This window comes from Lithobates pipiens, unplaced genomic scaffold, assembly GCF_037356315.1.
Source record: "Lithobates pipiens isolate NorthernLeopardFrog02 unplaced genomic scaffold, aLitPip1_a1.2 Scaffold_19, whole genome shotgun sequence".
NCBI lineage: Eukaryota > Metazoa > Chordata > Amphibia > Anura > Ranidae > Lithobates > Lithobates pipiens.
In genome coordinates, this window is record NW_027507764.1 from 294,583,139 (window position 1) to 294,655,227 (window position 72,089).

The window sequence follows — 72,089 nt, forward strand, 5'->3', positions numbered from 1 at the left end:
TAGTTTGAAATTGGAACATTGGTATGATTCTGGTTCTTGCTATCTTGAGGTATGGTTTTGTGGAAACCAATGTTTCAATTGGGCCAGAATTGCTGCTGTATAGTAGTCCTTAAGAAGAATATGCCCACTCCTCGAAATGTCCTAAATTTAATTAGCTTTTAGAAGGCGCATCTAGCTTTCTTTTCTTGCCAGATGAATTTATTTATCATTGGCTGCGCTCTAGAGAAGAAACTTTTTGGGACCGGGATAGAGAGGGTCCTAAATAGGTATATAAATTGGGGTAGTAGTATCATTTTGAAGGCCGCATGATGACCAGACCAGGTTGATTCTGATCTATTTATATCTACGCTTTTGAAGAAAGGAGGTATAATTAGCATCTATCAGTATATCTACATTTGCCGTCAGTGTAATGCCTAAATACTTTCTTCCTTCTGTAGTTCAAGTATAAGGATATTGCATTCTAATGAGAAAATATGTATAAAAATATATACCGGTAGTTGACCCTTGAAAAAGTCAAGTGTCTAGTGATGAAACTAGTCGGGAGGAGAAGCCTGTGATGTTACCAGCAGTATTTTGTGTGCACTGTCAGCGCATGAGGAGATCCCAGCGTTATGCTGTATGCAACTGATCATTTCATAAGCGATCCATCCTGCGGAGAAGCGTGAGTGAGGTCCACCCTAACTAAATATGTATCACTTTGTTATATTATCTGCACAATTGTTTTGTTTGTTCCTTATTTTTCATGTCATGGAAGCCTGCTGAAAGTTGCAAGTTCACGCATGGGAATCAGCAGTGCAATCTCTGAATGAACCATCTGTTACTCAGAAGACTCATTAAGGCTTGATCATCTAGTCCCACTTATGTGAATTTTTTGGCAGAGACTTTGGTTTGAACACAGGGGAATGTGATATTCTTTTACTTGTGGCAAAGGTTTGCTTTATTACACAGAAGTAATTTCATATATTTCTTATATTGTGTATGGTTCACTATATGTTCATAATTATTCACTTAATTTGGTGGTACACTGTGCAATATTAGTAGGTTAATATTAGCGCAATTATTCATTTAAAACATATTGCATTCTAAGCCTATTACTTGTAGAGGTATCTATCCCTAAGCCTAATATACAACATTTACTGTCGTTGACCTTGTAGTAGGAAATCTGGTTAAATAGATTTCAGGCTTCATGTGCCGCAGCCAAGGAGGAGTTCACCTCTGTCATGATCATGATATTATCATCGGCAAAGAGACTGATCGAATGCATATCGTTACCTATTGGAAAACCCTTTATGTTTGGATGATTTCTAATATAGATGGATAACAGCCCTATCAGGAGGTTAAACATTAGGGGTGACAATTGGCCCCATTGCCTTGTTCCATTAGATACAGTGAATGGAGCTGAAAGAATACCAGACATATAGACTTTGGCTGATGGTTTAGAATATAGGGCCAGGATGGCACATAAAATAGTACCATTGAAGCCAAATGATTCCAACACTTTGGCTAGATACAGCCAGTGTATACAGTCAAAGGCTTTCTCTGCATCCAAAGTTAGGAGCAGAGAAGGCCTTTGATGCATTTGTGCCATATGTATGATATTAACCAGTCTTCGAGTAGCATCCGAGGTTTGTCTGTTTTCCGTGAAACCCATTTGGTGTATGAGCGTGGGTAAAATGTTAACAAGGTGTAAGGCTATACGTTTTTTGCATAAAGTTTTAGATCGATGTTTAATAATGATATTGGTCTAAAATTTGAAGGAGAGGTGGGCTCCTTCCCTGGCTTAGGCAAGGTTACAATCAGAGCTTTGAGCATTTCTGGCGGAAAAGAGGCAGCTGCAGAGTGGAGTATTTGTAGTAGGTAAGGGGATATAAAGGTCTTAAATTCTTTGTAATATTCCACACTGAAACCATCAGGACCCCGGTGATTTATTTCGAGAGAGAGACTCTATGGCTTTATGTATCATCGATTCATTGAATACTAGTAGATTTAGGGATTGGAGCTGGACTGGTGATAATTTAGGTATGGATAACTTCTCTAAATATTGGTTAATAGTCTCGAGGGTTGGTTGGAAAGTGGAAGGATCGTCTTTTAGGTTGTACAAAGTTCCACAGTAGTAGCTAAAGGTGTCTGCTATTTTTTGGGAATGATATTCTTTTTTGCTTGGTTCTAGGGTGAACTATATATGGTATTTTAGATTTGTATCTATGGCCTTTAAGGTTTTGCACTAAATGTTTTGCTGCTCTGTTTTCCATTAACATAATATGTCATCTTAAGTCTCTTGGTTGTTTTTTCAAAGTTTTCTGGTAGATGGAGTCTAAAGTCAGATCTGAGCTGCATCAGTTTTAGGGAGAGGGCTGGAGATGTTTATTTTGGGTTTCCAAATCAGAAATTAATTTTATCAGTTCAGCAAATCGCCGCTGCCTTTGCCTCTTAATTCTTGCCCCTATTTGTATGAAAATACCCTTAGGAACGCTTTATGGGCATTCCATAACACAAATGGGCTTTGTACCGAGCCCGCATTGTTTGCAAAGCAATCAGTCAAATGGTTACAGATATTTTCTCTCGTCTCCTACTGATGTAACAAATAGGTGTTGACTCTCCAGACTGGACTCAGTCTAGATGAAACAGAGTCTGCTATGGACAGAATTATTGAGGCAAGGTTGGACCATGTTATGGAATTCATAGCAACCAATTTAGTTTGTAGCAAAACTTGCTGGTCCACCAGAAAGAGGTGTATTCTGGTGTACACCTGATGAGGTGAAGAAAAGAAAGGTGAAATCCTTTTCGCTGTTATGTAGGCAGCAAAAGGTGTTGTACACATTTGTTTGTGGAGAGATGGTAATAGCATTGGATTATGGCAGGTGGTTTTGGACGTGGAGTCCATTGTAGGATCGGGGGTGACATTGAAATCTCCACAAACCACAAGTAGACCTTTTTGATGTGTCCTGACCTAGTTCATTAATTTATTAAAGAAGTGTACTTGGTGTTTGTTAGGGGAATAAACATTTTACTAGTGTATATGTAGTAGAGTTTAAGTCATAGAGCAATATTAAGAATCTACCCAGAGGATCCTGAATCTCTTCATGTAGTATAAATGCTACAGAGTCTCGGGTGGCTATTAAAACGCCTTTGGTTTTAGAATCTGCATTGGCAGTAAAAACATAGGGAAAATTTTTATGTGAGCATTTCGGTGGTGCTTGGTTGCACAAGTGAGTCTCCTGGGCACAAAATATGTCACTATGGTGCAAGAGTGCCTCCTTCCATAACGACTTCTGTTTCACAGGGTGATTGTGCCCTTTGGCATTAATGGAGAGTATACTGTATTTATTGTCATGACTAACAAGTGGGATACATGCTTGTGGGGGAGAAAATTTCCCCCCTGTGCTGTTTGATTTACTTTTGACTGACGTAACCAAAGCAATGTTCAGTGAGAAGATTCACCTTGTAGAAAGCTTGTTATAGTACTTAAAGTATTGGAAATGATTCTGATTGGTCTTTGTAGCAGTGTCCAAGAAAAGATCACCTTGTAGGGTTTCCCGTTGTGATCCATTTGGGACAGGTGAGACTTTTTTTTCGAGTTTTTGGTGCCGTCTACATCCAGAAAGTGAGGAGATAAAACATAGAGATAACATAGACAAGAACAACAAAAAAAAGAAAGCATGATAACAAAGTTAACCCCATTCACACCATGTTTGGTGCAACAAGCAAGATCACCCAAGGACAGCATTTTGCTGCTATATATATATATATATATATATATATATATATATATATATATATATATATATATATATATATATATATATATGGTGTGTGCGTGTGTGTTAGCGCTACTGGCAAACATAGGGTTAAAAGCTGATGCTGTCTGGGATTGAAGCTAACTGACACTAACACCTAACTGGCACTAACTAGCTAACCCATGATACTAATACAGTGATCAGAAAAAAAAAGATCTGTACACTATACTAATGCCACAGTGACAGGGAGTGAAAGGGTTAACTGGGGATGATCAAGGGATTAAAGTTTTTTTAGAGACTATATGATGGGTACTATTTTATAAGTGTTCAACTAAAGGAAAAACACCCAGGTTAAAGTTTTATTAGGGACTATATGTTGGGTGCTGTTTTATAAGTGTATGACTAAAGGAAAAACACAGTTGGCACCTCATCCCAAATAGTCAAGTATTTCAAATAGGGAGGAAGGAGGGGATTGTCACTGTGCTTACAGATAACAATGGAAACCAATATATAAAAGAGTACACATTTAATAAGATTACAGTTAAAAACCAAACAGAGCCATTTGTTCAAAGGTATTCAGCATTTCAATAAAAAGTAGTGCGACTGTCAAACAACTCTTTGACAACAAAAAGTAGTGCATCTTGTCCTTACTGAATGTAATTCATCTTATACCCCAGTCGCCCTCCGCCCCATGCTCTGCATATATTTGCTTTTAAGTCTTATACTTTTTCCTTTTGTTGCGCTTCCTAGCCTGGTGTTAGTGTGCCCTCTGTGGCCACGCAGGGCTCATTTCCTCTTTGGTTGGTTGGTCCCTTCTTGGCAGTGGTCCGCTTCAGGAGATTTGAATCGTCAAAGGCACTTTTTGATTCGTATATCCCCTGATGAAGCTGTTAGGTGAAACATGTCAGGCTAATCTATGAATATGAATTTCCTGTTTCAATTGAACACTCGCCACATGAACACTTTCATCATGAAATGCTGTATACGTTTGAACAAATGGCTCTGTTTGGATTTTGACTGTAATCTTATTAAACTTATACTTTTTTATATATTGGTTTCCATTATTATCTTTAAGCATCGTGACAATCCCCTCCTTCCTCCCTATTTGAAATACTTGACTATTTGGGGTGAGGTGCCAACTGTTTGTGTTTTTTCTTTAGTCAGACACTTATAAAATAGCACCCACCATATAGTCCCTAATTAAACTTTAACCCCTTGATCATCCCCAGTTAACCCTTTCACTCCCTGTCACTGTGGCATTAGTATAGTGTACAGATCTTTTTTTCTGATCACTGTATTAGTATCATGGGTTAGCTAGTTAGTGCCGGTTAGGTGGGGGTAACCTAAACTTGCCTGGGCCTACTACTAACTGTCACTAGCTGCCCTAACGCTGATTAGTGTCACAAGGGCACCAGTACAGTGGTCAGTGAAAAATCTGAAAATGACTCATGGTGGCGCTGTGACAGGGAGTGAAAGGGTAAACTGGGGGGGGGGGGGGTGATCAGGGGGTGATTGGGGGGTGAAAAGTGTGCCTATGTGTCCTGGTGTTAGTGTAGTGCTTGGTGTACTCACAGTAGATGTCTTCTCCTCTCGCACTGAAACCGAAAAGGGCTTTGCGAGGGGATATAACATCACTTCCTCTGCCTGTGTTTACATTACACAGGCAAAGGACAGTCTCTCATTTAGCAGAGCCGATCAGCAGATCCAGGCCAGAAATCATTGGCCTGGGCCTGTAGATTGATCAGTTTTGTAAGGAATCGGATCACCACGGGGATGGCACGCGCGCACACCCCCTACCCGCGGGCACGAGCGCTGTACCGAGCAAGCGATGTACCGGTAACTGCAGCGGCTGGTCGGCAACTGGTTAAAGCCTAATACACACTAGTAGGTTTTTATTCGTTCAGCCAAGAAGGGCTAAACAAATACTGACAGCTCGGGAGGAGCCGCTCTACTAACTATCTGAAGTTAGTACAGCGATCTCCCCTGCTGTTCTATTGTGTTCTGACAGGGAGCCATTGGCTGCGAGTGTTTATTGGGAGCAGATCGCTTTTTTTCAGGCATGCCTTTTTGACAGAAGCCAATCGAATGGCTGGCTTCTGTCAGACCTACTGCAGTAAACACGGGCCAGAATGTTTGCCGGTTTCTATTGGACCAGCTGATGTCGCCCAACATTCGGCCCATGTATGCTAGGCTTTAGTCTTAAGGCTTGTTCACAGTCATTTTCCACCTTGCATCAAAAGAAAGAAATCTGCATAGAATGTATTTTGTTACGGATGCAAATGCCCCCAAGGGAAATGCAAATCATTTTTGTAGGGCATTACTAAATTTATCCCAAAATGGTATTACACAGAGTGGCTTTGAACCCCCTCTTCTGGTGTGCCACCACTGGCACTCCAGGATCCTCCTCTGTGTCTGCCTCATAGCAAGCACTTGCTGTGGGGACATATGTGCAAGCTCAATCCCGAGCTGGACTGCGTGTGTCTACTGGGCTCTGCTCACAGGATTTGAATGACAGCAGCAAGAGCCAATGGCTCTCACTGCTGTCTCCATTTACTGTGAGGATAGAGAGAGAGCAGTGCTTGATTGAGATCTGGTTCAAGTAGGTATTTGCACTTGATTGGATGATAGAAACCAGCAGAGCTTCCCCTCAGATCTAGAGCAAATGCACTTAAAGTGTATTTGCAGTGCACATAAAAGTACATTTGCAGTGCACAGTATATTTGCTATTTGTAAATCAACCTCCTCTTGTTTACTTTTTTTTATTTCTGGTCAGTTGTGGATTACATTATCAATAAAATTAGGGGAGAAAGGGTGCAACATTTACCAAGAAGAGTCAAACTGAAAGTTTACAAAAATATTGTATTTCTGATAGACTTTTTATTTTATAGCAGGGCCTTATGATGGTTCTGAGTATCATAGTTTGTGACAATAAGAATTGTATGTGTTTAAAGTGGGGTCATTAGATACATATGTGTAGGGCACTATACTCTTAGCCCACGTACACACGGTCGGAGATTTTGCCAACCAAATCCGTCGGATTGTGTCCGAAACTGTTGCATACACACGGTCGGGCCAAGTTGTCTGATTTAGCGGTTGCCAAGAACGCGGTGACGTAAGCCGTGTACTGCGGGACTAGAAAAGGGAAGTTCAGCACCACGTCCGGCACCCTTTGGGCTCCTTCTGCTGATCTCGTGTTTTAGTAGAAGTTTGGTGAGAGACGATTCGCGCTTTTCAGATTAGTGATTCAGATCGCTACCGCTCTTCAGTTTGTGCTTGTCTTTGCGTATCTGATAATCAGTGCGTGCAGTCATTAAGTATTTGCTTCTCATTGTGGACTATATCTTGGTATAGTACGCTTTGAAAGGCATTTTTTATTGTCTGCTTGCTTCTGCTATTCAGGTCGTCCTTTCAGGCCTTGCTGTTTATCGGTGCTTTCTGGTGTCCGTTCTGACCAGCCGACCGTTTTCAAAACATGTTTCATCTATGTACTCATCGTACAATTTGTGCTGTGCAGGGGCTTCGTGTTGGGGTTCTTACTTTGACTTTGACACAAGCCCGGTCCATGAACAGGGAGGGGAGGCGTTTGTGGACCAAGAATTGGTTGCGCCAGCGTCACCAGTTCTCCCACATGCCTTTGCTCCGTGAGATCCGCGAGAATAATCCTGATCATTTCTGGATTTTTCTCAGGATGACGGACCCTGTTTTTCACCGTCTGCTGGCTTTGCTGACCCCTTATATCACCAGGCAGGATACCTGCATGCGGCAAGCCATCACTCTGGAGCAGAGGCTCATCGCCACGTTGCGCTACTTGGTGAAAGGGAGAAGCCTTCAGGACCTCAAGATCTCTACAGGCATCTCCCCCCAGGCTCTGAGGATCATTATTCCTGAGACCTGTTCTGCCATCATTCAGCTCCTGCAGAAGGACTATATTATGCTAAGTTGTATCCTTAAACATCACATTCTATGTATTTCATGATTGCTAATGTCTTGCATTTCTTTCCTCATTCCCTAATTACCATCATTGCAATATGCTCTAATTCATATGCTCTGCCCCTTTGTCCTCATGCATATTTGCCTCACTAACTTCCCCACCATGCTCTTCTTGGCCCATAAAACTATAGTCTAGTCACTTAACAATGTCTTTTGGCAGCTCCATAGTATTGCTTTCCCCTAAACACCCCCTAAAATCTCTACAAATGTGATGTGTGTGCTTCAATTCATGCAAAGTGACCTTTTTTTGTTTTTTGGAGTTGTGCCAAACTCATTAGGAACCCCCCTCTCCCCAACTGTTACCTCAGCTGATAGCGATCTTCTATCTGATGACTTGACCCAACCCAATACACACTCTAAATACCTTTTTCATGATCACATTTATGGACAAATTCACCAAAGCATGTAGCGTAAGGGCCTGCCTCAATACTTTCAAATGCTATTTTTATTTTTTTAACACATACATTTTCTTGCTATGTAATAGCAGAATGTCAAAATGTCCTTCCATTTTGTTATTATGACACTTCTTACCTGGGCTGCCAATAGTGTAACTAAGGAGGGGCTTCCCAAAGTATCACACATTATTTAGGCATTCAGCTCTCAATCAAGTGGAGAGGGTTACCTGTCCTAAACATCCCCCCTCATTTTTTAGTGAAGGCCCATCAGATGGGGGGATATGACTCTCATAAGGGGACCTTATACTTTAGGCTTTAAATACTCAGTTAAAAAAATGTTATACTAATTTTGTCAAAAAATGTGGGTGTCTAATCTGCATGCAATGTTGATTTGTCAAATTACTAGTTTTTGTTCTTGTGTCACTACACAGTGTCCTTCAACGCCACAGGAATGGCAGACTGTGGCCTCCCACTTTGCCAGTTTTATTAAAGTTGTGCCTTTTTCACCAACAGTGCAAACCCAAGTTCAGAGTGAGATGAGGGGACAGTCTCTTCTTCAGATAATGTTATTATGTTGTGGGTCTGCTACACACACACCTTCTTTTTGTTAACTAATGTATGTAGTGCATTACTGATCAAAATCATGCTCATTTTCAGCACCATGGCAAGAAAATGGCATGATTGTCCAAATTTACACATCACTGTGGGTGCTTTTTACTAAAGGCACATCCACTATGCACTACAAGTGCACTGCAAAAGTACACCTGAAACTGCACTTGGAGTGCAAAGTGGAGTTGCCTTTAGTAAATCGCACTCCTTCTCAGCACAAACTCAAATTTGACTACAAATACATTTTAAGCCCAATGAAAAAGGAAGCCACACATTGTTGAGAATTCAACTTTTTAATACAAGCACATTCATATGTGCGTTTATTAAAGGTTTTTACAACAAACCAAGAGATTTTGTGTATCCAAAACAGAGTTTAATCATATTTTTTTTTACTTGTTTTTTTTTGTGTAAACAGGCGTGTATCAAACCGTAAAATACAGAACACAGGAACTTACAAAGTTCAACTTGGAAAAGTGAAGACAATATCAGACCTGAGTATGTACAAACTGGGCTGATATTGCCTTCATCACATGGGGTGTGACCCCTGAAAAATCCAAATTTGGAAGATGCACACAGTGTGTCAACATGTGCTATCTCCCATCATGGGGGATCAATGTACATGCTTTGGGGCTGCAACCTCTTCATCTCAGACACTTTACACAAAACACGTACATTGATCCCACATGATGGGAGATAGTGCATGTTTACACACTCTGCGCATCTTCCAAATTTTTAATTATGCAAAATACAACATTATGTTAAAAAGCAAAAATAAAACCCTATCTAGTTTTTTAGTTTTCACACTCTCCCCAAAACATCAATGATGTTCTTCATTTTATTTTTAACAACGTTGATGTTTTGTTGTACAATTTCCAAATCCCTATTGCACCCCATTATCTCCCCGATCAAGATCTGGGCACTTTCACTGGTAAAACGGGAATCTTCTTCCACATCACCTAGAAAACAAAGCAAACAAACACACCATGTAATCCAAATATGGTGATATACATTGATGAGCTTACCAGAAGCTGTGTTCTCCGACACTCACCTGTTGTGGTGACAATTTGTCCAACCTCCACAATCTCTCCTTCCTCCTCCTCCTCCTGCTCCTGCTCCTGCTCCTCTGTTTCTGCTTTTGGAAGTTGCCCTTCTTTGGGAGGAGTGTGGTCCCTGGTGTCCTCATACTTGCCGAGTCTTCTCTCCCCTATGAGAATGTAAACAAAGATTAATTAGCACACAGAGGGCAGAAATAGGAATCTGAAACATTGCTTGGAAGTGTTGTACAATTGTGTTTTTGGGCCGAGTTACAAGGTGAGAACATTATTGGGGACACTTTGTTAAGCTGGAATACTTCCCTGCAGAACGATTTTTCATACGAATGAAGGAAACCATGACCTTGAAAGTGGCCATTTTAAAATGCACAACATGAAATCAAAGCACATGGAGCATGTATGCAAGCAAGAATAATCATACGAACACACGACAACTACTTACTTTTTTTAAGAAAACGCTTGATCCTTAGGTACTGCTCGTGCTCCCTCAGTTTCAGGTCTGACCAGCGTTTTCTCAGTTGACCCTTGGATCGGTGTACCCCAAAATTCTTCAGAAGACTCTTCACAACTTTATTCATGATCTTGGCCTTTTTGATATTTGGGTTTGGGTAAGGTCCATACTTCCCATCATAGTCGGTTCTGTTCAATATGTCCACCATCTCCAACATCTCTCCAAAAGACATATTTGAGGCCTTAAATCTTGTCTTCCTGGATCGGGAAGTTTCAGGCTCCAGGCTTTCCTCACCCTCCTCCTCGTTAGTGGAACTATTAGTGCAAACCTGCGTTCTCTCCGCCATGTGCACTCCCCACTACGCGGGAAGCGAAGGGGCGGGGAATAGTCTGGAAAGAACGTTAGGGGCGGGCGGAGTTTCACGCATGCGCACAGTATATAAAACGCAACACATGTGTATCGTCCGTACGATCTGGGAGGAGAGTGTGAGGCACGGACGCGACGAACGTGGAAACGAAGGTAACATTTTTAACTTGGTGCTTCACTAGACTAGACTGCTTGTATCTAGGCCGATGTTGGGACAAGATTAGGAGGGATTTTAATTGCATTATAAGTATTTGAGGGTTGGTCTTGTGTTGTGTCTTGCAGGCAAAATGGATCCATTCACCAATGCCAACTTTATGGGGCTATTCATAGAACTGTACATGGAGATGCCCTGCCTGTGGCAGTTCCACAACAAGTTTTATAATGACAGATCAAAGAGGAACGCAGCACTGGAGAAACTGCTTGCTTTGTTGCAGATCATGGTCCCCACGGCAGACATGACCTGACATGATCTGAATCGCAAAATTGTGGCCATGAAGCTTGCATATTTCAGGGAGAGAAAGAAGCACCTGGAGTCCTTGAGAGCAGGAGATACAGATGCTTTTTATTACCCCAGGATGGTGCACTTTGACCGGCTGCATTTTCTGGTAGACCAAGGGGTACCCAGGCCACCACTCAGGCCACCACTCTTCAGGCTTCCTCCAAGGCATCCTTCACCCCCAGCTGAGGCTTCTGATGTCCAACCTGGGCCTTCCAGGCAGCACCATGTGGTGGGGCCCAGCTTGAGACAGGTATTGCATTGTTGAACATATTTCTTGTGTTACATTTAATGATGTTAACTAGATGTTCTTATTGATCAGTAAGTTGAGATTTCTCCAAGTGGTTTACATCTCAATAGAGATCCCTCTGTCCCTCTGTCCCGGGAAAGAAAAATGCTGGTGTCAGAATGATAGTCTGTTCTACTTTAAATCATCTTTATTATTTTCTTATGTAAAATTCAACAAACAATTACATTCAATCCTAAGGCATTGAGGCTTAAACAAGTCCTTCAATGTCTTCACATTTACATACATACTTATCCATAACATATCTATAACAGTACTAGATGGTGGCCTGGGGGAGGGAATACTGGAGGAGAGACATCCTGTGAGAAAATAAAAAAAATAAAAGGGGGGGGGAGAATTAAATTTGCCCCCTGTGTTATTTCCCTTCTCTTTATGTGCTTTTATTATGCCCTTGTGATTCCTTTACTTAAAAAAAAAAAAAAAAATTGTGTTTATCTTTTCTCTATATTTATTGGCCATTGACCATTTTTTAATCATTTAGTCATTATTACGTGATTTTGTTCAATTTGTGTCCTTACTTTGGTGTGTGCTTATATTTTTGTGCTTAAGGAAATCCTTAGCCTTCCTTTATAATTTCTAAAAATTGTGTTATTTATTTTTGTGTCCCCACCAGTGGTTATCTCTCCTCCTCCCCCCTCCCCCAAGCCCCTCCTCTAATAACATTTCCATCACTTATTCACTTCCCATATACCTTAAAACACACTACAAACAACAACAAAAAAATAAAAATAAAGGTTGTGGTTCGGTTCTCATTTCTTTCTCTTTCTTCTTTCCTTCTCCCCTCTCTTCCCCTTTACCCTTTCTATGATACACCTTTGGAGGACACGGGCTTACGCAGCAGCTTCTCGATTTTTCTTTCCCTTCCTTCCTCCCTCTCCCTTTAGGGACCTCTGGGAGGTTCAGGAGGGATTATCAGAATTCTTTATCTGGTATATCTTACTCTTTCTCTATTTCTCGGGAATAGTGCTTCCAGCCTGCCCACATGTTTTTATATTTTTCTTGTTGATTTTTTATATCATATATCCATTTTTCAGCCTCCATTATTTTATCTACCTCTCTCTTCCATTCCAATAAGGTGGGACATGCTATCTGCCTCCAATATCTAGGTATTAATATTTTTGCTGCATTCAGCAGATGTGGTATGACTCCTTTTTTGTATGATTTGATGGATCCCTCTGTCCCGTGAAACAGATATTGTAGGGGTGTCATTTCTATAGGTTTTGCTGTTATCCTCCCTATCCAAATTGCCACTCCCTCCCAAAATATCCTAATTTTTGGGCAATTCCACCATATATGAAGGTATGTCCCCTTATCTTTACATCCTCTCCAGCAATGCCCATCCGCTGTTGGATATATCTCTGCTATTCTGGCTGGGGTTCGGTACCATCTGGCTATAAACTTATATGACATTTCTTGTATTGCTGCATTTATTGATGTCGAGTGCGACATTTCCATAAGTTTTTTTATTTGTGTTTGTCTAAATGTGCATCTTAATTCCTTCTCCCACTCTCTTATAAAGTAAGAAATTGTGCTACTTTGTTCACTAAGAACTAATTTATACATCTGAGATAGTAAATTACTTGATTTTTCCATTTTCATGCACATCTTCCCATATGTCGTGAGGGAGCTCAGAGGTCTTACTTGAGGTTCTAGTTTGTTAAAAAAATCTCTCATTTGGTAATATCTCCATCTCGACATATGTATATCTCCTTTTGATGATACTAACTCTGTTAAGGGGAGTAAACTTCCTAATGGAGCATATCTTAGACACCTTGTATTCCCCCCTGAGCCCCAGGAACCTAATGCTCCCTTTTCTTCCCCCGGTGGAAACCATGGGTATCCACCTAATGGGGCTAGTGGTGATGTGCATGGGGCATATTTTCCATTTTTGTTCATTCTGTCCCATACGGCTAACGTGTTCCGTGTTAATGGTGATGTCCACTTTGATAACGCTCTTTGTGGCCTGTATCCATGGAGCCCCTGCTAGATTTCTGCCCGCCATACTTTCTTCTACCGAAACCCATGCCTTATTTAAGGAGTCGTGGCACCAGTTTAGTATTCGTACCATAGACATTGCTTTATAATACATAAAGACATCTGGAAGCCCTATTCCACCTTCCTTCTTATTTCTGCGCAGGATATCATATGCTATCCTAGGGTTTTTATCATTCCATATAAAAGATATAAACATTTTACGTATTCTCTTAAAAAAAGACCTGAGGCACTGCTATAGGTACAGTATATAAGATATATATTATTCTAGGTATTATATTCATTTTCAAAGTATTTATCCTTCCGAACCATGTCAATGAATGACCCTTCCACCTGTTTAAATCTTTGGTTATTTCTGTTATTAGAGATCCATAATTAAGTTCATATAAAGATTTGGCCTCTGCCGTGATATGTACTCCTAGATAATATAATGATTTCTTTTCCCACATAAATGGCAAGTTATTCTTCATTAACATTGACATCAATGGAGGTACATGACAAGGTAATATTATGGATTTTTCCATGTTTATTTTAAAGTTGGACATTTTTCCATATCTCTGGACCTCCTCCATTAGTGCCATTATTGATCCCTGTGGTTCTGAAAGATAAAATAGTAGGTCATCAGCATATGCTGATACCTTGTGTTCTTCAGATCCTATTCTAATCCCTTTTATTCCCTTATTTTCTCTCACCCTGCACAGAAATGGTTCCAGAGTCAAGGCAAACAGTATTGGGGATAGGGGACACCCTTGTCTTGTGCCATTTCGTATGTCAAAGCAGCCTGATAGAGTACCGTTTACCTTGACTCTTGCTCTGGGTTTTGCATATAGGGCTGCTATCCATCCCATCATTCGATCTCCCATACCTATTACTTTCAGCACTTCCTTCATAAAATCCCAGTCCACTCTATCAAATGCCTTTTCAGCATCCATTAATAGCATTGTTCTAGGTAGTTTATCTGGGCCATTTTGCATCCAATAAAGTATATGTAAGGCTCGTATGGTGTTATCTTTGGTTTCTCTGCCTTTCATAAAACCCGTTTGGTCACGATGAACCAATTGTGTTACCTCTTCTTGTATTCTAGTAGCTATGATTTTTGCCATTAGTTTAGTATCTGAATTAAGCAATGATATGGGTCTATAATTGGCACATTCCTGTGGGTCCTTCCCCGGTTTTGGTAAAACTGTTATGTATGCTAGCAGTGCTTCTGAGGACATTGGGTTAGAGGCTGTAATTTTATTGAAATATCTACATAAGGGTGTTTCTAAAATTTGGGCAAACTTCTTATAATATGCATTTGTTAACCCATCGGGTCCTGGGCTTTTCCCCCTCGGCAGGTTCTCTATTGCTTTTCTTATTTCCTCTTTAGTTATTGGTTCTTCAAATTTTTCTATTGTCCTGGGGGGGAACGTTGGTATTGTAGAACTACTAATATATTCTCTCATCTCTTCTATCCTCCCCTATCTTCCGCCTGCCTCAGAGTGGGTTGAATATCATATAGCCTCTTGTAAAATTGTTGAAATTCCGTAGCTATTAGTTTAGTGTCCTTTACTTGTTTATTATTCACTCTAATCTCGTGTACGTGGGATAGTTCTCTATTTTTTTTTTAATTGTCTAGCCAGTAATCGGCCACATTTATTCCCATGCTCATAGAACCTTTGTGCTAAAAATCTATATTTATCCCTGACCCTTCTGTCCAGGCACCTGGAAAGCTCCTCCCTCAAAATCCCCAGCCGCCTGGCATCTCCTAGTTCACAAGTGCTCTTATGTTTGATCTCCAATTCATTTATTTTTTCCAGCTGATCTTCTATCTCTTTTCTTTTTTCCCTTTTAACTCGTGTTCCATGTGCTATTAATTCTCCTCTAACTACCGCTTTGTGAGCTTCCCACACAGTTTGCTCCGATACTTCCTCTGATGTATTTAAATCAAAATACTCCACCAATTTATGTTGAAGGTCCTCTAGTATTTTTTTATCGTCCAATAATGATTCATTTAATCTCCACGTTCGTTCCCTATGACCCGCGTATGCAGGGGAAATCACCGCCACTACTGGGGCATGATCTGAGATCGTTATTGGCTCAATACTTACTGTTTTTACATATTCTAAATAATATTGGTCTACCAAGATCCAGTCCAGCCTGGAGTAGGCATTATGGCTCTTTGAGTAGTAACTGTCGTTTTTTCTTTCTCCATTTAATGCCCTCCAACTATCTACCAGATGTAAAGCTTGGAATATTTTTTTTACATGTTTAACCACCTTCAGACCGGACCATTTTGCTGGTAAATGACCAGAGGTCTTTTTACACTTTGGCACTGCGCTGCTTTAACTGGTAATTGCGCGGTCATGCAATGTTGTACCCAAACGAAATTTGCGTCCTTTTCTTCCCACAAATAGAGCTTTCTTTTGATGGTATTTGATTGTCTCTGCTTTTTTTATTTTTTGCGATATAAACGTAAAAAGACCGCAAATTTTGAAAAAAAATGATATTTTCTACTTTTTGTTATTCGAAAAATCCAATAAACTCAATTTTAGTCATACATTTAGGCCAAAATGTATTCAGCCACATGTCTTTGGTAAAAAAAAAGTCAATAATTGTATATTTATTGGTTTGCGCAAAAGTTGTCACATCTAAAAACTAAGGTACATTTTCTGGAATTTACGCAGCTTTTAGTTTATGACTGCCTATCTCATTTCTTGAGGTGGTAAAATGGCAGGGCAGTACAAAACCCCCCCAAATGACCCCATTTTGGAAAGTAGACACCCTAAGGAAATTGATAAGAGGCATGTTGAGCCCATTGAATATTTAATTTTTTTGCGGCAAGCGATTGAATAATGACAAAAAATTTTTTTTTTTTTTTTTTTTTACACAAAGTTGTCACTAAATTATATATTGCTCACACATGCCATGGTTATATGTGGAATTGTACCCCAAAATACATTCTGCTGCTTCTCCTGAGTACGGGGATACCACATGTGGTCGACTTTTTGGAAGCCTAGCCGCGTACGGGGCCCCGAAAGTCAAGCACCGCCTTCAGGATTTCTAAGGGCATACATATGTCATTTTACTCCTCACTACCTATCACAGTTTTGAAGGCCATAAAATGCCAAGATGGCACAAAACCCCCACAAATGACCCCATTTTAGAAAGTAGACACCCCAAGCTATTTGCTGAGAGGCATGTTGAGTCCATGGAATATTTTATATTTTGCCACAAGTTGCGGGAAAATTACAAACTTTTTTTTTTTTTTTCACAAAGTTGTCACTAAATGATATATTGCTCACACATGCCATGGGCATATGTGAAATGACACCCCAAAATAAATTCTGCTGCTTCTCCTGAGTACGGGGATACCACATGTGTGGGATTTTTTGGGAGCCTAGCCGCGTACGGGGCCCCGAAAACCAAGCACCGCCTTCAGGCTTTCTAAGGGCGTAAATTTTTCATTTCACACCTCACTACCTATTACAGTTTTGAAGGCCATAAAATGCCAAGATGGCACAAAACCCCCACAAATGACCCCATTTTAGAAAGTAGACACCCCAAGCTATTTGCCGAGAGGCATGGTGAGTATTTTGCAGCTCTCATTTGTTTTTGAAAATGAAGAAAAAAAAAATAATGTATATTTTTTTTCTTTTTTTCAATTTTCAAAACTTTGTGACAAAAATGAAGGTCTGCAAAATACTAACCATACCTCTCGGCAAATATCTTGGGGTGTCTCCTTTCCAAATGGGGTCACTTGGGGGGATTTTGTGCTATCTGGGCATTCCATGGCCTCCGAAACTGTGATAGGCAGTGAGGAATGAAATCAAAAATTTACACCCTTAGAAATCCTGAAGGTGGTGCTTGGATTTTGGGGTACCGTACACGGTTAGGCTCCCAAAAGGTCTCACACTTGTGGTATCCCCGTACTCAGGAGAAGCAACAGAATGTATTTTGGGGTGAAATTTTACATATAACCATGGCATGTTTGAGCAATATATCATTTAATGACAACTTTGTGCAAAAAAAAAAAATAATAATGTATTTTTTCCACAACTTTTGTTAAAATATAAAATATTCCATGGACTCGACATGCCTCTCAGAAAATAGCTTGGGGTGTCTACTTTCTAAAATGGGGTCATTTGGGGAGGTTTTGAACTGTCCTGGCATTTTATGCACAACATTTAGAAGCTTATGTCACACATCACCCACTCTTCTAACCACTTGAAGAAAAAGCCCTTTCTGACACTTTTTGTTTACATGAAAAAATATTTTTTTTTTGCAAGAAAATTACTTTGAACCCCCAAACATGAAGTGTTTTTTAAAGCAAAAGCCCTACCGATTAAAATGGTGGGTGTTTCATTTTTTTTTTCACACGGTATTTGCGCAGCGATTTTTCAAACGCATTTTTTGGGGAAAAAACACACTTTTTTTTATTTTAATGCACTAAAAATCACTATATTGCCCAAATGTTTGATGAAATAAAAAATATGATCTTAGGCCGAGTACATGGATACCAAACATGACATGCTTTAAAATTGCGCAGAAACGTGCAGCGGCGACAAACTACGTACATTTTTAAAAGCCTTTAAATGCCTTTACAGGTGACCACTTTAGATTTACGGAGGAGGTCTACTGCTAAAATTAGTACCCTCGATCTGACCTTCGTGGTGATACCTCACATGCATGGTGCAATTGCTGTTTACATATGACACCAGACCAACGCTTGCGTTCCACGTTGCGCCTTAGCAGGGGGGGACAGGGGTGTTTTTTTTTTTTTTTTTTTTTTTTTTTGCTTTTTTATTTTATTTTTAAACTGTTCCTTTCATTTATATATATATTTTTATGATTTTTATTGTTATCTCAGGGAATGTAAATATCCCCTATGATTGCAATAGGTAGTGACAGGTACTCTTTTTTTAAAAAAATTAGGGTCTATCAGACCCTAGATCTCTCCTCTGTCCTCAAAGCATCTGACCACACCAAGATCGGTGTGATAAAATGCTTTCCCAATTTCCCAATGGCGCTGTTTACATCCCGCAAAATCTAAGTCATGAAATGCTCGTAGCTTCCGGTGTCTTAGGCCATAGAGATGATTGGAGCCATTCTGGTCTCTGATCAGCTCTATGGTCAGCTGGCGGAACCACCGGCTGCATTCTCAGGTTCCCTGTTGGGACAGGAGAGCCTGAGAAAACCATGGAAGATGGTGCGGGGGGGGGGGACATTCCCTCCCACTGCTTGTAAAAGTAGTCTAGAGGCTAATTAGCCACTAGGATTGCTTTTACATAAAAGCCGACCGCTGGCTGAAAAGAATGATACCAAGATGATACCTAAACCTGCAGGCATCATTCTGGTATAAGCACTCAAAGTCCCGCAACATACCAGTATGTTGCTGGAACTGGTTGGGCATATATTGTAATTTTTTTTTCATGCAGCCTGTGGGCTGAACGAAAAAAAAAATATTGATCGGTGGGTATGCCCACCATTAGATACCTCCCTTCATCCACCCACTTCTAATGGTGGGCATACATGCACCATTTATATATGCCGAAGCATGGGGGCATCCTCCCGCAAAAGGTAGGAGCAGATCGCTCCTCCACCCCTTATGCCCCCATGCTTCGGCATATATGCTCTTTTTTAACTGTGGTGGTGAAATCACCCCCGACAGTGCTGGAGTCACGGCTTTATGTATCGTGGGAGCAAACGCTGTTGCTGTCAAGATAAATAAATCCGCGCTGCAACTGAATGGCGTACCTGCTAAGCAAATGATGGTTAACAATAAAACAAAGTAACATTACAGTATAACAGTAAGACGTACCATACCTGCAAAGCAAATACAAAAAAAATAGCAAAAAATAACACATTTAACACAATCTGTGCCTAAAATATATATATGCCGAAGCATGGGGGCATCCTCCCGCAAAAAAGTTATGCCGCGTACATACATTCAAACTTTTCCACGGGCAAGCCCTCCGTCGGAATTTTGACTGTATGTACGCGGCATTAGGAGCAAAATCGTTCCTCCACCCCTTATGCCCCCATGCTTCGGCATATATGCTCTTTTTTAACTGTGGTGGTGAAATCACCTCCGACAGCGCTGGAGTCGTGGCTTTACGTATCGTGGGAGCAAACGCTGTTGCTGTCAAGATAAATAAATCCACGCTACAGCTGAATGGCGTACCTGAAAACAAAAAATGGTTAACAATAAAACATTGCAGAATAGAATACAGTACAAAGGAGCAGAACAATAGAGAGAGAATAGAGAGAGAGAGAGAGAACAATAAAACGACAACTATTTTTGGTTTTTTTATTTTATATTTTTTTTGGTTTTTTTTACTTTTTTTTTTTTTAACACTTTTTTATGTAACTTTAACACTTCTGTTGTAACGGTTCCAGCGGTTTGGGTCTCTCAAAATGTGATGGCATCTTGGGAGACCCTGTGAACGTGTGCCTAGCCTGTGCAATGCTGTACCCTACGCTAATACTCAACTAGTTCATGGTAGCGTTCAAAACACTCACCCTGACAAAGACCAGGATTGCCAGGACAGCGGGGACAATAAGAACGGGTGTCACGCCTAAATCCGCGCTTTCTGCAGACACAACATTTTCTTTGGGGGGCTCGTTGGGTAGGGGTACTCGGGAGGACATAAGAATAATGCCTCTCATGCAGCCGGCTTACTGCATCTGGTAGGGGAAGGTGAGGTGGAGCACCGCCTGGATACAGAAGGGCTCTGACGATATCCTCCTGGAATTTGAGGAAGGATCCAGTCCGTCCTGAAGCTTTGTGTAGTACATAAGCATTCAGTATAGCCAATTGGAATAAATAAACAGACACTTTTTTGTACCAGCGTCTGGACTTGCGGGCAACTAGATACGGCGCCAACAACTGGTCATTGAGGTCCACCCCTCCCATGTTAAGGTTATATTTGTGGACACAGAGGGGTTTCTCCACAATACCAGTCGCCGTAGGAATTTGGACCGTCGTGTCTGCATGAAGGGAGGTAAGAACGAAAACATTCTTATTATCCCTCCACTTCATAGCGAGCAAATTATTACTGCGCAAGCAGGCTCTCTCCCCCAGCCTAAGACGGGACTCTACAAGCCGCTGGGGAAAGCCCCGGCGATTAGGTCGCACGGTGCCACATGCTCCAATCTGCTGATCAAACAAGTGACTAAACAGTGGCACGCTTGTGTAATAATTGTCCACGTACAAGTGGTACCCCTTTCCGAATAAGGGTGACACCATGTCCCACACTATCTTGCCAGCGCTTCCTATGTAGTCAGAGCAGTTCTCCGGCTCTACGTGACTATCTTTACCCTCATAAACCATGAAACTACATGTATAGCCTGTGGCCCTGTCACAGAGCTTATACATCTTGACCCCGTATCTGGAACGCTTGTTGGGGAGGTATTGTTTGAATGACAAGCGACCAGAAAACTTAATCAGGGACTCATCAACGCAGACAACTTGATCGGGAGTATACAAGTCTGCAAAACGTTGGTTGAAGTGGTTTATGAGGGGCCGAATTTTGTAGAGCCGATCGTATTCAGGGTCTCCACGAGGACGACAGAGTTCATTGTCGCTGAAGTGCATGAACCGCAAAATCATCTCGTATCGTGCCCTGGACATGGAAGCAGAGAACACGCGCATATGGTGAATTGGGTCAGTGGACCAATATGACTGCAACTCACTCTTTTTGGTTATGCCCATGTTGAGGGAGAGGCCCAGAAAGATTTTAAATTCGGAAACCGTAACTGGTTTCCATTGTCTGGCAAGGGCGGACTGGGGAATAGTGGCGATGTGTTGAGCAGCGTACAAATTGGTTTGGTCCACAATCAGTGGCGGCCCGTCCATAGGGGGCGCCCGGGCGCCGCCCCCCCTCCAGGCAGTCACAAAAAAAAAAAAAAAAAATTGAAAAAAAAAATATTTTTTTTTTTGGAAATGGCCCTTTAAAAAAAAAAAATGAAAAAAAGTCCTTAATTGCACTGTGTACGAGCGCCGGATACAGTGCAGCGCTGGACACAGTGCACTATGTGAAGACGCCACGTCAACGCAATCACAAGATTGCAGACGCGGCGCTTCATTTGCGGGGTTTTAACCCGCCTTGTGGCGCAAGTACAAATGCCGATCTGCATCCTCCCGGCGCCCATAGGTTTACAATGCTATGGGTTTGAGTGACAGACTAGTTAGCCGTCACTTCCGGTCTTCCCCTGTCGGATCAGTGCGCCGAGCGGAGGAGCGGAGGAGCAGAGGAATGTGAACTGCTGATGGCCTGCTGCACTATGAAACAACAAGGTAGCATTGCTGGAAATCCACAGGAGGGGGGCAGAGCTACAGGATGGATGGAGGGGGAGGCTTTACACGGGCAGCACTGACGATCAGCACTTCTATTATCTCCACTCAGTAGTTTTGCTGTGTCTCGGTTTGGCAGTCAGACCTGAATCTCTCCAAAAGCCTGTCTACTGCAGACAGTGACATCTAGTGACACTAACACTCCTTCCAGTGTTTTACCCCCCCCAACACCCCAGGATAACATTACCTTTAGCAAAAGTTCCCCACTGCTTCACTAAAATATACTCATCAAACCCTGACAGAGTGACAGTGTATTGCATCTGGATGTGAATGCCTAGGTCCCGCTGCTATGTCTGCATGGTTGTGGTTGCTGTTCAGCTTTACCTCCTGTAGCTGTGGTTTCAATAGAAGCCTTTTTAGTAGTTGCCAAATATTCTCCGCATCGTGCTTGCATTCTGTGTATCATCTGATGACTTCTGTCCCTTTAGTATGTAGTATTAAATCTTTATCGATATGTAATATTGAAGATTTGCTCACTGCCTTTGATTTTTTTGTGAGCTTTAAGCCAATTTCTCCTGCCTTTAAACCTAAAGAACAATTTGTATGCCAGTTCAAAATGTTTAGCCTTTTAACCACTTGCCGACCGCCTCACGCCGATGTACGTCGGCAGAATGGCACGGGCAGGCATAAGCACGTACATGTACGTGATTTGCCTCCCGCGGGTCGGGGGCCCGATCGGGCCCCCGCCCGGTGCCTGCGGCGGTCGGTTTTCGTTCGGGAGCGATCCCGGACGAGGGGACGGCCATTCATTCATGGCCACCCCCTCGCGATCGCTCCCGACGAATGGAAATCCCCGGTGACATCACTTCCTCTCCTGTAATGTAAACACAGGAGAGGAAGTGATGTATTCTCTCCTCCGTGTCGGTATTTTTCGTTCCGACACGGAGGAGAGCGGATCAGTGAGTTGCACCAACACATCCCACACACAGTAGAACATGCCAGGCACACTCACACCCCCCCTTTACCCCCCGATCACCCCCCCAATTACCCCTGCCCCCCCAGTCACAGTGACACCAATGTCATTTTTTTTTTTTTTTTTTTTTTTTTTGCATTGGTGTCATTTGTGACTGTAATAACTGTTAGGGCAGTTAGGGTTAGCCCCCTTTAGTTCTAATGTACCCCCCTAACCCCCCCAATAAAGGTTTAACCCCGTGATCACCCCCCGTCGCCAGTGTCACTAAGGCTGGGTTCACATTGCAGCGGTTTATGAGAACGAATGTGATTCGCACCGCACTGCAGTGCAAATCACATCCGATCTCTGTGCGATTCGAGTTCAGCCATTCGCCGCACCCGCCGCACCCGCCACACCCGCCGCACCCGCCGCAAATTCGCACGGGACCCTTTTTTTGGCCCGCAGCAGAATCGGATCGCATGGGTGTTCACACCATGCGATCCGAGTTTGCAGATCGCACTGCGATATGCGAACTGATCTGGGGGTGTCAGTAACATTTCACTGACACTCCCAGCAGTTCGCATAGGGCAGTGTGAACTGCCGCCGGGAGGCATGCGATGCGGGAACCCGCCGCGGATTCGCGGCGTTTCCGCATCGCTCCAGTGTGAACCCAGCCTAATAAGCGATCATTTTTCTGATCGCCGTATTAGTGTCACAGGTGACGCTAGTTAGGCAGGTAGGTATTTAGGTTCGCCGCAGCTTTTTATAGCGCTAGGGACCCCCATATACTACCGCATAAAGCCCCCTGATTGCCCCCTAGTTAACCCTTTCACCAGTGATCACCATATAACTGTTACAGGTGACGCTGGTTGGTTAGTTATTTTTTTATAGTTTCAGGGCACCCGCCATTTATTACCTAATAAAGGTTTAACCCCCTGATCACCCGGCAGGTGTCATTTGTGACTAATAACTGTTAGGGCAGTTAGGGTTAGCCCCCTTTAGTTCTAAGGTACCCCCCTAACCCCCCCAATAAAGGTTTAACCCCGTGATCACCCCCCGTCGCCAGTGTCACTAAGGCTGGGTTCACATTGCAGCGGTTTATGAGAACGGATGTGATTCGCACCGCACTGCAGTGCAAATCACATCCGATCTCTGTGCGATTCGAGTTCAGCTATACAGATAGTATGGCTGAATTCGTGTCGCACCCGCCGCACCCGCCGCAAACTCGCACGGGACCCTTTTTTTGGTCCGCAGCAGAATCGGATCGCATGGGTGTTCACACCATGCGATCCAAGTTTGCAGATCGCACTGCGATATGCGAACTGATCTGGGGGTGTCATTAACATTTCACTGACACTCCCAGCAGTTCGCATAGGGCAGTGTGAACTGCCGCCGGGAGGCATGCGATGCGGGAACCCGCCGCGCATTCGTGGCGTTCCCGCATCGCTCCAGTGTGAACCCAGCCTAATAAGCGATCGTTTTTCTGATCGCTGTATTAGTGTCACAGGTGACGCTAGTTAGGCAGGTAGGTATTTAGGTTCGCCGCAGCTTTTTATAGCGCCAGGGACCCCCATATACTACCGCATAAAGCCCCCTGATTGCCCCCTAGTTAACCCTTTCACCAGTGATCACCATATAACTGTTACAGGTGACGCTGGTTGGTTAGTTATTTTTTTATAGTTTCAGGGCACCCGCCATTTATTACCTAGTCTCACTAGTGTACCCCTAAATTTAGGGGTGTCTACTTTCTAAAATGGGGTCATTTGGGGGGGGGGGTTTGTGCCATCTTGGCATTTTATGGCCTTCAAAACTGTAACGCCCTTAGAAAGCCTGAAGGCGGTGCTTGGTTTTTGGGGCCCCGTACGCGGCTAGGCTCCCAAAAAGTCCCACATATGTGGTATCCCCGTACTCAGGAGAAGCAGCAGAATTTATTTTGGGGTGTCATTTCACATATGCCCATGGCATGCGTGAGCAATATATCATTTAGTGACAACTTTGTGAAAAAAAAAAAAAGTTTGTAATTTTCCCGCAACTTGTGGCAAAATATAAAATATTCCATGGACTCAACATGCCTCTCAGCAAATAGCTTGGGGTGTCTACTTTCTAAAATGGGGTCATTTGTGGGGGTTTTGTGCCATCTTGGCATTTTATGGCCTTCAAAACTGTAATAGGTAGTGAGAAGTGAACTCAAAAAATTACGCCCTTAGAAAGCCTGAAGGCGGTGCTTGGATTTCGGGGCCCCGTACGCGGCTAGGCTCCCAAAAAGTCCCACATATGTGGTATCCCCGTACTCAGGAGAAGCAGCAGAATTTATTTTGGGGTGTCATTTCACATATGCCCATGGCATGCATGAGCAATATATCATTTAGTGACAACTTTGTGAAAAAAAAAAAAAAAAAAAAAAAGTTTGTAATTTTCCCGCAACTTGTGGCAAAATATAAAATATTCCATGGACTCAACATGCCTCTCAGCAAATAGCTTGGGGTGTCTACTTTCTAAAATGGGGTCATTTGTGGGGGTTTTGTGCCATCTTGGCATTTTATGGCCTTCAAAACTGTAATAGGTAGTGAGGCGTGAAATCAAAAATTTACGCCCTTAGAAAGCCTGAAGGCGGTGCTTGGTTTTCGGGGCCCTGTACGCGGCTAGGCTCCCAAAAAGTCCCACATATGTGGTATCCCCGTACTCAGGAGAAGCAGCAGAATTTATTTTGGGGTGTCATTTCACATACGCCCATAGCATGTGTGAGCAATATATCATTTAGTGACAACTTTGTGTAAAAAAAAAAAAAAAAATTTTTTTTTGTCATTATTCAATCGCTTGAGGCAAAAAAATAAAATATTCAATGGGCTCAACATGCCTCTTATCAATTTCCTTAGGGGGTCTACTTTCCAAAATGGGGTCATTTGGGGGGGTTTTGTACTGCCCTGTCATTTTAGCACCTCAAGAAATGAGATAGGCAGTCGTAAACTAAAAGCTGCGTAAATTCCAGAAAACGTACCTTAGTTTGTAGATGTGACAACTTTTGCGCAAACCAATAAATATACAATTATTGACTTTTTTTTTACCAAAGACATGTGGCTGAATACATTTTGGCCTAAATGTATGACTAAAATTGAGTTTATTGGATTTTTCTAATAACAAAAAGTAGAAAATATCATTTTTTTTCAAAATTTGCGGTCTTTTTACGTTTATATCGCAAAAAATAAAAATCGCAGAGGCAATCAAATACCATCAAAAGAAAGCTCTATTTGTGGGAAGAAAAGGACGCAAATTTTGTTTGGGTACAACATTGCATGACCGCGCAATTACCAGTTAAAGCAGCGCAGTGCCAAAGTGTAAAAAGACCTCTGGTCATTTACCAGCAAAATGGTCCGGTCTGAAAGTGGTTAATGTAGTCTATACCAGTGGAGGCTCTTGTGAAACACACAGCCCATATGAAGCCTCCCCCCACCCACCCATCCCTCTGTCCCTGATTCATCCCAACCACCATCTCTCTGTCCCTGATCCCTGATCCATCCCACCCACCATCCCTCTGTCCCTGATTCATCCCACCCACCAGCTCTCTGTCCCTGATCCCTGATCCATCCCACCCACCCACCATCCCTCTGTCCCTGATTCATTCCACCCACCAGCTCTCTGTCCCTGATCCCTGATCCATCCCACCCACCATCCCTCTGTCCCTGATTCATCCCACCCACCAGCTCTCTGTCCCTGATCCCTGATCCATCCCACCCACCCACCATCCCTCTGTCCCTGATTCATCCCACCCACCAGCTCTCTGTCCCTGATCCCTGATCCATCCCACCCACCATCCCTCTGTCCCTGATTCATCCCACCCACCAGCTCTCTGTCCCTGATCCATCCCACCGTCCTTCTGTCCCTGATCCGTCCCACCGTCCTTCTTCTCTCCCTGATCCATCCCACCCACCATCTCTCTGTCCCTGATCCATCCCACCGTCCTTCTGTCCCTGATCCATCCCACCCACCATCTCTCTGTCCCTGGTCCATCCCACCCACCATCTCTCTGTCCCTGATCCATCCCACCGTCCTTCTGTCCCTGATCCATCACACCTACCATCTCTCTGTCCCTGGTCCCTGATCCACCCCTCTGTCCCTGATCCACCCCTCTGTCCCTGATCCACCCCTCTGTCCCTGATCCACCCCTCTGTCCCTGATCCACCCCTCTGTCCCTGATCCATCCCTCTGTCCCTGATCCATCCCTCTGTCCCTGATCCATCCCTCTGTCCCTGATCCCATCCCACCCACCACTGATCCAACTCCCCACCCCACCTCCATCCTTCTGTCTCTGATCATCACCATCCCTCTGATCCCACCACTAAAGGAAAACATGTAAGATATTGCATTATTGCAGTCACTAAATGTGATGACTGTATTAGTTTTATTTTATTAGGCTTTCTTGTACTTCATTGTCTGCGGTGACCTCTGCCTATTGCTGTTTCCCGAGCACCTTTTTTGTGTTTCCTGTTTTTTTTTCTCTGGTGAACGAGGAGTGTGGCTGGGCTGTCAGACATATTGATGTGTCATTAGAACCTGGTGTATAATGTAGAGCCTGGTATATGATGTACAGAGCCCTGTCTATAATGTAGAGCCTGGTATATGATGTACAGAGCCCTGTCTATAATGTAGAGCCTGGTATATGAAGTATAGGGCCCTGTGTATAATGTAGAGCCTTGTATATGATGTACTACAGGGGACGGAGTTGGTGGATTCTATAATGGGTGGGGCTTATGAGAAGTGGGATGGGTCAAAAGGGTGGGCGTGGTCTAGCGCCCCCCCATCTTAAAACTTCACCAGCCGCCACTGTCCACAATAGATCTATAGAGATCTTCGGTGAAAAACAGTGAGTAAAAGTCAAGTGTCGTAAAATCAACTGTTTCCACGTTAATGCCAGGTTGGCCAGTGGGGGAAGTACGGGTTCTGCAGAAGTGGTGGGCACCCAAATAGGATTGGCGAATTCTGCAGGAAGGGCACTATGGGTACGACGGGCCTGTCTTTGTCTTCTTCTTGGTGGCAGCGGGAAACTACTTGTGCTTGCCACCTCGCCAGCTTGAACTGCACTTATGGGACTAGCCACGTCACCACGTGTTACTGCAGTGCTGGATGTAGGTCCAGGGTGTACTAGGCCGCTGGTGCTTGCCAGTTCACCAGAAGGATGAGCGGCTCTAGTACGTCTCTGCTCCATACAAATGGCCTGCGGTTTATGCACCTCAACAACAGAATACATTTGGGATCGGGCACACCTGTCCCTAACAGAGGCCTCATCTCCGTCGTCAGAGCTATCTGTCATGGAGCCGCTGTCCTCTACAGGATCGTATTCTGAGCCTGAATCTGACAGATGAGTGACGTCCTCTTCACTATCTGTCATGCTCAGAAACGTGTAGGCCTCTTCACTAGTGTACCTTCGCTTTGCCATTTTGGGCTCTAAATTTAGGGGTACACTAGTGAGACTCACAGGTAAAAAAGCACCTAGCCTGTCAGCGACTGTTTCAAAACGCTACAAAAAAAACTGTTAGCGATCGCAGGGATCAAGCCTGACTCTGCGAACGCTGCAGTTATGTGTGTTGTGTTTTGTAAGTAACAGTGATCGATCGATACTGCACTTGGGTGGGCTGGGCTGGGCTTGGCGGAGGGGCTAAACGCAGGTGCTAGCAGGTATCTGGGCTGATCCCGCTAACAATGCGTTTTGGGAAACCTAAAAGGCTGGCAACGCTAATATAGATCTGATCAGATACTATATTACTAAGGGAGGTGTATGCTTTGCGCGTGGGTGTTAGCGGTACTGGCACTAACCTGACGCTGGGGCGACGCAGGCCTTATCTGACCCTCAAACTTATATCACCCGCCGGGTGATCAGGGGGTTAAACCTTTATTAGGTAATAAATGGCGGGTGCCCTGAAACAAAAAAAAAAAAAACTAACCAACCAGCGTCACCTGTAACAGTTATATGGTGATCACTGGTGAAAGGGTTAACTGGGGGGCAATCAGGGGGCTATGCGGTAGTATATTGGGGTCCCTGACGCTATAAAAAGCTGCAGCGAACCTAAATACTTACCTGCCTAACTAGCGTCACCTGTGACACTAATACAGCGATCAGAAAAACGATCGCTTATTAGTGACACTGGCGACGGGGGGTGATCACGGGGTTAAACCTTTATTAGGGGGGTTAGGGGGGCACCCTAGAGCTAAAGGGGGCTAGCCCTAACTGCCCTAACAGTTATTACAGTCACAAATGACACCAATGCAAAAAAAAAAAAAAAAAAAGAAAAAGAAAAAAAAATGCAATTGGTGTCACTGTGACTGGGGGGGGCAGGGGTGATTGGGGGGTGATTGGGGGGTGATCAGGGGGGTGAAAAGTGTGCCTGGCGTGTTCTACTGTAAGTGTAGTGTTGGGTGCAACTCACGATCCTCTCTCCTCGGTGCCGGAACGAAAAAGACCGACACGAGGAGAGATTACTTCACTTCCTCTGCCTGTGTTTACATTACAGGAGAGGAAGTGATGTCACCGAGCATTTTCATTCGTCGGGAGCGATCGCGAGGGGGTGGCCATGAATGAATGGCCGTCCCCTCGTCCGGGATCGCTCCCGAACGAATACCGACCGCCGCAGGCACCGGGCGGGGGCCCGATCGGGCCCCCGACCCGCGGGCAGGCAAGGACGTACATGTAAGCCCTTATGCCTGCCCGTGCCATTCTGTCGACGTACATCGTCGTGCGGCGGTCGGCAAGTGGTTAAGTGCTCTAAATGATAGTGGTGTTTTCCCTGTTGTTGTGTCTAGTTTAGTATCAACAATAATGTTAAAATCCCCTCCGAGAATCAAGAACCCTTCCCTAAATTTTTCTAACGCTTTTAGTGTTTTTTCCAGAAAGTCAACTGTGTGAGTATTTGGGGCATATATTGAAGCAAATGTGTACCCTTGTCCCTGCAGTATTCCCTTAATAAAGAGGAACCTTCCTTCTGGATCTATATTCACCACTATGGATGTCAGGAGGCACGTGTTCCCAAAGGCTATCGATACTCCTCTAGCTCTCGCAATGGGCGATACTGCATGGAACCACTGGTTGTATGGGAATAACGGTAGCCTTGGTACGGATCCTGACGTAAAATGTGTTTCTTGTAGAAAAACTATGTCTACAGCTTGGTGGTTTAATTCCTGCCATAAACGGCCCTTTTTTGGGGTGAGCACAATCCCCTTACATTATAAGTCATTATTTTTAATACTTTAGCCATTTCTTTAATCTGGATAGATATATACCATTCTTAATCTGTTGCTGCGTATCTCGTCTTCCCCACCTCCATGTACACCTCAAAAAGAACCTCAGAAAAATTCCATACCGACCACAACCACAACCTAACACTTTACTTAGTAAAATGTACCAACTATCGGTAGGGTGAACCCGCTTGGTTGCTCCTTGCTCCTCCCGAGCCCTCCCCCCCTCCTGCATATCGCAGGTTAGTCAGTCCCTTTCAACGGGACCCGCCTAATTGGAAAAAAAAAAAAAAAAAGAAAAAACACACAATAAAGTTAGGTAGTGAGTTTGAGAACTGACCCATACCTCCCCCCACTCCCTCCTGGCTTCGCTTATTTCTATTTCTTACTGAGTCTCTCTTCTTTTCCCTACCTTCGATCTCTTATACTAAGGTATACTAAGGTCTTTCATTAGCCTTTTCCTCCCGCTTGAGACCAAGGCTCAGGTAGTTGCATTGGTGTCTTAACATTAGCTATTCTCCAGTCCTGGAAATCTATAAATGGAAGTTCTAATATTTCCAAGAACTCTTTTAAGTCGTCTCTGGTACGGAGTACTGCTGTTTTCCCATTCCTTGATGCTATTAAGCGAAATGGGTACCCCCATCGGTACCTAATATCCGCTGCCTGTAAAGCTTCCAGTAGTGGTCAGACCATTCTACGCTGCATTAATGTGCGGCGGGATATGTCAGGGAACAAGAGGATATGAGCTCCTTCATATTCAATTTTGGGGGTATCCCGTGCAATCCTAATTATTGTTTCCTTTATAGTATACTTATGCAGTTTGCATATCACATCCCTAGGCTTGTCTTTGTTTTGAATACCATAAGAGGTGACACGATGAACTCTATCCATTTCAATAAATTCAGGCGCGGCTGTTCCCATGATTTGACAAAATAACTTTTGAACCACCATTGGCAGGTCACTACTATGGTATTCTTCAGGTAGTCCTCGTATACGTATATTCTGGCGCCGATCCCTGTTCTCAAATTCATCCATTTGGTCTCTATAATTATTCATTACTTCCTCATGGTATTTAATAGTATCCTGGGCCTCTGCTACCGCCTGTGCAATCTCTTCTTGGGTATTTTCAATTCCTTCCACTCTGTCGCCTACTGCCACCACCTCCTCCCTTAATTCTTCCACTGCTTGCTTGCACGATTTCTCTACTGTAGCTATTAGCTGTTGAATGTCCGCCTTTGTGGGGAGAGCTTTTATATGCTCTCTAAGGTCCCATTCTATGTTTATACTTTCTGTCTCTACTCCCTCAGAGCCCCTTTTATTTTGTTCTATCATGGTGGGGTTTTCCAGCAGTCTCTCTTTTACCATTTCTTTCCTTGGTATGTGTGCGTGGGGTCCTATGGGGTCCTGGCCTTTCGCCCTTTTTTCTGCTTGTTCTTCCTCAGGTAATTTACCCCCCTATCGGCTATATATCGGGTTTCCTCGTCTTCCCTGGCTATTGCTATTTCCTTAGCAGGAGGTCTTTGTGGGTCCTGATCCTGATCTATTGGGGTGCCTCCCAATGTTAATAGTCTTTTTTTGTCCCCCTCGCACCACCGTCCCTCCAATCCTCTTTCATGCCTCCTGGGGTTTGTGTTCCTTCTCTCTGCCTTCCCTCCAGGTGATTTCTGCTTATTCTCCGCTCTTCCCCGCCTGAGGTTTGTAATCCACGACCGTACCCTCTAGGACTCCCATGCTGTGTATGCTCACTATGATTCAGTGCTAATGCACCTCGTCCCATCTTCGTATGCCCGCCTACCATCTCCAGGCTCCCACGTCTCCCTTCTTGGTTCCGGGTTGCCGATCGTTCTCCCTTTTGCGGCGTCAGATAAGCTCGTAGTACACTTGCCGAATTCCTACTTCCACCTGCAGCTGGTTATAACGCCTCACGCCTGCGTGTTGTCATCCCTGCTACTTACTCTCCGCCGCTCTCTTTATATTTTTTATCTCTTTATTTCTCTTTATATTAAAGTTCAGTCTTTCCACTACACCAAACTACACATCCGTACTTCTATCGGGTCATAAGAAACCCGGGTGTGCGGGTGTGGGGGGGGGGGGGGCGCTCTCCGGCTCGCTTCTGCTCACCAGCTTATTTTCATAGCCAGGCTATCTCAGCAACCAAAAGCGAATTCCGACATATAGGTGTATATGGGGATATGTACCTGGGCTCATATGCAACCCAATCCCTGTGAGTCACACCATTAAAGTCCTTGCGCCCATATATACATACTTATGCGGCCCCAATTTTTTTTTTTTTTTTTAAACGTCCAGGGTAGATCAGGTCTATCAGCAAAGTTACTGTCCCATAGAAAATATTATAGTAGACTCACTCTCACCCTCTCTTCTGATGCTCTCCGGGTTGCTCTCTGGGGGTTTCTTCCTCCTTGTTAATCCAGGGAAGCAGGGGGCACATAGGCTCGCTCCACCGTCAGGGCAGAATCCATATCGAGGGTCCGGCTCAACCTCTGCTAGCAGTACAATCTGCTCTCACTTTCGTAGCTCCGTACTAGGACGCCTCCCGAAGTCTCGCGAGATCCTCGCCTCCTCCGTTCAACTCACCACCTTGGTGCTCTGATACTTGCTGTGTATCGTCCTGTCTCTGCAATCTCCACCAGTCCAGATAGCCGGTGCACCACGCCAACGGGCGAGGGAAAGGGAGGAAGCCGGGGGAAAAAGGAGAGAAGGTAGGACCATTCCGGCTTTGCTGAAGATACCCACAGGCTTGCCGCTAGCCAGTCATTCCATCGTCACCGTCTGGGGGATAGGAAAGTAGGTCGGGCATCACGCTGAGACTGCTTCCTAGCGAGTGCGGGGGAGACGGCGTCAGTCGCTCATTCACTCACACACTCCTCTCCACCGGAAGTCCGGCATTCCCCTCCCGCCGCGTGTCATGATAGTCTGTTCTATTTGGTAACATTCAATTAGCAAACGCCAGGAGCAAAAAATGGTGTGATTGATGATCAAAAAACTAAAACTATGTCCCCTTTTCATACACAGGATGACCTCAGTCGGAGGGAGGCTGTGGCAAGTGGCAGCCAGGAGGTTGACCAACGCCCTCCTCCTCCTGCCCCAGCTACAGGAGCCCAGCCACAGCCTGGAAGGATGCCTGGTGGGAAGTCCCAAAGGAAGACCAGAGAGTGATGGCCTGGTTTGAGTCTGGTGTGCCAGAAGATGCAGCCTCTTGAAGATCCACATCCTGGGGACAGAAATGGCATCTGAATTTCCTGCTCTCTAGGACTACGGGACCAGACTTGTCTCCCTGAGATATCTACTCCTCAGGCCACCAATTTTTTAATATCTCTTAGTCATGTCTGCCCTGGGGGCCAAAGGCTGCACCAAGGTTAAGAAGTTTCTCCAGTGCTGCGTTCCTATTTTTAGTTTCTAGCGAATAAAATATTTTTTTTTTTTTCTTTGATGAAATACTTGTGTAATGTGTTTTCCTTCAAAAAGTACAGTTTATTTGTGAGCAGCAGGTACATTTCAAAAATACAAAGTGAACTAAATAACAAGGGGTACCAACACTAAACAACCTCCTGCAGATTAAAAAAGAAAAAGAAAATATAAAAAAATACAATAATGTTGTTGTAAGTTTACACACAAAAATATATATAAATAAATAAGGAAAAATGAGCAAAGTGTCTTTAACCACTTGCTTACTGGGCACTTAAACCCCCCTCAGTCCCAGACCAATTTTCAGCTTTCAGCGCTGATGCACTTTGAATGACAATTGCGCGGGCATACAACACTGTACCCAAATGCAATTTTTATCATTTTTTTCCCACAAATAGAGCTTTCTTTTGGTGGTATTTAATTACAGCTGGGAGTTTTATTTTTTGCTAAACAAACAAAAAAAGATGCAAAAAAAAAAATCATGTTTAATAGTTTGTTATAAAATTTTGCAAACAGGTAATTTTTCTCCTTCATTGAAGTGCACTGGTGGGCACTGATAGGCTGCATTGGTGGGCACTGATAGGCTGCACTGGTGGGCACTGATAGGCATAGTTAAGGCGGCACTAATAGGCACAGATAAGGTGGCACCGATGGGCACAGATAAGGCGGCACTGAAGGCCAAAGATGGGCACAGATAAGATGGCACGGATGGGTGGGATGGATGGGTGGCACTAAGGGGCACTGATAGGTACCACTGATAGATGGGACTGATGGGCACTGATAGGTGGCACTGATAGGTGGCTCTGATAGGTGGCACTGCTGGGTACTGATGGGCGGCACTGCTGGGCACTGATGGGCGGCACTGCTGGGCACGGATATGTGGCACTGGGGTGCAGCACCTTTGTTGAGGCAGATTGTGGGCACTGCTGGGTGGCACTGTGGGCACTGCTGGGTGGCACTGTGGGCACTGCTGGGTGGCACTATGGGCACTGCTGGGTGGCACTGACAGGGGGGACACATTTTTTATTTATGTGGCAAGCAGGGGGCAGGTGGGCACTGGCAGGGGGCAGGTGGGCACTGGCAGGGCTGGCCATGATCGGGACTTATGTCCCGATCATGGCCGCCGGTGATCGGCTATTTTTTTTTCTCCTCGCGCTGTCAGGAATAATAGCCGATTACCGGCTCCGTTATATCACATGATCAGCTGTCATTGGCTGACAGCTGATCACGTGATAAGGGGTCGGGATCGACCCCTTGCTCGGATCAGTGATTAGGCGAGTCTCATAGACTCGCTGACCACAGAGCGCGCCGCGCGCGCCCTCAGGGAGCGCGCAGGCCGCTCATGCACGGGACGACGTCAATAGACGTAGTCCCGGCAAAGGAGATCCGCGCTGTAGCCGTCATTCGGCTATAGCGCGGGTCTCAACTGGTTAAAGGAGATTTTTAGGGAATCCCCCCCCAAAAAACATCCAAAAAATAAAAAACCAAATCAAAAATTGTGTAGATGTGACGCAAACTAAAATTGTATTGCTGAAATGATTAAAAAAGAGTAATAAAATCCGTTCGGGAGAAGTGTGTGTGACTATGAGCATCAAAAGAAGTTTGTTCTTGCAGCATTGTTAAAGAACAAGAGAATGCGCTTGATGAATGAATTTTTAACATTGCAGCGTGACGAATGTGCTATATCGCTTACAAGCAGTAGTTTTACCTGAACGAGCACTTCCGTGTCGGAATTTGAATGTAAGCATGTGTGGCACTTGGTCCGATCAAAATGCTCTACACATGATCGGATTAGGTCCGACCGGCCCAGTTGGTCGGGAAATATTTCCAACATGTTGGAAAATTGGGTCTGACGGAGATTCGGACGGAATCAGTCCGATGCATACCACACACAGTCGGATTATCCGACGACACGGTCCGATAGGACACATTCTGACAGATTCTCCTACCGTGTGTACAAGGCTGTACAGTACAGCCCTAGGCAGGATTTTTTTCATGCATCCAGAATTGTGTACAACCTTAACATCATATGAGCACCTCCTTTAGTGTATAAGCCAAAAACAACCATTAAAAGATTATGTGAAACTTTTAAGTATTACACTCATTTAATGCAATTGTTAAATTGTTAAAAATCTATTTGTTTTTATTAGCTGATAAGTATAAAAACCAGTGCATTTGATCAGTGACTGGCAGACCCTGTAGACAAAAAAGCCCTCACCCACCTTAGCGTTCAAGCAAACCAAACAAGAGGGCTATACTGTATGTGTCTGTTATAGATTATAAAAAAATCCTAAGAAATGCTTTAAGCACTTAGCACTACCCCCTGTAGGAGCTGCTAATGAATGTTTGATTCTGCACCCTGCCTCTCAACCCTAAGAACAGTCTCAACCCTCTGGCACACCTGCTTGGTAATATTAGTGTGAGACCCAGCAATAGAGAGAAACTCTCTTCAGGATCATGAGATGGGCTCCTTCGTTAGACCATCCCTTGTTGCAGCTGCAACCGATCCTACTCTTGGTGCAATAAACGGGCCTCTTTTAGGGAGTCAGTAAGGAGCAAGTCAGGGCGTTGGCTCTCCAAGGCTTTTAATGCCAAACTACAGAGGGGATCTTCCAACTGGTCCCTTTGCAGGTCCTTTCTGGAAAGCTTTGGCAGAACTTCATCCCTGACTTGGGTGATGTTGCAATAAGCATCTGCAGCGGCGGACACTCCAACTTCCTCAGCAATGGCTCCACCTTTAACTTGCTGTTCCACTCATTGACAAAGGGCTCTCACCCCCTCAGGGGTCAGCTGGGTCCATTCTTCTGGGGTGTCTCGGGAACAGTATGGTCTTCTTGACAAAGCATCTGCATCCTTGTTTCCGATCCATGGCCGGTACTTCAGGCTGAAGGTAAACCGTGAAAGGGCAGCCAACCATCTGTGGCCCGTGGCATCCAACTTAGCGGTAGTGAGTAAGTATGTGAGGGGATTATTGTTAGTCTTAATTACAAACTCTTCTCCATATAGGTAATCCCTCAGTTTATCCACTACTGCCCACTTCAAGACCAGAAACTCGAGTTTGTGTGTGGGGTAGTTCTTCTCAGCAGGTGCCAAACTCCGACTCACATAGGAAACAGGCCATAGGTGCCCATCGTGTTCTTGATACAGCACCCCACCTAACTCTTCTCGGCTGGTATCTACATGTAGTTTGTATGGCTTAGCTGGATCTGCGTGGACCAGGACTGGAGCAGTTGTAAGGCCCCACTTTAACTGTCTAAAAGCCTCTTCACGCTGGGCGGTCCACTGTTCCTGGATGGACTCTTTGGGCTTCCTGGGCCCTCCAGCTGGTCTTACAGGCTTAACTGAATCCAGATCATCATCTTCCTCTTTACTTTTCAGTAGCTCAATGAGTGGCTGAGCTATTTTAGCAAATCCCCCTATGAATCTCTGCTAATATGTGCAGTATCCCAGAAATTAACTGAGCTCGGTCACATTAGTGGGTCTTGGCCAGGAAGTGACAGCTTCCAGCTTCTGAGGGTCTGTAGCCATTCCATTGGTAGACACGATATGGCCAAGGTAGTGAATAAAGAAAAAATATATATACTGCGCTCTGAAAAAAATATTATACAACCTAACCTAGCAGCCAACACTGCTATAGACAAAGAGCATCAGAGTAAGTATAAGTATTATTATTGTGTGTGTGTGTGTGTGTGTGTATATATATATATATATATATATATATATATATATATATATATATATATATATATATATATATATATATATATATATATATATATTATTATTAAAAAAAGTAGGTCACTCACATTTCCATAGAACATATTCGGCATATAAACTGGCAGAAAAGCGATGTCTGTGGGAAGGTCCAACCTTACCGCAGACATTGCTTTTCTGCCAGTTTATATGCCGAATATGTTCTATGGAAATGTGAGTGACCTACTTTTTTTAATAATAAATACTTTTTAAACGGTATCACACTATGTTAGTTTTTTATTTGCATGGTTTCTATGTGTAATACCAAGCCTCTACCTCCCATTTGATGCCCTGAAACTACATGTTATTTGTCTCTGATGGTCTGATAATATACCAGAGACGAGATATAGGAACTGCCATTCTCATTGGGTTTACCTAACTGACAAGCCTTTTTTGACTTGGGTGGCATTGGCCCCACCCGGTCAACATCATCTAGTACGCCTCCCCTATATCACGGTGGTGGTGTTGTCTTTCTATCTTTAAAGGGCCATACCAGTGGCTAAATTTCCACATTTGCTTATTGGAGTATGTTGTCACTTGGACTGGAGTGTAATTTCACATTTTGGAGAATGTGTGCTGAAAAATCATCTTTCAGCGGATACCACATCCAGATGCCAAGAAGCGGCCGATATGACTACACTTTAATGGTCATTTGCATGTAGTCGATCTGTATCTGCTGAAGGGGGTACTGGGCCTTTGCCAAGTGTTTCAAGGGTACCTTTTCTGTTCTTCCAGGATTGCATTTGGCACAGATAGCACATGATCTGCAAAAGTTGTTGGTAAGTGGGGTGATGCCTGGGGCTAGGTAGTATTTGTTGATTAAGGCATTCATGAGAGTTTTCAACAGGTGAGAGGCACCATGGGCCCATTGTACCACTGCAGGGAACATTGCTCGTGGTAGGCACGGTCTCTTGTTCAACTCCATGTTTTCTTCAACTTCTGTGGCTCCTTTCTTGATCCACACATCCTTTTCGTCTTTGTCAGCTGCCTCCTGTTGTTCCTTGAGGTGAGTTCTGCTCACAGGAGGGTTTTTCAGAGTCATGACTGTTTGCATTGTCTCTTCAAGATCATCTATCGGGTCATCTAGAATAGGTGCTGCATTCACTCTGCTGACCACTTCTCGCGTCCCATCTGCTGCTTGCTCCGCGGCAGTATCTGCCAGGTGATTGCCTCGTGCTTCTTGGGAGACCATTTTGCCGTGCGCTTTTACTTTAAGTATGGCTACTTATGTTGGGAGAAGTAAGGCATCCATCAAGTTCTTGATAGCCGTGCTGTGTTTCACAGGTGTTCCCGCCGCTGTCAGGAACCCTCTGATTTTCCAGATGATCCCAAAATCGCAGGCCACTCCCAGAGCATACCTCGAGTCTGAGTAAATATTGGCTCACTTGCCTTCGGCCAATTTGCATGCCATAGTTAGAGCTTTCAGTTCTCCTTTTTGGGCAGACATAGAGGGGGGTAACGCTGAGGCCTGGAGAACTGTGTCTTCAGTGGTGACTGCATATCCTGTGTGGTACTGTCCAGCCTCATCTGCATATCTGGAATAGGGATGAGCTTCGTGTTCGAGTCGAACATACGTTCAACTCGAACATCGACTGTTCGCCCGTTCGGTGAATACCGAACATTATGGGCCGTTCGCGCCAAATTCGTGTGGCGCTCACGGCCCACAATGCACTGCGCCATCGCAGTGCATTGCTGGCTCATGATTGGACAAGCATGCACTGTGACCCGGCATGCTTGGCCAAACACAGCGCCGGCAGCGAGGAGAGCCATGATTGGCCACAGGCAGGATGCCTGTGGCCAATCATAGCTTAGGCTGTGTAGTAAACGCCCCACACTATATAAGGCCACCAGCGCGGTGGCCTTGTGTAGTGTGTTGGGGTCTGTAGGAGTTAGTGGGTGTTCTGTGTATCTTCAACACAGTATACACTATTCCGTATCGGCCGATTTTGCTTTCTTGCTCTTCTGTAGTGGGTGTTGTCTGCATGCCCTGAGCGCAGTATACACCGTTATATCCACCTATATAGCTAGCTATCTTGCTCTTTTTTAATAGAGCTTGCAGTCAGTTGTAGGAGATTGTACGTGCTGTCTGCGTGCCCTGACCGCAGTATACACTGTTATATCCACCTGTATAGCTAACTATCTTGCTCTTTATTAATAGAGCTTGCAGTCAGTTGTAGGAGATTGTGCGTGCTGTCTGCGTGCCCTGGCCGCATTATACACCGTTATATCCACCTATATAGCTAGCTATATTGCTCTTTTTTAATAGAGCTTGCAGTCAGTTGTAGGAGATTGTGCGTGCTGTCTGCGTGCCCTCACCAAGTGCTTCCAGGCACTCTGCTAGCAGTACACCCACATCCGATTATAGCAGGAAAATGTCCCTGCCCCAGCTGCTGGACAATCGAAAGAAGTTCACTTCCAGCCATCCACATGCCCAGCAGTTGAATGCTAGCTTGGCTAAATTGCTAGCACTTCAACTGATGCCTTTTCAGTTGGTAGACCCGGCCCCCTTCCGTGAGTTTGTACAATGTGTGGTTCCTCAGTGGCAGGTCCCCAAACACCACTTTTTCTCACGGAAGATGATTCCGGCTCTCTACCGGCATGTGGAAGGGTGGTCAGCGGTAAGGTGCATATTACCGCTGACTCATGGTCCAGCAGGCATGGACAGGGATGTTACCTGTCTTTCACGGCCCATTGGGTCACTCTTCTGGCAGCTGGGAAGGATGCAGGACAAGGTGCAGTAGTGTTGGAGTTTGTTCCGCCACCACGCCTCCAAAATGCTACCATTGGTTGTGACACACCTCTCTCCTCTACCCCCTCCTCTTCCTCTTCCTCCATGGCCTCTTCCAGTGCTCTGTCCTCAGAACCAGCGGTGCTCCGTAGGCGTTCCAGGGGCTACGCAAGTACGCAAGCAAAACGATGCCATGCCGTGCTTGCGCTGGTTTGTTTAGGGGACAGGAGCCACACAGGGGCAGATATTTTGTCAGCTCTGCAGGGGCAGGCCGAGAGGTGGTTTGCGACAATGGCACCAACCTCCTCCCCCCCCCCGACAGGGACAACTGACCCATGTGTGGCTCACGTCCTTAACCTGTTGGTGCAGCGGTTCTTGGGCAGGTACCTGGGCTTACAGGATGTCCTGAAGCAGGCCAGGAAAGTCTGTGTGCATTTCCGCCGATCATTTAATGCCTGTGCTCGGCTGGCTGAGCTCCAAAAGGAGTTGAACCTGCCCAAGAACCGCCTCATATGTGACATGCCCACCAGGTGGAACTCAACATTGGCCATGCTGCAGCAGCTGCACATGCAGCAGAGGGCCATCAATGAGTACTGTGCGACTACGGCACCGGGACAGGGTCAGGGGAGCTTGGTTTTTTCTCACCACGCCAGAGGGGCATGATCAGGAATGCATGCACTGTCCTGTCAGCGCTTGAGGAGGCCACAAGGATGGTGAGCAGTGACAGTGCATGCATCAGTGACACTGTACCTCTTGTCCACCTGTTGGAGCATACGCTGCATGGAATAATGGACAGGGCACTTGAGGCAGAACAGAGGCAGGAAGAGGAGCACTTCCTTGCCTCTCAAGGCCCCCTTTATCCAGACAGTGTTCCTGCTGTCCCACCCATCACACAGGAAGAGGAGGAGGAGGAGGAGGAGGAGGAGGAGGATGAGGATGATTGTGTCAGCATGGAGGTGGAGGCTGGCACTCAGCATCAGCAGCAGCAGCAGTCTTGTAGGGATGATTTACAATCCCAAGAAACCTGTGGACTTGTACGTGGCTGGGAGGAGGTAGCTGCGGATCATGTTGTCCTTAGTGACCCAGAGGACTCCGGACCGAATGCCTCAGCTAACCTACGCTGCATGGCCTCCCTGATCCTGCAAAACCTGCGGAAGGATCCTCGTATTCTTCGGATCAAGGAGAGGGACCATTACTGGCTGGCCACTCTCCTTGATCCACGGTACAAGGGTAAGGTTGCTGACCTTATCTTGCCATCGCAGAGGGAGCAGAGGATGAGACATCTCCGGGAGGCCTTGCAGAAAGGTCTGTGCAACGCGTTCCCAGAGACTGGAAGGTTACAAACTCCTGGTCCTGGAAAACATTTTGCTGAGGCATCGGTTAGAAGGAGCGGTGGAGAAGGTGGCCGTCTGACCGATGCGTTCAGACAATTTTTTTAGTCTGCAGCCCCAAGGTATGATCGGTTCCAGCAACCATCGCCAGCGTCTGATTTACATGGTGCAGGAATACCTAGGGGCAAGGTCAGACTTGGACACCTTTCCCACCGAAAATCCTCTGATTTACTGGGTCTTGAGGATGGATCACTGGCCAGAGCTTGCACAGTATGCAATTGAGCTACTGGCCTGTCCTGCATCCATTGTTCTTTCGGAACGCACCTTCGGTGCTGCTGGTGGCTTTGTTACCGATCACAGGGTGCGCCTGTCCACCGACTCAGTTGATCGACTGACCTTCATCAAGATGAATCAGTCTTGGATCACCCACAGCTACAAAGCACCTGAAGCTGATGTAACCGAATAATTTTTTTTTAAATATCACATCCCTTCAAGACTGCCTATGCTGATGCTGAGTGACTGTCCTGTTATGTTGATTGTCTATCCTCTTCCTCCTTCGCTGATATGTTGGAAGAACATTTTTGGTTCTGGGTGATGCCACCAGCCCAATGTTTCAGCCCCTGTTTAACAGGGACGTTTAATTACAATTTTTGATGCAATGCTGTGCAGCAGGGCTCATTCCTGCACCACAACTAGAGTATATGGGAGAGGTTGCAGTGTCGTGGCACCAGCACCAGTGCCTAAGGCCCAATTTTTCTGCCCCTGTTTAACAGGGGCGTTTAATTACAATTTTTGATGCAATGCTTTGCAGCAGGGCTCATTCCTGCACCACAACTAGAGTATATGGGAGAGGTTGCAGTGTCGTAGCACCAGTGCCAGCAGCCCAATTTTTCAGCCCCTGTTTAACAGGGGCATGTAATTACAATTCTTGATATAATATTTCACAGGAAGGCCCGTTCCTGTGCCCACCCAGAGTAACTGTGAGGACTTATAGTGTTGTGGCACCAGCACCACAACCACCAAAGGTCAATTTTTCTACCACTGTTCAACAATGGAATGTAATTACAATTCTTGATATAATCGTTCACAGCAGGGCACTCCAGCACCCACCAAGAGTCACTTTGAGGGCTTACAATGTTGTGGCAACACCAACACCTTGTTCCGCCATTTCTGCAGAGCATATAGGGCAGGCCCCTACTTTCAAACATCCAACTTACAAACGTCTCCTACTTGCAAACGGAAGGAGACAACAGGAAGTGAGATGAAAAAAGACGGGCGGCAAAACAAATTATACTGGGGTGATAACCCTTCCCTATGTTTTCCAAAAAGCTTAAAAATAGATTTTTTGACTGGAGCTACACTTTAAAAATGTACCAGTTCAAAATTACACACAGATTCTACTTAACACAACAAATCTACACAGTCCCTGTCTTGTTTGCACCGCCTGTATACTGCTGTTCTGAGTATATAGGGCCTGGGGGCCCCAGGTCTTTCCTTTTTTTAATATGGGTACGGGTTCCCCTTAATATCCGTACAAGACCCAAAGGTTCTGGTAATGGGCTGGGTGGGCTACCCATGGCATTTTTCTCAATGATTTTCATCCATATTGCCAGAACCAGATATTACATTAAAAGCACAAGCAGTTTGAAATGACTTTTTTTCCGTTAAATGTCGTTTTGTGCAGGGACTGTTCTAAACACGGGAAACACGTGGCACTTCACAGTCATACTATAGACACCCCCCCAGGCAGGATAATTTTTTTTCACTTTAATCATCATTAAAATCGGTGCTCCCACCAAAACGGCCATTTTTAAAAACATTTTAGGCATTGACCCATAGTGATGGACGAACTTCCGACGGGACGTTTCAGAAACGCGGACTGCGAACGCGGCCGATAGTTCGCAAACCGTAACGTTCGCGGCGGGCCCCATTGACTTCAATGGGAGGCAAACTTTGCAAACCTACAGGTCAAATTTGCAGCCACAAAATAATTACTAGCTGTGCAAACATAGTCCCACCACATGGCCAATGACATAACACATGTATGAGGTAAATCTGGGATCGACAACTACAAGCATTCTTTTTTTATATGTGAAATTGTTGTGACAATTCAGGACTGTGGAGCGCATGAAGGCAATGGAGGAGAGGGAAGGTCAGGGTAGGCAAAGAAGAGGGTGCAGGAGACGATCACCAGCAGCGTGACATACAGCAATGACACCTGCACCGTGATAGAGTCAGCTGACACCAGCACCTTGATAGAGAGCACTGACATCAGAAGCGTGATAGAGAGCACTGACATCAGCAGCGTGATAGAGAGCACTGAGATCAGCAGCGTGACATACAGCAATGACACCTGCACCATGATAGAGTGATCTGACACCAGCACCGTGATAGAGAGCACTGACATCAGCAGCGTGACATAAAGCACTAACACCAGCACCGTGATATACAGCACTGACACCAGAACCGTGATAGAGAGCACTGACATCAGCAGCGTGACATAAAGCACTCACACCAGCACCGTGATATACAGCACTGACACCTGCACCGTAAGCAGCCCCAGGAGGAAGTCAGCATAGCACAGGGATGGTGGGAGCCCTTCATAATAAGAAGCCCCAGGAGGAAGTCAGCACAGCACAGGGATGGTGGGAGCCCCTCATAATGAGCATAGCACAGGGATGGTGGGAGCCCCTCATAATATGCACAGCAGAGGTACAGCCCCAGGAGGAAGTCAGCACAGCACAGGGATGGTGGGAGCCCCTCATAATATGCACTGCAGAGGTACAGCCCCAGGAGGAAGTCAGCACAGCACAGGGATGGTGGGAGCCCCTCATAATAAGAAGCCCCAGTAGAAATATGACACCGCTCAACCTCTTCAAACAGGACGGAATGGGCATATAGTACGGTGTGCTTTTTTTGGACAATGAAGTGAGCCAAATGAAGAAAGAAGGTCTGTGTGCTCAATTAAAAAAATAGTTTATAGACATATACATGGTCTACTGGTCACATGTGTTGAATTCCTCCGAGATCCATGCCTCATTCATTTTTAGAGATGTGAGGTAGTTAACACTGTCGTGAGCTAGGCGAGTACGCTTATCGGTCACGATCCCCCCTGCTGCGCTGAACGTCCTTTCGGACAGGACACTGGATGAGGGGCAAGCCAACAGTTCGATTGCAAATTGGGCAAGCTCTGGCCAGAGGTCAAGCCTGCCCACCCAGTAGTCCAGGGGTTCATCACTCCTCAGAGCGTCCACATCGGCCGTTAACCCGAAGTAGTCGGACACCTGATGGTCTAGGCGTTCCCTGATGCTGGATCCGGATGACACCTGTCGATGGGTCAGCTGAAAGAATGACCTCATATCCGAAGTCACCAACACATCTTCAAACCGGCCTCTTCTTGCAGGCGCTGTTGGATTGGTACCCGCAACTCCTTCTCTGGGAGTGGGAATTGCTCCTCTGCCAGTGCACGCAAAAGCAGAATGCAGCATTTCTCGAAGCAAGGCCTGGAAGTGCTCCATTCTGCAAGCCCTCTGTGACGGCAGTAACATTTCCGCCATTTTGTGTTTGTACCAGGGGTCTAAGTACGTTGCCACCCAGTACTGGTCCTTGACCCTTATGCTTTTTATACGGGGGTCCCTATTAAAACACTGGAGCATGAAGGCCCCCATTTGCACTAAACTGGAAGCGGTGTGGTGGCCTGGCTCCTGCTCATCATCCAGGTTAATGTCGTCCTCTTCATTCTCCTCTCCCCATCCACGCACAACAACAGGGATCCCAGAAAGGTTTAAAGCATGCTCTTCTTGCTCCTCCTCATCCGCCCCGGACTCCTGTTGTTGACTTGTCTCAGATAGAGTAGCCCCCCCTGGGAATTCATCCAGCATTGCGACTTCCTCATCTTCCCGCTCCTGCTCCTCCACAGCTTGATCAATGACATGACGCAATGCACGCTCCATAAAGAAGGCATAAGGTACCATGTCACTGATGGCGCCATGGCTGCGACTGACCAGGTTGGTGATCTCCTCAAATGGCCGCAGAAGTCTGCATGCGTCGCGCGTGAGCAGCCACTGGCGCGGTGAAAAAAAACCCAGCTCCCCAGAACCTGTTCTGCCGCAGAGTTCATACAGGTAGACATTAACTGCACATTTCTGCTGGAGCAGCCTATCAAGCATATAGAAGGTTGAGTTCCATCGCGTCGGGCAATCGCAAATAAGACATCTGACCGGCAGATTGTGTCGCCGCTGAATGTCAGCAAGGCGAGCCATGGCCATGTAAGATCTTCTGAAATGGGCCGAGATTTTCCTTGCCTGCCGCAAGATGTCCAGGGTATTTGACAACGAATCGCTGCACGACCAAGTTTAAGACGTGTGCCATGCATGGCACGTGCGTAATTTTGCCCTGTTTCAATGCGCTAAGCAGATTGGCACCGTTGTCACACACCACTTTACCAACTGTCAAATTGAGCAGTGTTAGCCACTGATCTGCCTGTGAACGCAAAACTGAAAGGAGTGCCAGGCCAGTGTGGCTCTTGGCTTCCAGGCACAACAGACGCAGCACGGCATGGCAACGTCTCACCTGGCATGTCGAATAGGTTCTGGGGAGCTTGGGCGGCGCAGCGGAAGAGACGCTAGCAGTGGAAAAGGAGGAGTCAGCCGAGGAGGAGAGGGAGGAGGATGGAGTAGGAGGAGGAGAAGAAGAGCCAGACCTGCATGCAATCCGTGGCGGTAGAACCAAATCTACACGGGTGCCACGGGTTACATGCTTGACGGCCGTCAGAAGGTTCACCCAGTGGGCAGTAAAAGTGATATACCTTCTCTGCCCGTGTTTGCTAGACCACGTGTCTGTGGTCAGATGTATCTTGGCACCGACACTGTGTGCCAGAGATACATTCACTTGACGCTGAACATGGCCATATAGCTCTGGGATGCCCTTCTGTGAGAAATACTTCCTTCCTGGGACCTTCCATTGTGGTGTTCCAATGGCCACAAATTTGCGAAAGGCCTCCGAGTACACCAGTTTATATGGCAGTAGTTGGCGGGCTATCAGTTCTGACAAGCCAGCCTTCAACCGTTGGGCAAGAGGGTTATCCGGTGTCATCATTTTTTTATGCTCGAACATTAGGCCCACGGAAGCCTGCCTTTTTGTAGAAAAACGTGAGCTTGGCGTGATGGAAGGTGGAGTGGAGGACAATTGTGAGGAGAGAGGAGAAGGAGAAGTAGAAGACGAGGCTGGACGGTGAGAGCCTGGAGTGTGGCTTTGTGTGTTCCGTTGCTCCCACTGGGCTCGGTGATGGCTGCTCATGTGCATTCTTAAGGCGGTCGTCCCTAGGTGAGTGTTGGGCTTACTGTGACTAATGCGTTGACTGCAAAGATTGCAGATGGCAATGCTATTGTCAGCAGCGGACACGTTAAAAAAAGCCCACACTGCGGAGCCATGTGCCGGTGTCCTGGGAGCGCTAGATGTGACCGTACATGGCCGATGACTCGCTCCTGATATATTTGCAGTCTGCTTTGTCCCTCCTGTGCAATGTAAGTTATTCCTGCTTCTCCTCCCTATCTGCTGGTCCATATCTCCCTCTGAACTCCCCTCCTCTTCCTCTCTTATGGGCACCCACGTGACATCACTAGGCACGTCATCATCGACGTCACCTTCCTCACCGCTATAAGTAGAGATCTCGGAGTAGGCAGCAACACCGGGGACCAACCTCCTCCTTGGGCTGATCTGGGTACTGTCGTCAGACTGCTGAGTAGCAGTTGTTGCTACCTCCTCTTCCTGATCCAATACCAAGAGTGGCTGCGCATCAGAAATGTCTTGACATGGATCGGAAAATAATTCCTGTGACTCAAGCGGAAGGTATGTGGTGGTGGTGGTGTTGTTGGTGGTAGTGTCTTTGGGGGTGCACATAGCAGAGAGTGAAGAAGAGGGTGCAGATCGAGAGGATGAGGAGGGTGCAGAAGAGTAAGGCTGAGAGAGCCACTCAACCAAGTCTGGTGCATCCTTTAACCACTTCCCGACCAGCGCACGACGATGTACGTCGACAGAATGGCACGGGCAGGCATATTGGCGTACAGGTACGTCCAATATTCAATGCCGCCCTGCCATCGGGATCGCTCCCGCGCTGGTCGGGACCCCTGTGAGTCCGGTCGCGGGACCCGCGGACTCGATCGCCGCAGGCATCCCCGCGATCGTCTCACGGAGCGGCCGAATGGAGGAAATGCCGTGTAAACAGCATTTTTTCATTCTGCCTAGCAACTAGTGACGCTGATCTCTGCTCCATGTGATTGGAGCAGAGATCAGTGTTCACTAAATGAAAGCCCAACCCCCCCACAGTTAGTAACACACCCCTAGGAACACTTAACCCCTACACTGCCACCCACTGGTTAACCCCTTCACTGCCAGTGTCATTTACACAGGAATCACTGCATTTATATAGTAGTGATTACTGTAAATGACAATGGTCCCAAAAATGTGTCAAAAATGTCCGATGGGTCCCCCACAATGTCGCAGTCACAATAAAAATCGCTGATCGCCGCCATTACTAGTAAAAAAAAAATAATAAAAAATTATTAATAAAAATGCTATAAAACTATCTCTATTTTGTAAACGCTATCACTTTTGCGCAAACCAATCAATAATCGCTTATTGCGATTTTTTTTACCAAAAATATGTAGAAGAATACGTATCGGCCTAAACTGAGAGAAAAAAATGTTTTTTTATATATTTTTGGGGGATATTTATTATAACAAAAGGTAAAAAATAATGCATTTTTTTCAAAATTGTCGCTCTATTTTTGTTTATAGCGCAAAAAATAAAAACCTCAAGGGTGATCAAATACCACCAAAAGAAAGCTCTATTTGTGGGAAAAAAAGGACGTCAATTTTGTTTGGGAGCCACGTCGCACGACCGCTCAATTGTCAGTTAAAGCGGCGCAGTGCCGAATCGCAAAAAGTGGTCTGGTCTTTGACCAGCAAAATGGTCCGGTCTGCAAGTGGTTAAATGAATTGAATGCACCTTCTGCAACTTCCCACTTTGGCTCAAGCCTGTTGCTCCTGCCCTACCCCTACCACCCCTGCGGAAGGGCCTGCCTCTTCCTCTGCCTGTCATTTTTTAAATGACCCTGTGACAAATCTCTCAGTCCCTATACTGATAAAGCACTGCTGCAGTATAGGGCAGCGGTCAGCAGTAGTGCACCTCAACCCTATGTATTGTGGACCTATACCAGTCCTTAAGGAATAGCAGACTGTACCTCACTCAACCCTATGTACTGTAGCACCCTAGACCTTACCAGTCCTTATAAGGACCTTTGTGGAACAAGTAGGTTGTGAATGATTAGCAGACTGTACGTCAGTCCCTATACCGATGAAGGACTGCTGCAGTATAGGGCAGCGGTCAGCAGTAGTGCACCTCAACCCTATGTATTGTGGACCTATACCAGTCCTTAAGGAATAGCAGACTGTACCTCACTCAACCCTATGTACTGTAGCACCCTAGACCTTACCAGTCCTTATAAGGACCTTTGTGGAACAAGTAGGTTGTGAATGATTAGCAGACTGTACGTCGGTCCCTATACTGATGAAGGACTGCTGCAGTATAGGGCAGCGGTCAGCAGTAGTGCACCTCAACCCTATGTATTGTGGACCTATACCAGTCCTTAAGGAATAGCAGACTGTACCTCACTCAACCCTATGTACTGTAGCACCCTAGACCTTACCAGTCCTTATAAGGATCTTTGTGGAACAAGTAGGTTGTGAATAATTAGCAGACTGCAGCAGATGGGCAGCAGTCAAGTATAATATTCTTTCTATATTTGGAAGAAAGAATATTATACGTGTACAAGCCTATTACCATACCAATCCTGAAAAGAACCTTTGTGGACCTAATAGTAACAGCTACTGATTAAACTGACTGTCCCTCACTGCCTCACACACAGCTTCCTGCCTGTCCCTATTTAAACTGACAAAACACAAGCTGCTGGAACAATAACTTGAATAGCACTTTTGTGGACCTAATAGTAACAGCTAATGATTAAACTGACTGTCCCTGCAGCACACAGCGTCCTGTCCCTTTCTCTACACTGACAAAAGACACTCAGGCTGCTGCAACAATCACTAGCACAGCACTGCCTCAAACCTATATCCTGAACTACACCTAACACCTATACCATGATACCAGTCCTTAAAAGAACTTTTGTGGACCTAATAGATAGCGATTTGGGTCACTGAAGTCTCTCCCTGCTCCACACAGCAACCTCTCCCTATAGTGACAGAAGAAAGAATGTAAAATGGCCACCGGATCGGGTCTATTTATAAATTAGGAGGAATGTCCAAGTGTCCATGTGCTGTAATGTCTCAATTGGCTGTCCTGTACCCCATGATGGATGTGTCATCATAGGTCAAAATTATTTTACACAGTAAACACGGAAGTCCGCCGGGCGGACGGCGAACAGCCGGAATTCGCCGCAAAATGACCGCCGGGCGAACCGTTCGGCCATTCCTATTGACCCATGTCCCCTGGGGCAGGAGCCTGGTCCTCAAACCCTTTTTAGGACAGTATCTTGCATATTAGCCATTAAAATTAGCACTTTTAATTTTGAATGTTCGAGTCCCATAGACTTCAATGGGGTTCTAAAGTTCTAAAGAACCGGGGGTGTTCGGCTCATCCCTAATCTGGAACCATCCACAAAAATTGTCAGGTCAAGGTTCTCAAAGGCCGTTTCACTGACTGTCGGTAGGTGTGATGTGTCCATCTTCATAAATTCGAAGCAGTCATGGGCAATTTGATGAGGATCATCTTCTTGTGTGACGCTGAACCATCAAAATTATTCCAATCTTCCAAAAAGGTTCCCCCCTCAAGAAGGGGAAGCAGAGTGGATGGGTTGAGAGTATTACATCGAAGGATGGTAATGTTGTCGGGGAGCAAGGCACTGAGTCTGAGGTGCCTCTGTGAAGACAGGTGTCTGGGCTGGGTCTGGTTCAGTATGGCAGTGATGTCATGCGGGGCAAGGAGGGTTAAGGGTCTCAGGCCACCTCTTGGGCCTGAGCATAAATCACAACAAAAAGGATAAACAGGATCATGGCTTGGTCTCCTCAGCCTTTCCTTCTTCTTTGGGCACAGTGACTTTCTTGCAGTGGGAGGCGTGTACCCACAAGTTCTTTCCAGGCACTTTTACTGTGACTCAATTCTGGTATAACTCATCTAACACACATGTTGCCACATTCATATCCCCTTACGGTAAGATACTGGGCACTGACTATTCAGTCGGAACCAGAGAAATTGCACTGGATCTGGGAACCTTGTATGTGTGTGTCACTGACACCTACTGGGGTGACAACTGTGATTATTGGGGAGCAGTGGGTTGGAACACTGGAGATACAAAATGGGGATATGAGCCCGAAACCGCCAAAAATAGGAAAGACAAGAATGGAAAATCACTCCTAGACAGAATGACAATTAACAAACAACAAGGTCGGTATGCTGAAAAGGAGTTTAGACTGACCATTGAAAACTCCAGCCCAGGAGACAGCCGGACCTATGTTTTCGGTATATGGTGGGGAAGTGGGTATTACAGCGATAGGAAACCTTTCCAACTAAAAGACATGTTCAACAATCCAGAGTGGACAGGTTCCCAGTTTGCACCTAACTCTAACCCCCTGAGGCCACATATGCGAACAATAGGGGACATGGTAGCCATAGCGAACCCTACCATGAGGATACTATGGCTGCAGAAACCGGATTCTCAGATGTCAACTTGTGGCTCGAATGGATGAGGTACAATGCAGGGAAGTACAACAGATCCAACTGCTATGTATGTTGAGGGGCTAAACCACATTTAGGTACAGTGCCCCTAAATATACCCCCCGAATATGAGGCCTGCATCCTTAGTCTGTTCACTAACACAACCACTAACTACTCCCTGTGTGAGCATTGGAAAAAGGAGTACCCCATAGTTACTAAGGCCCCCAAGCCAGTGGAAGGTATCACCATATACCCTGGTAACTATACATGTTATGGGAAGTACCATGGGGTGGGAGAACTTCACTGAGGGTTATTGTAGATCTTATAGTAAGGTGTCGGAAGATCTAGTGCAGAATAAAGTCCAATCTCTAGGAGACGTGTACTGGATCTGTGGGGCCATGAAAATCCGAGGTAGGATGATAGGACAGTGGACAGGAGAATGTGCATTGGCCAAAGCCATAATGCCCCTGCATATTCTCTCTCAGGACCCAGAGCCAAAAGTAAATAACGTACCCAAACCAAACATAAGACGTAAGAGTGCCCCAGCAGGAAGTTTTGACCCCCATGTATACATAGATGCCATAGGAGTTCCGAGGGGAGTCCCAGATCAGTTCAAAACAAGGGACCAAGGAGCAGCTGACTTTGAGTCACTGATTCCCATTATCACTGTTAACAAGAATGTGGACTGGATAAATTACATCTACTATAACCAACAAAGATTTGTCAATTACACCAGAGATGCACTGCAAGATCTAGATGAACAGTTGAAAGCGACTTCACACATGACTTTCCAAAACCGTATGGTCTTAGACATGCTCCTAGCTGAGAAGGGGGGCGTATGTAAAATGATCCCCGAAACAAGCACATGTTGCACCTACATCCCAGACAACACCGGCCCAAATGGTAAAGTGACCTTAGCCATCCAGAAACTTGAGGAAGAAGGGGCTGAAAACAAGACCCTATATAGCTACAATAGCCTGCTTTTCCCTTTTTAAGACATAACCCAGCTAAAAGGCTTATACTTCGTCACAATAATGAACATGTATAATTTGTGGTTTGTACACGCTGTCTTTCATCAAATTTTTTATTTGATAGTAAGATATCTGGCTCATAGTATATTAGCCGGAGTTCAGGAAATAAAATAGAGACGTATCTGAATACTGAACCTTGTCTGCATCAGTGTTTGAATTCAAGTGTGCACACTTTCATATTGAAGAATAATTTGGCCAGGGGGACAGAAACAAAGGTACCAAGCGGTTCTGGTTCGGATCCAAAACAGTACCAATAGACTTCTTTCTTGCTTTTCTCTCTTTGGTGGAGTTACTTATCACCTTGGTTTGATATCTAGCACTTTCTATATTTTTTATGCTTCATATGTATTTGATATTTTGTTTATTGCTACATAGCATTACACTTTCCGTTCTATGGCCAAGGTAGTTGACCGAAGGTTGATAAAACTGGCATGGCTCCATGGAGAGCTTTAAGCCTATGTCATGGAGTCTCTTCGGGACCTTTTCCAGATGCTCTTCATGCTCCTCCAATGTCTTGCCAAACAGGATGACGTCATCTAAGTACACCAGTACCAGGGGCGTGGCTTAGCTGTTAATGTAGAAGGACGCTTGTACCTGCTGCTCCGCCGGCCATCCGAGCAACCATCCTGTCCCCACTGTTCCCAGACCACGTAGCCGCCGGGACCGCTCCGACAGCCACCGGGAGATACTCGGGACATGATCGGTCCCGATTGTGCAGCCGCCACCATGTCCAGAAGGAGCACAGGAGGCAAAACTCAGACGGACATGCAGGGCCAAGATGCCGCCGCCTCCCACCGCACGGCCAAGGACACATATAAGGAGGCAGCCCAAAAGCCCTTATTTGCGCACAGTCCTAAAAGGATGCACTGGCCGGCCAGCCTGTCATCGGGGACTCCATTGGGGGATCGCCTTAAGCGGATGATACTGTACCCCTGGAGGATACAGAAGGTCTATCGCCAACATGGAATACTGTGAGTACTCCTAGAAGCAGTGCTGCTGGGCCTCAGATTAGCCCCCAGTGTAGATGATGCAGAGCCCACACTCAGGGACATACTCACAGCAATCACTTCCTGCAATATGTCCATAAATGCCCTATCTAATGAAGTAAAGGGTGTAAAGGCTGAAATAACATTCGTACGCCAAGACAGAAGCTTAGGGAGAGAACGTCTGCACTGGAGGGTAGGATCAGCAAAGTGGAAGATGACATGACACCCATGCAAAGAGATCTGAAGTTTAATTGTCATCTAACTGAGCAACATGCAATGCATCTGGACGAAATGGAGAATCACATGAGGTGCAACAATGTTTATGCCCTGGGTATCCCGGTTCGGGCCAAGGGTAAAAACCCGGTGGATTTCATAGAGCAATGGCTAATATCCACATTTGGAAAGGAGTCCTTTTCCCCACTTTTTGCTGTGGAACGGGCCCACAGGGTGACTACCCGCCCTCTACCCCCGGGCAATCATCCCAGGCCTTTTCTATTTAGGTTGCTCAATTACAAGGATTGAGACGCGATATTGTCCAAAGCAAGACCCCTATCTGGTAAGATGGAAATTGACAACTCCAGGCTCTCACTGTTTCCTGATTTCTCAGCAGAGTTACAAAAACGGTGCACAACATTCAATGATGTCAAAAGAGAGCTAAGAGATCTAAATGTGCAATATGGCATGCTGTACCCTGCTCGACTTCGAGTGATGGCCCTTGGAACGACCCACTTTTTTGAACGCTCTTCTGCAGCAGCACAGTCGCTGGACCGGGAGGACAGGGCACTTAAAGACGCTAGACAACAGCGCCCGGTCTAAATCTGAGCATACTTTATTTCTGCCAAGAATGGGACATTCTTCTACAAATCAGGCGGAGACAGGAGAACTTTGACTTTCTGTACTGAAAGTTGTCCCATGATGCCGATAAATGTGAAACCCCATGCACCAACTAGAAGTCACTTCTACGGGTGTTTCCACTGCCTTCCCTCCTCAGGGCAAGGGACCTGGGGGTCATTTACTTTGCAGCCCAAAAGGCAGAAGGCCCGGTTGGCTCTTTAACCGCCAAAACTGTTACCTGGCTCTACTTGGTTTTTGTTCTTTTCTTTTCCTTTTTCCCTTTTCTTTTTCCTCAGAATACCATGGGACTATGACTGCTGACCCGAAATGCCAACTATGAATCTGCGACCCTCTACCAGAATGGACATTTATGGACTGAGCAGTCTGCAATCAATCTGGAGAAAGGAGCAGCTATTTCTTCCCAACAAAAGATCCTTCGCAATCTCTGTGAATACTTTCCTCGCAACAACATTACAGTCTACATGCATTATATGGCCTCCTTGTGGCCCTGTGTGGAGATTACCGCTTCCTAGTTGGCTGCAGCAGAGGACCCCCCTGGTGGCTGGAAACGAAAAGTGGAGATGGTCAGCCTGGTTTGATGTGCCTGTTTTTTATACTTGGAGGTGAGAGTTCTGAGAGCCTTTAATCCTGGGATTTTATAACACTGCTTTTATCTGCGTTTTTCACCACTGGTGCCAGTGAATTACACATTGATATTCACCTTATGGACTTCTGTATTTTGCATATATTTTTTTATTTATATTTTTAGCTTTTGGTTTCTATTCATTTATATTCCACCAGCACTTAGCACTTCATCTAGGACTTTTGCTTGATTTGCGCAGGACTTATTGTTCACCGACATTTATGGACTGGTATCACTGATGCTAGGTGTATCTCGGATGATACTATACTGCAACATGGTTACTATATGCATTGTTCCCCTGGGAAAGGAACCCAGTGTGGTCAAACCCATACTCACAACACGTTTAAATGATGGCAACCATTAAGATTGTTTCATGGAATGTTAGGGGTTTAAGTAATCCTATAAAGAGAGTAGCTATATTGAGGCACCTTAAGGCTATGGGAGCGGGGGTTGTGTGCCTGAAGGAGACCCACTTCCCATTACATACCACTCCTAGCCTTAACCCCAAAGTATACAATATCCAGTACCACTCTACATAGTCGGTCTATGCCAGGGGAGTGAGTGTTCTGATTCGTCAAGATACTCATTTTACCTGCTCCCAGGAGCTTATAGATTCAGAGGGAATGTTTATTTTTTTATTATGTACTGTCTCTCATATGCAATGTATCATAGCATGCATATATATACCACCTCCTTACTCGTCTGAAATCCTTAAAACTTTGACCAGGTTCATGGCACAGTTCCCAGATGTACCGCTAGTAGCATTGGGTGATTTTAATAACTATCTGAACCATACTTGGGATAAAATGCCTATGCCCGCTGCCCCCACACACCCACGGGGGTAACCCCCTTTGTGGGTCTGCTCAGGGAACTTGGTCTAACGGATGTGTGGTGTTTGAACCATGCTCACACTAGACAGTATTCGTGGTTGTTCCATGACCCATGGGAGTCTTCCAGGATTGACCTGGGACTGGGAAACGCTGCTCTCCTCCCACTGGTTGTGGATTCTGGATATGGGGACAGGCATGTGTCAGATCACTCCTCATTTTGGGTTGAGATCAAACTGCCCACTAACACAAAACCCAGAAGTTGGAAGCTTAATCCATTCTGGCTTGCACTACTTCCTTCCTCTGACCTGATTAGGGAAAGACTCAAATTCTTTCTTCAAGATAACCTAAATTCAGCTCAGTTGGGAATTGTCTGGGATACTACAAAGGCATTTTTACTGGGCCAATTTATTACGGAGATTAATAGAATAACAACAAATACTAAAGCCTGGGAAGTTGAGGTCTGCAGACTACTTAGGGAATCCAAAAATGCTTATATTACCAATCCCACGGAGTACACGAAAAAGGCTTGGCTGGGGGCACAATGCATGTCTAGCTAACTGGCACTCAATTAGCTGAAAACAAACATTTTTTTTTCTACAGCAGACACACTTTGAGGAGGGGGGGGGGTACACTGGGCACATACTGGCTATGCTGCCGCGGGCTCAAGGGTCCACCACTATGGTTCCATCCCTCTGTGATGCGCAAGGGGTGAGCCAAACGGGCACCTCTGAAGTGCTACAAATATTTTGTTCCTTTTATGAAGACCTATACGAGTCTAAAGTACACCCCAGTGAAGATGACATAGCAAGTTTTAATTAAATTTTAGATGGATGTGAGCTGCCTCAACTGTCTGCCTCGGATGTGGCACCATTAGATGCACCGCTGACAGAAGATGCATTGGCATTGCCTTTTTCTGAATATCCAGATTCCAGGCAAGAACCCTAGTAAGCCAAGCCATTCTTTCAGTAAACGCAGCTAAGACCTTCAACAGCGTCGAGTGGCCTTACCTGCGGAAGGTTTTGATTGTATGGGTCTCGGAGACACTTTTATTAGGTGGGTTAAGTTGTTATATGCCCAATTGTCTGCCAGAATTAGGGTCAATGAAGAACTATCTGAACCTTTCCCACTGTTCAAAGGCACCATTGTTGCCCCTGCTGTTTGCGAGGGTGCGGGGTGACGCTGGGATTATAGGATTCCGGCGAAGCACAGGGACGGACATGATATCATTATATGCTGACGACACCCTACTGTATCTGGGGGACACACAGGGCTCATTGACTGCGGTTATAAAACTAATTAAAATCTTTGGTACCCTATCCGGCTTTTTAATTAATTGGAACAAATCTGTATTAATGCCCCTAGACATATTGACAAAACCCCTACCTGACTGTGCATCAATGATACAGATGGTAACCTCTTTCTGCTACCTGGGTGTACAGGTGTCCCCTGATATATCTCAATATATATCTCTTAACCTTGTCCCTTTACTAAATAAATTCAGAGAAAAATGCAATATTTTGTGTAAGCTACCATTATTAGTAGTGGGGAGGATGAACCTCATAAAAATGGTGTGAGCACCACAACTCCTGTATATATGTATACATAACTCCCCGGTGTGGATCCCCCGGTGCTGGTTTAACACAATTGACTCCCAGTTCAGGGAGCCGGTGTGGCGTAAAAATTCAGCTAGAATTAGCCTGTCCACTTTGCAATACAACAAGGAGGAGGGGGGATTGGCGGTCCATCATCCGAGAGCCTACTTCCTCACCTCTCACTTACAACAACTGGGAGGGTGGGGATTGGAGGACCCATTAGACACAGTCCGTAAAATCTTAAGCTTAGCAACAGATGACTTTCCTGCACTATCCACTTTGGAGGCAGGATATATGCATCTGAACAAGGAAAGCCCCACCATAACTTTATTGAGAACACTATGGACACATATTAAGCGATTGTTGGGCATAAGGGGATTTTTGGCACCCACCCCTATATGGAGAAACACAAACTATAGAGAACTACTAAAACTGAAAGGGTTCGGAAACTGGGAGGCAGCTGGAATCCAGTTTATGAAGCACTTGTACAGAGGACAGGTTCTTAAATTCTTTATGGAACTCCAGGCAGAATATGGCATCCCACGCAGGGAATTCTTTAAATATCTGCAATTGAGGCATGCCCTGCAAATGCAATCTAGGCTTACACCGCTTCTGCTGACTGACCATACCATTGTGCAAATGATTATGATGGAGGAGGTAAAAAAGGGGATGATTTCCAGAGGATATAATATTATACTCAATGCACTACAGGACCCAACTTGCTTACCCTGCAAACGCAGATGGGAGGAGGATATCAGCCCAATTAATGGATAAACATGGAACCTTTGCCTTACCTCTGCTCCCATGGTATCAGTGTCAGCTTTGCAAAAACGATCGCACCTATATTTACTACACAGGGCCTATAGAACACCTGGTAAACTTCACAAGTGGGGATTTCTAGATACACCTCTTTGTCCAAAGTGTATGAGAGATCACAGGGACCTCCTCCATATGTTTTGGAAATGCCCGAAACTCTTCAGATATTGGACAGGGGTCCTGGAGGTAATTTCTCAAGTGTTTGGGGTGGTCATTCCTAGGACCCCCGTGGTATGCTTGTTGGGTGCCCTGGATGAGGAGACATTGGCACCTGCTGCCCATACAGCAATAATACGGCTGCTTTATGTAGCTTGAAAACTGATAGCACAGTTCTGGATCACTCCCAGGGTCCCCACCAGGCATCAATGGATTGACCTAGTAAACGCAATGTTAATAAGAGAGAAACTGACGTACCAGCATAGAAATGCACCCCAACATTTTTACACCATGTGACGGGACTGGTTAGAGGACCCGGTCTAGCTCCCCATCAGTTGGTTAAATATAGATTATCACAGGGGTAACAACCAACTTAAAATGGAAATTTCTAGACCCACAGCTGTTTATATGACCACTACAGAAAAAAAAGAGTTGATAATAGACCGTGCAGCCTGAAAAGGTGTTCTACGATCCCAAGGCTTTGGGAATTGATTAAATTCCTTACTGTAAGCTTAATGTGTATTCTGAATGTTTTTGTTTTTGTCCCCCCCCCCCCCCTGTTTTCTTTTCGATTCACGTAGCTACTAGTAATATAAAACTCTTTCTTATGACTGGATGTTCTCAGCCAGGTTAATGTAATCTTTATGCCAGTTGTCGAAGGATGAATCTAAGTTGTGAGTTTTGTAATATGTTGAAATTCATTGTATTGTACCTGTGTTTGTGGCAATGTGGTATTTCAAATAAAACCTTTTCTGATTTAAAAAAAGTGCACCGGAACATTGATCAGTTTCATGTCACCTACGGTCTTCTCCATCAACCTTTGGAAGACAGGCCCTGAGGCATGCGATCAAATTAAAAAAAATCCCACTGGGGTAATGAAGGCAGTGATCTTCAGGGTGCATGGGGATTTGGCAACACCCACTCTTAAAATCTAGCATGTTTAACCATTTCGCCCCCGACAGGCTCTGTAAGGTGCCTTCTATCCTTGGGGTGGTATATAGATCAGGAACGGTCCTGTAATCGATACACAACTGCAACGACACATTCTTCTTCCACACCACCACTATTGGGGAAGCGTATGGACTCCGAGACTCTCAGATGACACCTGCTCTCTTCAACCCAGCTGTTCAGGCAGGTCTTCCAAGTCCCCTAAAGGAATCCGTCTGACTCTTTCTCAGAATAGCTTATCCTCTTGTAGATGGATCGGGCGTTGTTCACTTTTTGCACATCCCACATCAAACTCACTCTTGGAGAATGCAGACATTTTAGGAGCTGGGTCTTGGCCCTTTCCCTCCAGGCAGGTGAGAGAGGTGTATTCTTCAGATAGAACTTCTCCACAGGGATTTCATCTTTCCCTCCCCTCACCAAATCACATGGTGAGACCGGGGTGGCTGAGTTTACTTGCACCAGCACCATCTGAGCTGGCATCTTCACAGTTGAGGCTGTTGTGTTGCGAACACTAAGATCTTCCCTCCTCTTCTCTGTAATGCCTTAGTTGGGACCACTTCAGGAATTATCTCTAACCCTGTGTCTTCTTTCTGACCGTTCGCTTTGAGGACAATAAAAGGGCCTGGTTGCTTCCAATTCAGCTTGACGGATGCTCTCAAACAAGCTACCTCACCAGGCTGTAACACTTTCTCACTCTGGTCCAAGCGCCAGATCTTTCCCATTCCTTCAGCTGGGGCCTTCTGTTCTTGCACCAGGCACTGATAGGCTTGTCTCAATATGGGATGCACACTCGTAGTTGAAGTGCCCTGCTCTCTGACAAGAGGTGTTAATAATCTTCTGACAAGGTCAGTATTAGTCCCGATGATGAGGGAACTTTTACTAGCTCCCGGTGAATGAGGACAGACCACTGCCAAAGTATCAAAAGTCTCAGCCTTCCCAGCTACGGAGGGGTTAAAGGTCAGTTTGATTGGTAGATAGCCATCATAGGGGTAGTTCTGAGTCTCACTACCCCATATCTCTAGCTCTTCTAACTTCTGTAATGGCAGATGTTTGAGGTGCTTGTCATAAAAGTCTCTATAGAGGATGGTCACTTGAGCTCCAGTATCCAGGAGGGCCTTGGTGTAAATGCCTTACACTTGGATGGAGACAATTGGAGAAGGTCCCACTAACTTCGGAGGGAGTTTGTGACAATTGGTGGCAGGCTGGGTCTGTTTGGTGGCTTGTATCTGCAGTCCTTTCTTGCTAAGATTTTGATCTGGCTTTAGTTTCTGTTGAGCTCTGGAGGTCTGGTGTGCATTGACTCTCTGACTCCGGGTAGTCTTGGTCAAAGGGAGTGGGACGCTGGGCCACTCAGAGGCAACAGTGGGAGCCCTTTGTGAGGTTTTGGACCTTCACCATGGCCTCTCCATGACGTCGGGTTTTTTGGAGCTAGATAATGTAGCAGGGCACCCGGTTGACTCCTTCACCGAGGCCCTCTGGAGTTTCCCGCCAGCTTTTGGCACTGTGCCTCAGGCTTTACTGGGCTTGGACACGCTCATTGATAATGTCCAGTTCCTCTGCAGTTGAAGCAAACTTCATTACTCAATGACCTCTTGCCCAAGGTAGTAGAAGGATTCTGAGGCACTCTTGCCTCTGTGACACCTTCATTGATTGTTTTGGTGATTCTTGCTATCAAAAAGGTCCTCATCTCCATTATCTGTGCCATTTGAGATTTCAGGGCAGCTATTTCAGAGTCTTGCTCCACTGTTCCTATGGATCCGACTTCAGTTAGAGATGTAGAACACAACAGCCTCAACTGCGAAAAGCTGCTCGCTTGTCATCGAACATGGCTTCTTCTTCACTATTCTGATGAGATCAGGGTATTTTAGGGACCTAACACCCACAGAGGTCTTCAGTTGGAGCCAGATTGGGTCAGAGCATAGAGCCCCTTTTAGAATTTGCTGCATTCCGGCCTGATTTATGGCAGAGGGCATTATCCCTTTCTTTAGCACAATCTGGTATAGTATCTTATTCAGCCATCTGATGTATTCAGACAGGCGCTCACCTTGACTTTGAATGGCATGTTCAAATTGATAGATCAGATCAGCTGCTTTCTCTAGTCACCCAAACTCCTCCTGGTACATGGTCAGGTAATCATAATTACAAGTTGTGTTACTAAATCTCAAGTTCCTGATAGCCTCAGCAGCAGCTCCTCGCAAACTCTCACTGATGCGTTGTTTCTTTTGGGCCTCTGGCAGATCCCACTCTTCTAAGCCCTGCATAGCCTGCTCTATCCATATTTGAAATGCTTCCTCTCCAGTTGGCACAGGCTGTTTTCCAGAGGAAACCCTCAGCTTCTGATATCCAGCTCCCACAGATACTGGATTGCTCGTCTGGCATTTTGACACAAAGTCCCCTATTGCTGTAAAGCGCTCTGGCCCAATCATAGGTAGAGGTGACTGGGTGGGAATTTTTCCTTTAGCTAACCCCACTTGTGTGCAACCACTAGGATCCTTGTCTGGAACCTTTGAATGTATTATGCAAAGCTTTGTCCCATTGGCCAGTTGCACACTTGTGCCTTTGAAACTTTCAGGTACCCCCTTTCCAACAGTGCATGAGTGCAGAAGGTCTCACTACCTGGTATGACAGCAATCACCCATGCCTTTGTCTGGGGACAGTGCCTTCACAACTTGACTGATTTGTTCTTCCTCCCAAGCCTCTCCAGGAGCTCAATTGCCACGCTTGCTTCTGAACGGACGCCTTCTATGTTGCACCACTGAATCACAGTGGTGGGATCCATTCTGGTGCGAATAGGGGTGCAGTCTAGGGGGAGGGGGTTTTGGTTGCAGAGTAGCAGAAAATCCCAGATGAGCCCCCATGTGTAGCACTACCGCCGTAGGAGCTGCTAATGAATGTTTGATTCTGCACCCTGCCTCGCAACCTCAAGAATGGTCTCAAACCCTCTGGCACACCTGCTTGGTAATATTAGTGTGAGACCCAGCAATAGAGAGAAACACAGTGATGACAAACCATAAAATATATTTACCATAGCCTTGGATCTCGTCCCTTCACCAGCTGTAGTAGTAAGAGACTCACAAAGAATATCAATTAACCACTCAGAAAGTTTACTAAAGTGGATATTAAACACAATGAACAGTGTGTCCAAATACAAACTATAAATGACAGTTGATAATAATCAGTATGGATATGAAAACTGTGGATTCAATAATCACCGTAGTGAGTATACAGTGGTGTGAAAAAGTGTTTGCCCCTTCCTCATTTCCTGTTCCTTTGCATGTTTGTCACACTTAAGTGTTTCGGAACATCAAACCAATTTAAACAATAGTCAAGGACAACACAAGTAAACACAAAATGCAATTTGTAAATGAAGGTGTTTATTATTAAAGGTGAAAAAAAATCCAAACCATCATGGCCCTGTGTGAAAAAGTGATTGCCCCCTAAACCTAATAACTGGTTGGGCCACCCTTAGCAGCAACAACTGCAACCAAGCGTTTGCGATAACGTGCAGTGAGGCTTTTACAGCATCCTGGAGGAATTTTTGCCCACTCATCTTTGCAGAATTGTCCTAATTCAGTTACATTAGAGGGTTTTCGAGCATGAACGGCCTTTTTGAGGTCATACCACAACATCTCAATAGGATTCAGGTCAGGACTTTGGCTAGGCCACTCCAAAGTCTTCATTTTGTTTTTCTTCAGCCATTCGGTGGTGGACTTGCTGGTGTGTTTAGGATCATTGTCCTGCTGCAGAACCCAAGTTCGTTTCAGCTTGAGTACACGAACAGATGGTCGGACATTCTCCTTCAGGATCTCTTGGTAGACAGCAGAATTCATAGTTCCTTTTATCACGGCAAGTCTTCCAGGTCCTGAAGCAGCAAAACAGCCCCAGACCATCACACTACCACCACCATATTTTACTGTTGGTATAATGTTCTTTTTATGAAATGCAGTGTTCCTTCTACGCCAGATATACTTGGACACACACCTTCCAAAGAGTTCCACTTTTGTCTCATCGGTCCACAGAATGTTGTCCCAAAAGTCTTGGGGATCATCAAGATGTGTTGTGGAGAAATTGAGACGAGCTTTGATGTTCTTTTTGCTCAGCAGTGGTTTTCTCCTTGGAACTCTGCCATGCAGGCCATTTTTGCCCAGTCTTTTCCTGATGGTGGAGGCATGAACGCTGACCTTAACTGAGGCAAGTGAGGCCTGCAGTTCCTTGGACGTTGTTGTGGGGTCTTTTGTGACCTCTTGGATGAGTCGTCGCTGCGCTCTTGGGGTAATTTTGGGCGGCCGGCCACTCCTGGGAAGGTTCACCACTGTTCCATGTCTTCGCCATTTGTGGATAATGGCTCTCACTGTGGTTTGCTGGATTCCCAAAGCTTTGGAAATGGCTTTATAACCCTTTCCAGACTGATAGATCTCAATTACTTTCTTTCTCAATTGTTCCTGAATTTCTTTGGGTCTCGGCATGATGTGTAGCTTTTAAGGATCTTCTGGTGGACCTTACTGTGTCAAGCAGCTCCTATTTAAGTGATGCCTTGATTGTGAACAGGTGTGGCAATAATCAGGCCTGGGTGTGGCTAGAGAAATTGAACTCAGGTGTGGACAACCACAGTTATAGTATGTTTTAACAAGGGGGGCAATCACTTTTTCACACAGGGCCATGATGGTTTGGATTTTTTTTCACCTTTAATAATAAACACCTTCATTTACAAATTGCATTTTGTGTTTACTTGTGTTGTCCTTGACTATTGTTTAAATTGGTTTGATGTTCCGAAACACTTAAGTGTGACAAACATGCAAAGGAACAGGAAATGAGGAAGGGGGCAAACACTTTTTCACACCACTGTATGTAGATAGGTGTACAGTGGGACAAGTGTTCAATATTCTCCAAGACCTATATTAAACACCTTACCATTGAAACCTCAATACACACACCAAATTGCAGTATCATATTTCTCACATTCAATAATACTATGCAATTTTTAACCTATACTCAAGGGTTTCCCCTAGGTGGTAATTCAATGTTCAAACTATAGAGTAGAGCTGTGATGCTTTGCAGAAGATGATGACAGTTCCCTTTCTCCAAGTATCTTCAGCTAGCCTGTAGTTTAAACTGTGGTATTTGCAATCCAACAGGAAAGCAGAAAGAAAGCAAACTGTAGAATAAATGAGGCGCTGATAACTGTTGAAGAAATAGAGCTCTTGTGACACTTCCTCCTTGTCTGTGAGTGTAATACAATACTGACTTTATAGCACAGGGAATAATAATCCCTAGAGTACAGCTGTATGTGGCCTGTGAATAGGTGAGATCACTTCTGTGGGACTACAAGTCTCACCAGCAGTCTGTAAATAACTCACTCAGCAAATAGTGCACTCTACTAAATGGGAAGGTGCTCTCTCAACACAATAAACCCGGAGGCTGTGAGGGTCCATCTGGACTCTCCTCCTGGATGTCTCAGTCTGATGAAAAGGTGGCAACTCCGTGCTGTACCGCTCCTCTGGATAGCTGAGATGCAGGAAACTTCCAGATGTCCTGGGCACTGCACACCGATCCGCTTGCTGGGCTGGTGGGACTGTATCCCGAAGTCCCTCAGAGGCTGGCAATCCCACTCTGCGCCGTGTAGGCCGCAGTCCTTTGGTCACACACACAGAGACCTCCCTGCTGGTTTTGAATGACGTCCGGAGAGGTCAAAAGATGGCCGTGCCGTCCCTTTTATTACTGCCCCCAGCAGACTGTTCTGTGACTTGGCATTGTGGGTCCAGTAGTTCCCAAACTGAGTTAAAAACCCGAGTCACTTCCTCATCAAGCTACATATCCCACAATGCATGTTTTTCTCTTAAATGAGAGAAAGATCCTGATAAAATTTCAGCAGTCACTAGAAGGAGCCAAACTCTTACTTGAGAAACAATGCATTACTTATTGTGATAAATTTGGTAGCAAACCCCTGTGCTACATGTATAAACAGTAAAAAAGAGAGGACAGACCATATTGGCCCCATAAAGAATGAGGAAGGACATCTGGTTACAAAGGATGGGAAGATGGTGAAGGTATTGAATTTATTATTCTCTCAGTCTTCACGAGGGAATCGGGGGGCTTCAGTAACCAAAACTGCAGTGTTAGTCCTCATGACACGTCACGGGAAGAACCCTCATAGCTAACATAGGACAGAATTAGAAATAGACTTGGGAAACGTAACATTAATAAAACACCGGGACCAGATAGCTTGCACCCGAGGGTACTTATGCCGCATACACAGGACCGGACTTTTCGAGGGATTAGGCCTGACAGACTTTCGACGGAGTTCTGACAGAGTTCTGACGGACTTTCTGAATGAACGGACTTGGCCACACACAATCACACCAAAGTCCGACGGATTCGAACGTGATGACGTACGACTGGACTAGAATAAGGAAGTTCATAGCCAGTAGCCAATAGCTGCCCTAGCGTCGGTTTTTGTCCGTCGGACTAGCATACACACGAGCGGATTTCTCGGTAGGAACTGGGTCTGGCGGAGTTCCGGCGGAAAAATTTTAAACATGTTCCATTTCTAAAGTCTGTAGGATTTTTGCAAATCAAAAGTCCGCTGCAGCCCACACATGATCGAATGGTCTGCCGGAATCGTTCCGTCGGACCTTTTATGTTCAAAAGTCCGGTCGTGTGTACGGGGCATTAGAGAACCAAGTAATTGCCAGACCATTGTTCCTATTTTTTACTGACAGTCTACTGACTGGAATAGTACCAGCTGATTGGAGAAAAGCCAATGTAGCACCAATATTTAATAAAGGGCCAAAATACATCCCTCGGAATTACAAACAGAATATTGGCATTATAGCATACATTAAAAAGGGGATTAACTAAAAAAGCGATAATTCTCCCACTCTACAAGACTTTGGTCCGGCCTCACCTGGAGTATGCTGTCCAGTTCTGGACACTTGTCTTTAGGAAGGATGTATTGGAAACAGAGCGAGTACCATGAAGGGCAACAAAACTAATAAAGTGTCTGGAGGATATTAGTTATGAAGAAAGGAAGCGAGCACTGAACTTATTCTCTCTGGAGAAGAGACACTTGAGAGGGGATATGATTTCAATTTACAAATACCATACTGGTGACCCCACAATAGGGATAAAACTTTTTCACGGAAGGGAGTTTAATAAGACACATGGCCACTAAAATTAAAAGAGGTTTAACCTTAAACTGTGTAGAGGGTTCTTTGAGCAGCAAGGATGTGGAATTTCCTTCCACAGGCAGTGATTTCAGCAGGGAGCATCGAAAGTTTTAAAAAAAACTATTAGATAAGCACCTGAACGACCGCAACATACAGGGATATACAATGTAATACTGACATATAATCACACACAAAGGTTGGACTTGTGTCTTTTTTCAACCTCACCTACTATGTAACTATGTAACTTACGCATATAAAGAAACTACTTTTTCTTCCTCTCTCTTTTGTCTCTCTTTCCTGGTGGCCTACTGGTTTGTAAATGGAGGCGCAGTTGCCAGCTCAAATGCCTTTTTGAAAAAGGTTTTATGAGACTGTTGCAATATTATTCTTGCTATTCAAAAAACTTACCTCTGTCACTCTCATGAAAAAGAGGTCCAGTTGGCCTGGGCAATTCGTTGGGAAGAATCTCGAACAAGTTAATAAGTTGATAAGTATATAGCTGGTTCTGTATATGTATAGACAAATGAAGTTTGATTATAGGAATTGTATATGAGAGGATATGTGATGTGTAGATTGATGTAAAACATACATATATACACACACACACACACACAGTATTTCACAAAAGTGAGTACACCCCTCACATTTTTGTAAATATTTTATTATATCTTTTCATGTGACAAAACTGAAGAATTTATACTTTGCTACAATGTAAAGTAATGTACAGCTTGTATAACAGTGTAAATTTGCTGTCCCCTCAAAATAACTCAACACACAGCCATTAATGTCTAAACCACTGGCAGCAAAAGTGAGTACATACCTAAGTGAAAATGTCCAAATTGGGCCCAAAGTGTCAATATTTTGTGTGGCCACCAATATTTTCCAGCACTGCCTTAACCCTCTTGGACATGGAGTTCACCAGACCTTCACAGCTTCACAAGAACTCATTGTACTTGTTAATATCTCCTAAACTGTGTAGGTTTAGGAGATATTTCCAGCACCTACAGATAAGCCTTAATCTAGGCTTACCTGTCTTCTGGGACACACACAGGTCCCAGAAGACAGCGGCGGACTCGCTGTACAAAAGGATATAACGTTCTGTGGCCCGGATTTATCAGAAGTACACTATGTCCTTCATAAAAATGTAGGAAGGAAATCAAAAAAAAATTTTTAATACCAAAAACGAGGAGTGGAGGGGTTGTCTTTAATCCAAAAGTGGGTGGAACTCCACTTTAAAGACAAAATTTGCAATGGAAACTACATTGACATCTTGTCTTTACTTCCTTCTTTGAAGAATAATAGATTTGATAAAAAAAACGAAAAATTACCTGATGGCAGACTTAAGTCTGTTCTGCGTACTTTTACAAATTGGCTTCATGCTATTTGCATCTATGCTAGTGTATTGGGTGAGCGCCATCCTGAACTTTGAAGCAGCATTATTTAACACGTCGACATTATTCTTGAGGCTTATAAAATATTTAATGGCCTCACCTGTTTTTTTTTATGATGAGTTGTTCAGGCAGAAGCTTTCAGTTCACAAAATGTTGAAGTGGGGGGTTATAGATGTTGGTTTGTGGCTCAACTTCTTATTGCCACAAAAACAAAATGTGAAACCAACACCTCCAACCAACGTGAGTTTTCATTAAGGTCTATGTTTCAGCTTTAATGAGGGTCAATGTAAATGGCCCCATTCGTGCAAATACAAGCACGAATGTGCAAAATTTTGTTGGCAATCATCAGGCGTCTCACTGGTTTAAGACATTGTCTTCTTCAGCAGCTGCTCCACCACGGGAGCTTTTTCTCAAAAGCGGACACTCCGGTGAACATAATAAACATGGTGGCCAAACCAACAGATAGCAACCATGTGATTTGAAGGTTTCCGGGTTGCCAGTGTATAAAGGATCTGGATGTATCCTTTGTAATAACCTTCCTTCATTTGTCATCATGCCGCTGTGGTTGAAACTAAAATTTTGAAAGAGATAAAGTAGTGTCGCTGGTCCTTTTGCTTTTACTCCCTTTCCTGACTTTAGGGTTTCTCCATTGGGCCTTATTCCAAAGACGAATCCTCAATCCATCAGGTTGATCCACCACCTTTGTTACCCTAAATGTTTGTCATTAAATGATGACATTGACCCACTACTTTGCATGGTCTCTTATTCATGTTTTGATGATGACCTACTCAAGATTTGCAAAGTAGCCATTCAATCACTGCTGGCGAAAGCCGACATTAAGTCAGCTTTCAGGCCATTGCCGATTCATCCCAATGCTTTTTTCTCCTTGGGATTCTTTTTTAATGGTCATTATTTTATTGCCAAGTGCCTGCCAATGGGCTGTTCTTTCTCATGTCATTACTTTGAAATGTTTTTCTATGTTTTTAGACTGGGTTGTATGTTTTACATCTGGTTTAACTAATTTACTCCACTACCTAGACAATTTTCTTTTTATTGGTCCAGCGGATTCTGTGAGTGTCTGAGTGTTCATATATTTTTACTGAATTTCGAGTGATTTACCAAAGTTTCGGTGTGCCCCTTGCTCATGAAAAAACTGTCCTTCCTACTACCTGTTTGGAATTTATGGGTGTCACTTTTGACACTGACTTGATGCAGTTCTGTTTACCTACAGTAAAGGTTTCCAGGGTTATTTTTCTGATTAAATATGTGCTTGCTAAGCATAAGGTTGTCTTAAAGACCTTGCAGTCCTTGTTGGGTTTGTTGGCCTTTGCCTCATCCCCGTGGGCAGGTTATTCTCTAAACGGCTTTACAAATTAATCTCCGGCATTAAATCACTGATTCATTTTGTTCATATCACTGCAGCCAGTGGCAGTGCATCTGCACGGGTGCCGCCCCCTCTTTCCAGCCACCCCCCTCTATGGCTAATGGATAGACTCATGCATTGCATGAATCTAATTATGGTCGCCGCCACCACCCCAGTCAGAATTTTCAATCCATTTCTGGGCATTTAGTTTTGTCATTCTTGAATTTTTTAATATCATCCCATTATTTTTATTCCAATATTTTGAACACATAGTTACATATAGTTACATAGTAGGTGAGGTTGAAAAAAGACACAAGTCCATCAAGTCCAACCTGTGTGTGTGATTATATGTCAGTATTACATTGTATATCCCTGTATGTTGTGGTCATTCTGGTGCTTAGCTAATAGTTTATTGAGACTACCAATGCCCCCCGCTGAGACCACTGCCTGTGGAAGGTAATTTCACATCCTTGCCGCTCTTACAGTAAAGAACCCTCTACATAGTTTAACCACTTAAGGACCAGGCCTCTTTTTCAGATTTGGTGTTTACATGTTTAAAACAGTTTTGTTTTTTTGCTAGACAATTACTTAGAACCCCCAAACATTTTATAATGTTTTTTTTCTAACACCCTAAAGAATAAAATGGCGGTCATTGAAATACTTTTTTTCACACTGTATTTGCGCAGCGGTCTTACAAGTGCACTTTTTTTTAAAAAAATTCACTTTTTTGAATAAAAAAATAAGACAACAGTAAAATTAGCCTAATTTTTTAATAATTTAATATTGTGAAAGATAATGGTATGCCGAGTAAATTGATACCCAACATGTCACGCTTCAAAATTGCACCCACTCGTGGAATGGCGTCAAACTTTTAGCCTCAAAAATCTCCATAAGATTCTCATTCATAAAAATTCTACAGGTTGCATTTTTTGCGTTACAGAGGAGGTCTAGGGCTAGAATTATTGCTCTCGCTCTACCAATCGCGGCGATACCTCACATGTATGGTTTGACCACCATTTTCATATGCGGGCTCTACTCACGTATGCGCTCGCTTCTGTGCGCAAGCTCGTCGTGACGGGTGTTTTTAAAAACCTTTTTTTTTCTTATTTATTTTAATTGATTTTATTTATTTTTGCAAAAAAAAATTGATCACTTTTATTCCTATTACAAGGAATGTAAACAACCCTTGTAATAGAAAAAAGCATGACAGGTCCTCTTAAATATGATATCTGGGGTCAAAAAGTCCTCAGATCTCATATTTGGACTAAAATGCAACAAAAAATAAAAATAAAAAATGACATTTAAAAAAAATATACCTTTAAGAGGTATGGGCGGAAGTGACGTTTTGACGTCGCTTCCGCCCTCCTATGGTATAGAGAGGAGTGGGGGCCATCTTAGCCTCACTCGTTTCCATACCCAGCTAGCGAAAGGACCCGATCGCCTCCGCCGCTACCGATGGCTCCGGTAAGCGGCGGAAGGTGCGGGAGGGCGGCGGGAGGGGGGATGGCACCTATCCCACCGCCGATAGCGGTGATCTCGTGGCGAATCTGCCGCGGACACCACCGTTATCGTACAGCCGACCGGCGCCAGAAGAGATGGATATCTCGGTTGTGGCAGCAGCTGCTGCCGTTACCGAGATATCCCTTTTCAAAAATAGGACGTACATCGTTGTGCGCTGGTTGGTAAGTGGTTAAGGTTAAACCTCTTTTCTTCTACTTTTTATGCACCCTTACATTTCTTGTTGCATTCTTTATAAAGTCTGAATGCTGATGATGATCCCTCAACCTTGTATTTTTTGAAGGCCTTCTTTTATATGCATTTTTACAATGGAGTTAAGCCATCTAGGACTTTTGTTCGCTCTTTTAAATGTATTACCCAATGGGAGGCATTGACTAATGCCCTTTTTTAATATGCTCTTTAAGCAAACCCATCTCTCCTCCGTGTTCTTTGTTCCTAAGATTTTATCCCAATTTATGCCTTCTAGCAAGGTTCGCAGTTTAGGGAAGTTGGCTCTTTTGAAATTCAGTGTCTTTGTATTCCCTTTATGTTGCCTATTTGTGTGATTTATACTGAAGCCAATTGACCTTGATCGCTGTTACCTAAATTGCCCTGTATTTCCACATCTGTTGTCAGGTTTGTATTTTTGGTAATCAGTAGATCCAGTAACGCTTTATTTCTAGTTGGTGCGTCTATCATCTGACCCATAAAATTGTCCTGTAAGACATTTAGGAACTGACGAGCCTTAGATGAATGCACAGTTCCCTCCTTCCCAGTCTGTCTGGTTAATTAAAATCCCCCATTATGATAACACTTCCCATCCTTGCTGCTAATCCAAATTGTGATAGGAGATCTGTCTCCTCTTTCTCCCTCAGGTTAGGGGGCCTATAGCATATTCACAGTATTATTTTCCCCTTGGCTTCATCCCTTTGGAGCTCTACCCATAAGGATTCCTCCCCTTCCCTAGTTCCCTTAGTGATGTCATCTCTCACATTCACTTGTACATTATTCTTGATATATAGACATACCCCTCCCCCTTTTTTACCCTATCTATCCTTGTGATAAATGGTATACCCTTGAATGTTTGCCAGCCAATCATGAAAGCTGTTGAACCAGGTCTCTGAAATTCCCACAAAATCCAAATCCTCCTCGTACAACAGTATCTTTTGCCAAGGTTTTTTGTTTTTCTTTAAATTACTTGGTTTTCCATCCTGTATGAGTTTTTTCTTTGTAGAACAAGCCCAGAAAGGTTATTGAAAGATGAATTTTAAACTTGATTCCCGTGTGCCGATTTCAGTTGATCTATTCGAGAAGATTTGTTCTTCTACCTTAGTTTTTGTTTTTCTGATTTTGAATCCTTGTTTCACCTCGTTTTTTTCAGTGCCTGTCGAGTTTCTGAATTACTGCTTTGTAGTAAGATTAATACTAAATGGAATTTATTTTTCGGATTTATTTCTGCATGATGTTTTTTTGCAAATCAGAATTAGGCGCAGCAAGACTGATCAGTTGGGTCAGGGTTACGTTAAAGCAGTATCCTGCCTCTCCTGTTTGTCCTTTCTACTTCATCAAGCAATTTTTAGAAGTTTGCCCAGCTTTCAAGGGCCATCTCTTAATTAATAGATCTTGTTTACCCCTCACACGTCATCAATTTTGTTTTCATAAAATGTTTGCCTCATCTAGGTTTAGGTCATCTTTTCACACTTGTTTCGCATAGGCGCTGCTACAACTGCAGTTAATATGGCTTTACCTGAGACAGTGATTAAGGGTATAGGTAGATGACATTCAAATTGTTATCAATATATGTCTGTCCTAATTATTCTGTTTGATTTCCAGGTGTACAGTGTGTGTGGGTCATTAGACATTCATACATATTTTGGGCATATCACAGGGCTTTAGTTACAGTTATGGTTCAAATTTAGGTTTTCCTCTTGATTGTTTTTGTATCTGGTGGTATGGGTTACGTGGCATGAGATTAAATGGTATGCGTCAGACTTTATCTTTTTTTATATAGTTCTTG